At 39.2% G+C, this 72,089-nt stretch overlaps 1 long non-coding RNA gene and 1 pseudogene across 2 annotated transcripts; one reads left to right on the top strand and one right to left on the bottom strand.

Moving 5' to 3' along the window:
* Positions 1–2,289: 2,289 nt before the first annotated feature.
* LOC117088743 lies at positions 2,290–3,308 on the bottom strand (annotated as a pseudogene).
* Positions 3,309–24,410: 21,102 nt separating this feature from the next.
* On the top strand, positions 24,411–65,716 carry LOC117087731. 2 transcript variants are annotated; one of them, XR_004438894.1, is made up of 5 exons: positions 24,411–24,743; positions 46,630–48,409; positions 57,784–57,952; positions 58,529–58,639; positions 65,378–65,716. It is a non-coding gene; the product is annotated as an uncharacterized LOC117087731 (long non-coding RNA). The 2 variants fall into 2 exon arrangements; XR_004438895.1 differs by lacking the exon at positions 65,378–65,716 and adding an exon at positions 61,378–61,422.
* The last annotated feature ends 6,373 nt before the right edge of the window (positions 65,717–72,089 follow it).

Below are 72,089 nucleotides of genomic sequence, written 5' to 3'. Positions count from 1 at the left end.
AGGAACATGAGCAACTGGTGGCAATCAGCCCAAATGGGGTTATGGGTCTGGAAAACAGTTTGGAGCAAATCAATTAGAGTTTGTGGCTTTTCAGTATAGGATGAGGTATTGATTTTCCAGTTGAGAAGGTCGGCAGAGGTGAAGGGCTGGTACACAAAAACACGCCTCTCCACCATGTGACTATCCTCATCTATTCCAATATACCGCTGCTCTCTTGGACATTTGTATCCCAGTTTTGGGTCGTAAATGAGCTACCAAGGGAGAGGTTTCTCCCCAGGCTTCACCTCCTCTCTTGTCTACTCTGGGTGACCTAGGGATATGTTTGTCTTGCAAAGGTACAAGCACTGTGGGCTCAAGAGTGGGGAGCCTCTCTCTATAGTAAGGGGAGGGCACCACTGGGATCACTGGTGCCATCTCCTGTAATGGATCTTCTGATGTTGGGTCAAACAGAACTGCAGGAGTTGATTTCCCTCAGTGGGTGGAGTAGGATCCTTCCTTGGCTATCTGTCCCTTTGCTACTGGCAGTTCTGCTGCCTGCCCTCTTAGCCACTGTGGGGGGTCTAACACCAGCTGTAACCAAGTGTCTATGTATGGGAACTGGTCTGAGTGTCCTGACTTACCAGTTACCTTGTGTCATACTTTAGAAACAAGGGACTTATCCAGGCTTCCTTCTGATGGCCAATCCACTTCTAATGTTGGTCAATCTATTTCACACAAAGTTCTAAGTTTTCCTGGCATCATAGTAACCCCGTAGTCTCCATTAAATCCCTTCCTAAAATTTTTCAACATAGTTCCTAACGGAGTGGGCTTACTTTGTGTTTGACCCATGTTTCCTTGAGAAAAAACACTACACTCACACGGGGCGCACACCACAGAGCAAAGAATGGGTGAAAAAGGCACACACACACTATTTCAGTTTATACCAAACCAGAATCAAAACCAAAATCAGAATATCTGGAAATCCAAGCCAGGTCAAAACCAAAACCAAAGTATCAAGCAATTTAAGCGAAGTCAAAAACAGAAACCAAAGTGCCAGTACAGGCACACCGTGGGTGATCAGGCCACGCTTCCACTCAAATGGAGTGGGCAAGTTCCAAAGACCAGTCTTACCAAGTTTCAGATGTCCAGACTTAAAATGCCAGTTCCTTCCTGGCGTTCAGCCACTGTGTTGATCCTCCACTGGGGCCTGCTGTGCACTGCCTTGAAGAGGTGTTCCACCGGGGCAATTGCCTACACAGGAGCGCTCTCACAGTCTGTGTTGCTCAAGCTGGCTGGAGTCCCCTGCAGGGATGCTCCACAGGACAGGCCTAAGCCACCTAAGGGGCTGCCTCGACTGTCCGTTAATCATCTTGCTTCCCAGTCAGGGAACCAAGAAATGTAGCAGGATGAGCTGCAGACAAAACTCCTCAGACACCAGATTAAAGAAGGAAGAGGTTTTTATTTGGCGGGGAGCATCGGCAGACTTACATCTTAAGAGCGAAGCTCCCCGAAAAAGAAATTCCTAGCCCTTTTAAGGGCTTACAGTTCGAAGGGGTCCATGTGAAAAGGTCATGATAGATCAAGTAAGTGTGAGGAATGTGACTGGGGGCTACATACATCAGCTAACAGAACAAAAAGTTTTACAGTGCTTTCTCATACATTGGAATTTACAGATAACACCAGTAGTTTTGGTTAGGGATTAATATTTATTCTTCTTCTTCTTCTTATTATTATTCTTATTATTATTGTTATTTTACCACCAGGGCTAGGTGGTGGTGCCAAGGTCATCTAGCTATTTATCTTACTTCTGTTTCTTTCCAACTTTTTGCTTTCTCCCTTTTCTCCTGTTTTATAAACTAGGGAAAAGGGGAGGTGGGGGAGAGGCTGGGAAGGACAACAGGAGAAGTGTTGGTCATTCTGATCTCGAACTCCTGACTTCAAGTTATCTGCCTGCCTTGGCCTTTCAAAGTGCTGGGATTACAGGCTTGAGCCACTGCCTGGCCAATATATTCTAACCAACCACAGGAAACAGTCTGGTATCAGGAAAGCAACAAGGATTACACATATTATTTTATAAGCCAGCAAACAAAGGTTTAAAACCATTCTGAAAATGAAGTTAGCTGTCTTGAGTCAAAGGAATAAAAAAAAAAAAAGAGTCAGTTTCGACCATTTATAATCTCTGATCTTTGTGGAGCTGGTAAGAATCTGTGTTGTAGTGCAGCTGCATACAGTACAGTCAGGCAATTTTGTTTTTTTCACTTGGGTTCACATTGCAAATTGATTGCTGTGAGAAAAGGATGGAGGCAAATTTTAGCAGCAACCTCCATCTGACTGCTTGACAGGAGTGATCTGAATTTTAACATTGGACTTCTCAGCACCACCAGTTATTGCTCCAGGACCCATTCACTTTTTTTATTTTTTTGAGATGGAGTCTCATTCTGTTGCCCCGGCTGGAGTGCAGTGGCTTGATCTCAGCTCACTGCAACCTCTGCCTCCCAGGTTCCTGCGATTCTCTGGCCTCAGCCTTCCAAGTAGCTGGGACTAGAGGTGTGTGGCACCATGCCCAGCTAGTTTTTATATTTTTTAGTAGAGATGGAGTTTTGCCATATTGGCCAGGCTGATCTCAAACTTTTAATGTTGTGATTCACCCACCTTGGCCTCCCAAAGTGCTTGGATTACTGGCATGAGCCACCATGCCTGGCTGACCCAATCGCTTTTTAATCTCAGCTGCCATCATCATGAAAGACTGTTCTACATTTGTTGCATTCTTAGCACTGTTTTCCAAAAATGGAATTCCAAAGGAATCAGCAAATTCCTTTGCTGTTGTCTAGTCTACTACTTTCTTTGTGGGCAGATCACCTTTGTTCCCTACCAACAATTTGTTGACATTTTCACTAGCATAACAATCTATTTCCTGCAGCCAGTGTTTAACACTATTGAAGGACTCTTGGTCTTTCACATCATACACAACTCTGATGCCATGGACTCTTCTGTAATAACTGGAGGTGATTGTTCAAAATCTTTCCTGGACTGCTGTGTCCCATATTTGAAGCATGATTGTTTTCCTGTCCAGCTCTATAGTTCTTATTTTGAAAATTACACCAATTGTGCTGATGTAGCTTTCTGTATACATATCATCTGCAAACCTAAGGAGGCAAGACTTTCCAATCCCAGAGTCACCAATCAGAAGGAACTTGAATAAATAGTTGTATTCAGGATTCATGCTAGACATGTCACTGCTGCTGCTGCCATCACTACTGCCACCCTTGCTGCTGCAGCCACTGCCTTGACTCTCCGTGCCACAGGTAATTGAAGGAAAGGAATGAGATAGGCTATTCCCGGATAGCAAACGTCCTCCCCCACTCCATATCCTAGAACATCCCCTAGAACTGCTCCTTTAGATTAGTAAAATCCATGAGCTTATAGACATACACATGTATTTTGTTGGAGAGCTGGTTGTTAAACATTTACTACCACACTACTGCTCAGAGTCTCTCATTCTATCTCCATAATGGATCACCTGCTATGCTTTAAAGACCTGTTTGCTTGCCTGTATCCCACTCAGGGTTGTTGCTGTCTGTGGGGAGGGTCATCTGCAGCTCATCTTGTTCACCTATGGAACCCCAATCACTAGCACAGGGACCAGTGCTCAGGAATTATTCAGTGAATCCCCATTTAATGGATATGCTAATGCAAAAATCTTCCAGGTCCAATGGGAAGGCCCGAGTTCCTGCCCTCTGTCAGTCCGTGAAGCAGAGGTGGCCACTGAACCACGGGGTCCCTTGTGACTTCTCCTAGGGTGGGCAGACAGTACAGTCTTTTTCTTATCCGTGTTCCTCTCTTCAGATCCAGGGAATGCCTCAGTGCTGAATGGGGCCCCCTGGCTGTGCTGTCTCACCTGCAACCTGAGGGTTGTGAGCCACCAGGAGTGTGAGAATTTAGTATGCTGAGTACACACAGGGAGTAAAGGTAGACAGGTGGGGATGGGATACAGCCAGGCACAAGGTCAGGCTGCAAGCCTCTTGAGGGCAGGGAGCAGATCTCATTACTATCCTTTCCCCAGCACCCACCTTGACCATGGCCAACACAGCCCTGCAAGACCAGACCCCCATCCTGATCTACTCACCTCTTGTGACTTCAACTCCTCCCCTTCCCACCCCTCACTGCTCCAGACTCACTGCTGTTCCTGCAGCATCTCATGCATCCTCCCCTCAGGGTTTTTGCACCACCATTCCCTGTACCTAGGTCCCTCTTCTCCAGAAATTGACATGGCCTGCTATTGAAGTCAGGTCTGTGTCCAAATTCCACCTGCTCAGAGAGGCTGTCACTATCCAGCCTGCTCTGCCTTCCTTATCCTGCTTAACTTTTCCTCATAGCACTTTTCGCCTTCTGGGGGATCAGGCATTTGTTTATTTTCTGTCTCTTCTCATGAAATTGTAAATTCCATTAGAGCAGGATTCTTTCTGTTCTTTTCCTTGCTCTGTCTCCATGATCTGGAACAATTTTGGTGGATGTACTGTCATCACTTAATGAGTGTCTGCTGACTCACACAGCCTAAGAGTAAAAAGGATGTGTTGTCAGATAAACTCAGTACCATATACAGCTCTCTGATCTCTGAAATCTAATCTGGTCCCTGTCCGTGTTGTTCCCTGGCTGGTAATCTGAAATCGTGTATAGCTTTTCTTACTTCTCTAGAGTTAGCTCCCCAGCCCATTGGAAAGTGTCACCCCTTCTCCAGGGGAGCCTGAAACTCCATAACCATGGCCAGACAGCACACCTGAGTGACACCACCAGGCAAGCCAGCAATCCAGGGTAGCCCCTGAGGCTAGGGATAGACATTGGATGACCACACTCAGCCGGGAGAGGTGTTCTATCTGACCTGCAGATGTCTTTATTAGGTTGGTGCAAAAGGAATTGCTGTTTTTGCTATTACAAGTAATTGGCAACCAGGATTGATGGCTCACGCCCTTAATCCCAGCATTTTGGGAGGCGGAGGTGTGTGGATCACCTGAGGTCGCGAGTTCCAGACCAACCTGGGCAACATGGTAAAACGCCGTCTCTACTAAAACTACAAAACTTAGCTGCACATGGTGGCACAGGTCTGTAATCGCAGCTACGCGGGAGGCTGAGGCAGGAGAACTGCTTGAACCTGGTAGGTGGAGGTTGCAGTGAGCCGAGATCACTCCACTGAACTCCAGCCTGGGTGACAGAGCGAGACTCCATCTCAAACAAAACAAAACAAAAAAAGTAATTGCCAAAAGACGCAATTACTTTTGTACCAACCTAATATTTTAAAAAGTAAGCCAACATTCAGAAATCAAGACACTTTACAGAAAAATCCAGAAGATCTGGCAACCATGGGCCTGCATCCTAGCGTGGTACAATCCCTGAGCTGAGAACTGGCCCTGTTGTACCTGGGGCTCTCTAACTTGCTGTGGTCCTCACAGTCTTGAAATATTTGCTTTGGTCGTGCTGGAAATAAAGCACACACGGCTCTTCATTCTACCTGTGGGGCTTGAGCAAGGTTCTGAATTTCTCTGTAACATTTCCTGTATACAATGGAGTCACCAATGTCCCAAATATGACACATAGTACACAAGTATGCACAATTATTATTTATCAACTAAAAAAGAAAGTACAATGGAAAAACTGCTGGAAGTGGGTCCCAACTAATAAAAAAAATGATAATTTCCCAAGTCTTGTCCTGGTGATCTAGGGAAAGACTTTGAAAGTAATTTTAATTTTACTTTGAGAGAGAATAAGAATTTATAGGAAACAGGAATACACCCTGGAAGATTATTTCTTTCAGTCAAGTGTATCTCATCTGTTGGGGAATGTTGAGGGGGTGATTAGATGTCAATGGTGGTGTGTGGAAAAGAAGATTTGAGGGAAGAAACAGCATCCCAGGATCTGATTGAAGAAGAGCCTGCCAGGTCTTCATCCATCTTCAGAAATGAGTTTAGTAAGAGCCCTAGTGTGGCCCTACAGACTTTTCTCTGCTGCTGAACTGCACATTTTTTTTTTGCACATAGGAGAATCATGTGTTGTAAACTTGTGTAACACTATTCTGCCTAGACCATTTGCATCTCTGTGCCCTAGAATCCAGATGAAGCCTCACCTGTTAAACTCTTGCTTTTTTATGTTTCAGAGTGTAATATTTCAAACAAATTAGGTAAGAACGCTAACATTTTCTTAATTTTACAAGGGGGGCAGAGCTGTCCTCAGATCAGTATATTCCTGGCAGACCACATCAAGCAGCTCTGGAACCTGACTGCCATTTTGGGGGCCACTGCAGGACGGCTGTGTGCTCAGGGCCAATGGCCATTCTGAGTTCCCAGAAACTGACATGAGAAACTGTATCAGGTTGGATGTACCACTTGGTGGACAGGGCTGCAAAAGAAACCAGCTGGTGAGTCACTCATACCACTTAGCATCCTGAGGGCTCCTTTCAGTCAGGGCTTTGGGAGTCTCATATTGTGAGTTCAGGAAAACCCAAAGTTGTTTGTTTACTATAAGCTTTTTCTCAGGAAACCATTTATGGACTCTTTTACTGATTATTTGCAATGTATTCCTCATGTCCAGTAATGGAGATATCAGCTCTCTCCAAAATGTGTTACAAACACAGGATTCATAAGGCTCCATTGACCAAAGATGTACTTAATTATTGTAACATTGACCCTTCAGGATAAATATTAGACTTAAATTGTTTCTTATAAAGTCCTGGTGTTTGCTAAATTCTAATGTTTTGAACATAAAAGTCATGGAACTGTTTTATATAACAGTAAAAAATCATTTCTATTTTATAATGGTGTTTTCATTATTTTATTTATTTATTTTGAGACTGAATCTCACTCTTTTGCCCAGGCTGGAGTGCAGTGGCATGATCTCAGCTCACTGCAACCTCTGCCTCACCAGGTTCAAGCAATTCAAGTCAGGCTGGCCTCAAACTCTTGACCTTGTGATCTGCCTACCTTGGCCTCCCAAAGTGGTGGGATTACAGGCATGAGTCATGGCACCAAGGCTTTTCATTATTTTTTCTTTTTCTTTTTTAAAATAAGTACTAAATTTCTACAGACTAACAATATGATACATTTACCTTAAAATATTACCAGGATAATTGAAGTTGATAGTTGAAAATGAAGGATAAGAAAATAAGAATTGCAGAAGCCTTGTGATTGATATTTATCATTAATGTTATCATATAATTATCGATAACTTCATTAAAACTTTTAATTTCCATAACACATTTTAACTAAAGAATTTAATACTTTTTATGAAAAGTTTTATACACTCCAAGTTAATTATGTTTTACAATGAAAATAAGTAAAACACCTTCTCTCATGTTTTATTAATGCATTTTGGAGTACAGCATTGAATGTGGGTGTTGAAATTGGTTATAAATGAAGGTGTATCTTCACAATTGTCTGTAGGCTACTCTAAAAGTACCTGACACTATAGACAGACGTGCCATTAATATACTTTAATATTTATTCTCCTAGTCACATTTGATAAGGTTTATTTTTAAATCCATGATGAAAGTATTACAGGTTTCCAACAATCTGTGACTCAGAGAGCTTTAATAAAGTACTAATATTTACTTCATATTTCTCACCTAACAAAACTAACCAGATGCTGTTAATATCTTTTACAAACTTCAATTTTTCTTTGTATTAACTAATCACAATGAACATTACCATTTTATACCTATACCTTTGCCTCTTCCTCTTCTTTCTTTCTTTTTTTTATTGTGATGGAGTTTCTTTCTTCTTGCCCAGGCTGGAGTGCAATGGCACGATCTCAGCTCACTGCAACCTCCACCTTCCTGGTTCAAGAGTTCTCCTGCCTCAGTCTCCTGAATTGCTGGAATTGGAGTTGCCCACCTCCATGCCTGGCTAATTTTTTGCATTTTTAGTAGACACAGAGTTTCACTATGTTGGCCAGGCTGGTCTCAAACTCCCAACTTTGTGATCCACCCACCTCGGTCTCCCAAAGTGCTGGGATTACAGGCATGAGCCACTGTGCTCACCTTCTCTTCTTTTCTTTAATCTTCATTGAGGTACACTTTAAATAGGTTTGGTCTTCAGAGCCTCTGACTTGGGTTTCTTAAAGTCAATAGTACATACTACTTTTTGGCATATTTACTTTTGAAGGTCTTTATTGGGATATAATTTATAGAATATAAAAATCACAGGTTATAAATGTACAATTCCAGGTTTTTAAAGTAGACTTACAGAGTACCATAGTCACAATCTAATTTTGAAATATTTCTCACACTCTGGAAAAGAATTTCCTATCTGTATTTACACCTCTTTATTATCTTTGCCCTAGAAAATTATTAATCTGTCTTCTGCCTTCATATATGGTATTTTTATTGAAATTTGTTTTACGTGAAATTATAAATTATCTGGTTTTTGGGTCTGGTTAATTTTCTTTTTTTTTTTTTATTATTAGTTCTAGGGTACATGTGCATAACGTGCAGGTTTGTTACATATGTATACTTGTGCCATGTTGGTGTGCTGCACCCATCAACTCGTCAGCACCCATCAACTCATCTTTTACATCAGGTAAAACTCCTAATGCAATCCCACCCCCCGCCCCTCTCACCATAATAGGCCCCGGTGTGTGATGTTCCTCTTCCCGAGTCCAAGTGATCTCATTGTTCAGTTCCCACCTATGAGTGAGAACATGCGGTGTTTGGTTTTCTGTTCTTGCGACAGTTTGCTGAGAATGATGGTTTCCAGCTGCATCCATGTCCCTACAAAGGACACAAACTCATCCTTTTTTATGGCTGCATAGCATTCCATGGTGTATATGTGCCACATTTTCTTAATCCAGTCTATCACTGATGGACATTTGGGTTAATTCCAAGTCTTTGCTATTGTGAATAGTGCCGCAATAAACATACATGTGCATGTGTCTTTATAACAGCATGATTTATGATCCTTTGGGTATATAGCCAGTAATGGGATAGCTGGGTCATATGGTACATCTAGTTCTAGATCCTTGAGGAATCGCCATACTGTTTTCCATAATGGTTGAACTAGTTTACAATCCCAACAACAGTGTAAAAGTGTTCCTATTTCTCCATATCCTCTCCAGCACCTGTTGTTTCCTGACTTTTTAATGATTGCCATTCTAACTGGTGTGAGATGGTATCTCATTGTGGTTTTGATTTGCATTGCTCTGATGGCCAGTGATGATGAGCATTTTTTCATGTGTCTGTTGGCTGTATGAATGTCTTCTTTTGAGAAATGTCTGTTCATATCCTTTGCCCACTTTTTGATGGAGTTGTTTGTTTTTTTCTTGTAAATTTGTTTGAGTTCTTTGTAGATTCTGGATATTAGCCCTTTGTCAGATGAGTAGATTGCAAAAATTTTCTCCCATTCTGTAGGTTGCCTGTTCACTCTGATGGTAGTTTATTTTGCTGTGCAGAAGCTCTTTAGTTTAATTAGATCCCATTTGTCAATTTTGGCTTTTGCTGCCATTGCTTTTGGTGTTTTAGACATGAAGTCCTTGCCCATGCCCATGTCCTGAATGGTAGTACCTAGATTTTCTTCTAGGGTTTTTATGGTATTAGGTCTAACATTTAAGTCTCTAATCCATCTTGAATTAATTTTCATATAAGGAGTAAGGAAAAGATCCAGTTTCAGCTTTCTACTTCTGGCTAGCCAATTTTCCCAGCACCATTTATTAAATAGGGAATCCTTTCCCCATTTCTTGTTTCTCTCAGGTTTGTCAAAGATCAGATGGCTGTAGATGTGTGGTATTATTTCTGAGGACTCTGTTCTGTTCCGTTGGTCTATATCTCTGTTGTGGTACCAGTACCATGCTGTTTTGGTTACTGTAGCCTTGTAGTATAGTTTGAAGTCAGGTAGCATGATGCCTCCAGCTTTGTCCTTTTGACTTAGGATTGTCTTGGCAATGTGGGCTCTTTTTTGGTTCCATATGAACTTTAAAGCCGTTTTTTCCAATTCTGTGAAGAAAGTCATTGGTAGCTTGATGGGGATGGCATTGAATCTATAAATAACCTTGGGCAGTATGGCCATTTTCACGATATTGATTCTTCCTATCCATGAGCATGGTATGTTCTTCCATTTGTTTGTGTCCTCTTTGATTTCACTGAGCAGTGGTTTGTAGTTCTCCTTGAAGAGGTCCTTGACATCCCTTGTAAGTTGGATTCCTAGGTATTTTATTCTCTTTGAAGCAATTGTGAATGGAAGTTCATTCATGACGTGGCTCTCCGTTTGTCTGTTACTGGTGTATAAGAATGCTTGTGATTTTTGCACATTAATTTTGTATCCTGAGACTTTGCTGAAGTTGCTTATCAGCTTAAGGAGATTCTGGGCTGAGACAATGGGGTTTTCTAAATATACAATCATGTCATCTGCAAACAGGGACAATTTGACTTCTTCTTTTCCTAACTGAATACCCTTGATTTCTTTCTCTTGCCTGATTGCCCTAGCCAGAATTCCAACACTATGTTGAATAGGAGTGGTGAGAGAGGGCATCCCTGTCTTGTGCCAGATTTCAAAGGGAATTTTTCCAGTTTTTGCCCATTCAGTATGATATTGGCTGTGGGTTTGTCATAAATAGCTCTTATTATTTTGAGGTACGTTCCATCAATACCGAATTGATTGAGCATTTTTAGCATGAAGGGCTGTTGAATTTTGTCAAAGGCCTTTTCTGCATCTATTGAGATAATCATGTGGTTCTTGTCTTTGGTTCTGTTTATATGCTGGATTACGTTTATTGATTTGCGAATGTTGAACCAGCCTTGCATCCCAGGGATGAAGCCCACGTGATCATGGTGGATAAGCTTTTTGATGTGCTGCTGAATCCGGTTTGCCAGTATTTTATTGAGGATTTTTGCATCGATGTTCATCAGGGATATTGGTCTAAAATTCTCTTTTTTGTTGTGTCTCTGCCAGGCTTTGGTATCAGGATGATGTTGGCCTCATAAAATGAGTTAGGGAGGATTCCCTCTTTTTCTATTGATTGGAATAGTTTCAGAAGGAATGGTACCAGCTCCTCCTTGTACCTCTGGTAGAATTCAGCTGTGATTCCATCTGGTCCTGGACTTTTTTGGTTGGTAGGCTATTAATTATTGCCTCAATTTCAGAGCCTGCTATTGGTCTATTCAGGGATTCAACTTCTTCCTGGTTTAGTCTTGGAGAGTGTAAGTGTCCAGGAAATTATCCATTTCTTCTAGTTTTCTAGTTTATTTGTGTAGAGGTGTTTATAGTATTCTTTGATGGTAGTTTGTATTTCTGTGGGGTGGTGGTGATATCCCCTTGATCATTTTTTATTGCGTCTATTTGATTCTTCTCTCTTTTCTTCTTTATTAGTCTAGCTAGCAGTCTATCAATTTTGTTGGTCTTTTCAAAAAACTAACTCTGGATTCATTGATTTTTTGGAGGGTTTTTTTGTGTCTCTATCTCCTTCAGTTCTGCTCTGATCTTAGTGATTTCTTGCCTTCTGCTAGCTTTTGAATGTGTTTGCTCTTGCTTCTCTAGTTCTTTTAATTGTGATGTTAGAGTGTCAATTTTAGATCTTTCCAGCTTTCTCTTGTGGGCATGTAGTGCTATAAATTTCCTTCTACACACTGCTTTAAATGTGTCCCAGAGATTCTGGTATGTTGTATCTTTGTTCTCATTGGTTTCAAAGAACATCTTTATTTCTGCCTTCATTTCGTTATGTACCCAGTAGTCATTCGGGAGCAGGTTGTTCAGTTCCATGTAGTTGAGCGGTTTTGATTGAGTTTCTTAGTCCTGAGTTCTAGTTTGATTGCACTGTGGTCTGAGAGACAGTTTGTTATAATTTCTGTTCTTGTACATTTGCTGAGGAGTGCTTTACTTCCAATTCTGTGGTCAATTTTGGAATAAGTGCGATGTGGTGCTGAGAAGAATGTATATTCTGTTGATTTGGGGTGGAGAGTTCTATAGATGTCTATTAGGTCTGCTTGCTGCAGAGATGAGTTCAATTCCTGGATATCCTTGTTAACTTTCTGTCTCATTGATCTGTCTAATGTTGACGGTGGGGTGTTGAAGTCTCCCATTATTATTGTATGGGAGTCTAAGTCTCTTTGTAGGTCTCTAAGGACTTGCTTTATGAATCTGGGTGCTCCTGTATTGGGTGCATATATATTTAGGATGGTTAGCTCTTCCTGTTGAATTGATCCCTTTACCATTATGTAATGGCCTTCTTTGTCTCTTTTGATCTTTGATGGTTTAAAGTCTGTTTTATCAGAGACTAGGATTGCAACCCCTGCTTTTTTTTGTTCTCCATTTGCTTGGTAGATCTTTCTCCATCCCTTTATTTTGAGCCTATGTATGTCTGCATGTGAGATGGGTCTCCTGAATACAGCAACTGATGGGTCTTGACTCTTTATCCAGTTTGCCAGTCTGTGTCTTTTAATTGGAGCATTTAGTCCATTAACATTTAAGGTTATATTGTTATGTGTGAACTTGATCCTGCCATTATGATATTAACTGGTTATTTTGCTTGTTAGTTGATGCAGTTTCTTCCTAGCCTCGATGGTCTTTACATTTTGGCATGTTTTTGCAATGGCTGGTACCGGTCGTTCCTTTCCATGTTTAGTGCTTCCTTCAGGGTCTCTTGTAAGGCAGGCCTGGTGGTGACAAAATCTCTAAGCATTTGCTTATCTGTAAAGGATTTTATTTCTCCTTCACTTATGAAACTTAGTTTGGCTGGATATGAAATTCTGGGTTGAAAATTCTTTTCTTTAAGAATGTTGAATATTGTCCCCCACTCTCTTCTGGCTTGTAGAGTTTCTGCCGAGAGATCTGCTGTTAGTGATGGGCTTCCCTTTGTGGGTAACCCAACCTTTCTCTCTGGCTGCCCTTAAGATTTTTTCCTTCATTTCAACTTTGGTGAATCTGGCAATTATGTGTCTTGGAGTTGCTCTTCTGGAGGAGTATCTTTGTGGCGTTCTCTGTATTTCCGGAATTTGAATGTTGGCCTGCCCTACTAGGTTGGGGAAGTTCTCCTGGATGATATCCTGAAGAGTGTTTTCCAACTTGGTTCCATTTTCCCCCTCATTTTCAGGCACCCCAATCAGACGTAGATTTGGTCTTTTTACATAATCCCATACTCCTTGCAGGCTTTGTTCATTTCTTTTTCTCCTTTTTTCTTTTGGTTTCTCTTCTCGCTTCATTCCATTCATTTGATCCTCAATCGCTGATACTCTTTCTTCCAGTTGATCGAGTCGGTTACTGAAGCTTGTGCATTTGTCACGTATTTCTTGTGTCATGGTTTTCATCTCTGTGATTTCGTTTATGACCTTCTCTGCATTAATCATTCTAGCTATGAATTCTTCCACTCTTTTTTCAAGATTTTTAGTTTCTTTGTGCTGGGTACGTAATTCCTCCTTTAGCTCTGAGAAGTTTGATGGACTGAAGCCTTTTTCTCTCATCTCGTCAAAGTCATTCTCCATCCAGCTTTGATCCGTTGTTGGCGATGAGCTGCTCTCCTTTGCAGGGGGAGATGCTCTCTTATTTTTTGAATTTCCAGCTTTTCTGCCCTGCTTTTTCCCCATCTTTGTGGTTTTATCTGCCTCTGGTCTTTGATGATGGTGATGTACTGATGGGGTTTTGGTGTAGGTGTCCTTCCTGTTTGATAGTTTTCCTTCTAACAGTCAGGACCCTCAGCTGTAGGTCTGTTGGATATTGCTTGAGGTCCACTCCAGACCCTGTTTGCCTGGGTGTCAGCAGCAGAGGCTGCAGAAGATAGAATATTGCTGAACAGCGAGTGTACCTGTCTGATTCTTACTTTGAAAGCTTCCTCTCAGGGGTGTACTCCACCATGTGAGGTGTGGGGTGTCAGTCTGCCCCTAGTGGGGGATGTCTCCCAGTTAGGCTACTCAGGGGTCAGGGACCCACTTGAGCAGGAAGTCTGTCCCTTCTCAGATCTCAACCTCCGTGTTGAGAGATCCACTGCTCTCTTCAAAGCTGTCAGACAGAGTCGTTTGCGTCTGCAAAGGTTTCTGCTGCTTTTGTTGTTGTTGTTGCTGTTTTGCTGTGCCCTGTCCTCAGAGGTGGAGTCTACAGAGACAGGCAGGCTTCCTTGAGCTGCTGTGAGCTCCACCCAGTTCGAGCTTCCCAGCGGCTTTGTTTACCTATTTAAGCCTCAGCACTGGCGGGCGCCCCTCCCCCATCCTCGCTGCTGTCTTGCGGTTAGATCGCAGACTGCTGTGCTAGCAATGAGGGAGGCTCCATGGGCGTGGGACCCTCCCAGCCAGGTGTGGGATATAAGCTCTTGGTGTGCCTGTTTGCTTAAAGCGCAGTATTGGTGTGGGAGTTACCCGATTTTCCAGGTGTTGTGTGTCTCAGTTCCCCTGGCTAGGAAAAGGGATTCCCTTCCCCCTTGTGCTTCCCAGGTGAGGCGATGCCTCGCCCTGCTTCAGTTCTGGCTGGTCGGGCTGCAGTGGCTGACCAGCACCAATTGTCTGGCACTCCCTAGTGAGATGAACCCAGTACCTCAGTCGAAAATGCAGAAATCACCGGTCTTCTGTGTCGCTCGCACTGGGAGTTGGAGACTGGAGCTGTTCCTATTTGGTCATCTTGCTCTACCCTCCTTGGGTCTAGTTTCTTTCACTTACATCGACGATTTTGAGGCTGTATCCTATTTCAGCAGGTATCATTACTTCATTTCCTTTGGTTGACGAATGGGATTCTATTGCATGGACATACCACCTATTACTTTTTATTATATTGTTTGATGACTATTTGGGTTGTACTGTCTTTAGGCTATTAGAAATACTGCTGATATGATCATTTGTGTATGATTTTTTGTGTAGCAATAGGTTTTTATTTTTATTTTTTTTGAGTACTTATCAGTGAGTGGAATTTCTGGGTCATACGATGATTCTATTTATGATATTTTGAAAATTTGTCAAATTGTTTTTAAAAGTGGCTGGTTTTTACACTCTCACATACAATTTATGAGTTTTCCATATTCTTTATGTCTTAGACAATCCTTGTTATTGTCTTTTTGTCATAGCTATTCTAATAAGTGTTAATTATCTCATTGAGGTTTTGATTTGCATTTTCCTAATGATTAAAAATATTTTCACATATTTTTATGTTGATTGACAATTTGTATATATTCTTTGTAGAAATTTTTTGTTCAAGTTCTTTGCATAATTTTCAAATATATCAATTGTCCCATTTATTATTGACTTGGTAAGATGTCTCTACATATTCAGGGTAGTAGTCTAAATCAGATATATAATTTCAAATACTTTCTCTCAGTGACTTTTCTCTTTATTTTTTATGGTGTTGTCTGAGGAATGAAAGCTTTTAAGTTTGAGAAAATACAGTTCATCGTTTTTCCTTTTCTTGATTGTGCTTTTGGTACAAAATATAAAAATCATTATGTAATCTGGAATTTACTCCAGTCTTTTTCTGAGAATTATATAGTTTTGGCTTATACATTTAGGTATATGATCAATTTTAGGTATGTTTTTGTGATTTTAGGGATCCAAGTTTCTTTTTTTTGCCTGTGAATACCTAATTTTCCCAACAATATTTGTTGAAAAAACTGTTCTGTCCTCATGGAAATTTCTAGATATCTTTATCAAAATCTATTTACCATAAATATAAGATCATATTTCCACATTTTAAAATCAAGTTCATTGAATTACATGAATATATCTTTATGCTACTAGCAAATTTTCTTGAATACTGTAACTTTGTAGTGAGAATTGTTATTGAAAAGTGTGAAACAGGCTGGGTGCAGTGGCTCACACCTGTAATCTCAGCAATTTGGGAGGATGAGGTGGGCAGATCACCTGAAGTGAGGAGTTCGAGACCAGCCTGACCAACATGGAGAAACCTCATCTCTACTAAAAATACAAAATTAGCTAGGCGTGGTGGCATATGCCTGCAATCCCATCTGCTCAGGAAGCTGAGGCAGGAGAACTGCTTGAATCTAGGAGGCAGAGGTTGCAGTGAGCCAGGTTCACGCCACTGCACTCCAACCTGGGTGACAACCGCAAAACTCCGTCTCAAGAAAAACTAAACTAAAATGAAAAAAACAACAACAACCAAAAAGAAAAGTGTGAGCCAAAATTTTAGGTTTTTTCAATATTGTTCTGGTATTCAGTTTCCTTTGCATTTTCATATAACGTTTAAGGTGAGATGGTCGATTTTTATAAAACTACAGTTCAGAATTTCAAAGAATTGCATAAAATTCTAGGTCAATTTGAGAAGTAATGTGAAATTACTAATATTATATATTTGAACATTGGATGTTGTTTTACTTTCAGTTTTTTTGGCTTGTTTTATTACTTTAATTTTTTTATGACTTTTTTTTCCAGCATAAAAGATTTGCACTTTTTTGTTAAGTTTATTCCTGTTATTTATCTTCTGATGACATAATGAGTGGAATTTTTAATTTTTTAGATTACGTATAACTGGTATGTAAGAGTGTGATTTAATTTTGTATCTTAATCTTGTATCTTTTGATCTCACTGAACTCGTTCTACTGGATTTTAGTTAAGTGTGATTTAATTTTGTATCTTAATCTTGTATCTTTTGATTTCACTGAACTTGTTCTACTGGATTTTAGTTAATTTCTTACAGCTTTTTATATAGAAGCTTATGAAACTTGCAATAAAAAGAAGTTCGGGGTAATACTATCAGCTTGAGTTGAATAAAGTGGTCAAAGTGGACATTCTTGTCTCATTTGCAGTTATAGATAAACATCCAGTCTTTCCACATATATATATATGTGTGTGTGTGTATATATATATATATATACAATTTTGAGATGAAGTTTCACTCTTGTCACCCAGGATGGAGTGCAATGGCGCGATCTTGGCTCACTGCAACCACCGCCTGCTGGATTTAAGCAATTCTCCTGCCTCAGCCTCCTAAGTACGGGGATTACAGGCGTGCACCACAATGCCTGGCTAATTTTTGTACTACTAGTAGAGAAAGGGTTTCATCATGTTGGCCAGACTGGTCTCGAAGTCCTGACCTCATGTGATCCACCCACCTTGGCCTCCCAAAGTGCTGGGATTACAGGCCTGAGCCATCACGAAGGCCAGTCTTTCAATATTAAGTAAAACATTAGCTGGAGATTTCTCTATTAGTGCTCCTTAGCAGTTCTGGATAGTTTCTCAGTTGTTAAGGGTTTTATAATGAATGAGTGTTGTATTCATTACAGGCTTTCCCATGTCTATTGAAAGACTGTTTTGTTTTCTTTATTCTATTAATATTGTGTATTGTATTGATTTATTTTTGAATGTTAAGTAAACATGGCATTTGTGAAATAGTTTCTTTGGTTGTAGTATATATAATTATTGTTTATATTGCTGGATTCAATTTGCTAGTACTTTTTGAGTATTCATCAGGGATAATTATCCAGATAATTCTTTACATATGATGCCTTATTCTGATTTTGGTATAATAATACTGGCCCAGCTGGGTGCAGTGCCTCATGCCTGTAATCCCAGCACTTTAGGAGGTTGAGGCAGGCGGATTGCCTGAGGTTGGGAGTTTGAGATCAGCCTGAGTAACATGGAGAAACCCTGTCTCTACTAAAAATACAAAATTAGCTGGGCACGGTGGCACATTCCTGTAATCCCAGCTACTCTGGAGGCTGAGGCAGGAGAATTGCTCAGGCAGGAGACTTGGGAGGCAGAGGTTGCAGTGAGCTGAGATTGTGCCATTGCACTCCAGCCTGGGCAACAAGAGCGAAACTTTGTCTCAAATACAACAACAACAATAATAATAATACTTGCCTTAATCAAGTTATTAGAAAATTGCCCTTTTTCTCTACTTTTTTTTTAAAAAATTGTTTTTTGTGGATTTTTTTTTTTTTGAGACATAATCTTGCTCTGTCACCTAGGCTATAATGCACTGGTGTGATCTCGGCTTACTGCAACCTCCAACCCCCCGGTTCAAGCAATTCTCTCTTCTCAGCCTCTTGAGTACCTGGAATTAAAGGCATGCCTTACCATGTCCAGCTAATTTTTGTATTTTTAGTAGAGATGGGATTCCACCATGTTGGCCAGGTTGGTCTTGAACCCCTGCCCTCAAGTGATCTGCCCATTTCAACCTACCAAATTGCTGAGATTACAGGCATGGGTCACTGCCTGGCATTATTTACTTCTTTTCTATGTTTGAGGAGGGCTTGTGAAAAATTGGTATTAATTTTCCATTAAGTGTTTGGTAGAATTTACCATTAACCATTTTGACTATCAGTGTTTGCTTCTTCTTTCGTAGAAAGATCTTTAAAGTTAATGTCGTGGGCTGGGTGCAGTGGTTCACACATGTAATCCTAGCACTTTGCAAGGCTGAGGTGGGTGGATTACCTAAGTTTGGGAGTTCAAGACTAGCCTGACCAACATGGAGAAATCCCATCTCTACTAAAAATACAAAATTAGCCGGATGTGGTGGTGCATGCCTGTAATCCCAGCTACATGGGAGGCTGAGGCCGGAGAATCACTTGAACCCGCAAGGCAGAGGTTGCAGTGAGATGAGATCACACCTTTATGCTCCAGCGACAACAAGAGTGAAACTCCCTCTCAAAATAATAATAATAATAATATCGTGTTATAGTTCTACTCATATATTCTATTTTTCTTGAGTTTCCTTTGTTAATTTGAGCCTATCAAGGTATTTATTTTTAATTTGTAATAGTCTATGTTTCTAAATTTTCTAGGCAGTTGGCATGAAAGATTCAGAAAGATGAATGCAGGAAAATAAGGCTTTGGGAAAATCAATAAATTATCCAAAGCTTCCCAAGTTGTAGAATTGAGAAAATGACTAAAACTGCTGGACTTATCACTTGCATTTATTGCCTGAATCAGAAAAGCTACTTATCTAAAAGAAAACAGTGAAGCACGCCACTTGAGATTAAATTTTATTAAGATGGCATATTAGCCTGTTTCATCTTTTTCATAAATGTTTAGATATGATGGATAATAAATTTGAATAAGAACAAATACAAAATAATTTACTAAATGAAAAATGATATGAACAAGTAGAAATTTAATGAATCAGAAATGTTAGTACTTAGTAGCCTCTACAGAGTAGTAGGGATTATTCTAAGTCATTTACACACAAAAACAATACATAAGGATTTAATATGTATAAAACAAATACATAAAAAAGATAGACACATTTATAATATTAGGTGACATTAAAACCATAATTCAAATGTTTTGGTATACAGTAACTAAATGAACATACAAATGTTAGATAACATTATGAGATACTTTGACTAATTAGGCATGGATAAAAATGGTGAGAATTCTTTATCAGTAAACAGAAGATACACATATTCCAGTATCAGAGGAGAAATAATAAATGCTGAGATTTTAGTCCTAACAATGTCATAGACTTTATGAGTAGAAATTTAACAGGTTATATTTTGTAGGCAACTGAAATGACACTAGAAATTATGAATTGTGTCCGGGTGTGGTGGCTCACATCTGTAATCCCAGCACTTTGGGAGGCCGAGGCAGGTGGATCACGAGGTCAGGTATTTGAGACTAGCCTGACAAACATAGTGAAACCCTGTCTCTACTAAAAGCACAAAAAATTAGCCAGGTGTGGTGGTGTGTGCCTGTAATCCCAGCTACTTGGAAGGCTGAGGCAGGAGAATCACTTGAACCCAGGAAGCGGAGGTTGCAGTGAGCAGAGATGGTGTCATTGCACTTCAGCCTGGGCAACAGAACAAGACTCTGTTTCAAGAAAATAAATAAATAAATTTTGAATTGTAAGCAATGAGTCATATTTAGCCACATACAAATTCTATTTGTCTCTTTTAATTAATTTATAAAATAAATAGAAATTGCAAGCAAATTATTTTTATAAAGCCAGGCTCTGAAGTCAACATGGCAAATAAAAAAAAGTCAAGAATATGCTACAAGGGCATCATGGTTACTGAAGTGAAAAGAGCTGAATTCATGTGAATAATTCTATCATGTTCACTTAATGTTATTAAAAAACAGTAAATTTTGGTTGTATCCAGTTTAATTTAGTTCACAGCAGTGAGCTATGTTTTCAGAAATGTGTGTAAAACATAAGATAAATTTTTAAGTATCAAATAAATTACCCTTTACAAATTACTATTACCATATGTTGTATTTGAAAGAGATGCATATTCTGAGTGAAGAAGCTTGAGATATCTCATAAGGTTCTGTTATATGCTATAATGTTTTTGTAAAATATTTTACTCGTATGTACACTGTGGATATTTGTAACTTTAGAAAAAAATGCTATCTATTCTTAAATCTTTTAATGTAGACAATTAAAAATTCTCAAGAAATTACAACAGTTAAAGTGCAAGACAGAGTTAAAGGAAAATATAAAAAATTTCACAGGAATAGAAGTCAGTCAAGAGAACAACCTAGTAGAGTAGTAGACTTAAGAAGCATGTGCTTAATTCAGGTAGTGATTGATCACAAGGATGTCAAATCTACGTGGTTGTCCATCTTGCTCCCAGGGAAAATGGAATAAACACAAAAATAACAAGACACAAAAATCCAAAATGTGGTATTTTCCAAAAGTGAGAACCAAATTAAAAAGTGGTGGACACAAACAACAAGGAAGTGTGTGAAGAAAAATATACAATGGCTTTTCGTATTGAAATTATGTTTAAAATGTTTACATAAAAACAGTACAAAACAGTTTGGCTCACTGCAAGCTCTGCCTCCCAGGTTCACACCATTCTCCTGCTTCAGCCTCCCAAGTAGCTGAGACTACAGGCACCTGCCACCACGTCCGGCTTTTTTTTTGTATTTTCAGTAGAGACAGGGTTCACCATGTTAGCCAGGATGATCTCAATCGCCTGACCTCGTGATCCACCTGCTTCAGCTTCCCAAAGTGCTGTGATTACAGGCATGAGTCCCTGTACTCGGCCACTTGATATCATTTTTGTGAAAAGAAGAAGCTGTACAATTTAAGGCCAAGTATGGTGGCTCACACCTGTAATTCCAGCACTTTGGAAGGCTGAGGAAAGTGAATCGCTTGAGCTCAGGAGTATGAGAACGGCCTGGGCTACACTGAGAACCCCATCTCAACAAATAATGCAAAAATTAGCCAGGCATGGTGGTATGCACCTGTAGTTCAAGCAACTAGGGAGGGTGAGGTGGAAGGATCCCTTGAGCCTTGGAGGTGGAGGTTATAGTGAGCCAGTATCACGCCACTGCACTCCAGCCTGGGTAACAGAGTGAGACTGTCTCAAAAAAAAAAAAAAAAAAGTTAAAAGCATATTTGAACAACACTCAAAATGTGTATCAAGTTAATCCATAGTGTGTGAGTTTACCACTAAATTAAACTGAAATAAGAAAACTAATGAGGCCGGGCGCGGTGGCTCAAGCCTGGAATTCCAGCACTTTGGGAGGCCGAGACGGGCGGATCACGAGGTCAGGAGTTCGAGACTATCCTGGCTAACATGGTGAAACCCCGTCTCTACTAAAACATACAAAAAAAGCTAGCCGGGCGAGGTGGCTGGCGCCTGTAGTCCCAGCTACTCGGGAGGCTGGGGCAGGAGAATGGCATAAACCCGGGAGGTGGAACTTGCAGTGAGCTGAGATCCGGCCACTGCACTCCAGCCAGGGCCACAGAGCAAGACTCCGTCTCAAAAAAAAAAAAAAAAAAGAAAACTAATGAACTGGAGTATTGAGCACAATGAACACAGCCAACTACTGTAAAAGGAGACAAGATTTTATGAAATATAAACATAGTTTTAACTAGATGAAAACTATAAGGAGTAAATTGTGCCTATTTTTTAACCACAATAAAATGAATAAAAGAAAGTAACAATATAAATGGCAATTCACAAATTTCTATGTTAAAACCAGACATAAACCCTCGAATTCATAAGTGCAGTATTTCAAAAAGAGATAAAAAACACTTAATAGAAATAATGTTCAAACTTCCTAAGGGCAAGAGAAAGAAAAAATCTGAAAGTGAGAGAGATATAACCTACCAAAGTGAAATCAAAATACCCACAACCTATAGAGTCAGGAAGCAGCAAAATAAACATGAAAAGTGCTGAGAGAATTTGCTACTGTGAATAGCAATTGCAATAAACATGTCAGTGAATTTTTTTTGGTAGAATAATTTATTTTTCTTTGAATATATACCCAGTAATGAGACAGCTGGGTCAAATAGTAGTTCTGTTTTAAGTTCTTTGGGACATCTTCAAACTGCTTTCAATAGTGGCTGAATTAATTTACAGTCTCATCCATAGTATGAAATAGAAATTTCATTTCTCCACAACCTCACCAGCATCTGTTATTTTTGGCATTTTAATAATAGACCTTCTGACTGTGCTAGAATAGTATCTCATTGTTTCTACTGTCTTTAATTGTAGTTCTTTATGCTATCTCTAACCTACTCCGATCTATCACCAGCCATCATTATTACTATGGCCTTGTTGTTTAATCCAGTCAGTATTCGTAGGTCTTGATTTGTTTGTCCTCTTGGAAACTTTCCACTCCTTTATAACATCCTTGTGCAATGTACAAACAATAAAACTGTCCACCGAGAATCTTGTGCCCAAAAAATTATCTTTTAGAAATAAAGGTGAAATAAAGACATTTCAGATAAATAAAAACTGATGCAATTTTTTTGCTAGCAGAAAGACAGTATATCGAAAACACTAAAAGCAGTTCTTAAACCGGGTGTGATGGTTCACGCCTGTCATCTTCATGCTTAGAGACCCAGGGTACTGCCCTAAAGTCTCCACCCTGAATTCCCACAACACACCCCCTGCAATACCCCGCGATTAACTTCCATACCCTCGGCATAGTTCTCCACTCCCAGATCCGCGTCGGCTTGACCAGAGCCCTTGAGACCCCTTCCCCCAACGTCCCAAGACCCCATGGAGGAGGTGAGGCATCCCGATTTAAGAGGAAGGAGGAAGCTGCCCAGGGGGCGGGCATAAGTGCCTCCTGGGGAGGGATTTGGAGGTGGAAATGGAGCACAGTTGGAGAGCCCAGAAGGCGCTGGGATGACCGCATCGCCACCCTTAGTCGTTTGAGAGTTTGGGCAGGACTGGCTGCACCCCTAGCCAGGGCTGTTCACTCCACAAAGGGCCTGTGGAGGCCCCAAAGAAGGCTAGGCGCTCTCTGGCTGGAAAGGAGGAAATTCGAGAAGACTTCCTGAAAGAGGCTGCAATCCCAGGGAGACTGGAGCTGCAGAGAAGTGGTTGAAAAGTGCCCCACGCAGGGGTCACGTCTTGGACAAAGGTGTGACTGAGAGAATGTCCTGGGCGAAAGAAAAGGTGCCCCAGAGCTCCTCTCCTGTTCCCTCTGTATGTGGTGCCTTCTGGCTGCCCATGGGAGCCTTCCAAGGTGGCGCAGTGCTTCCCACTGAAGACAGGGCACCCGGGGCCCCAAGTGGGGAACCATAGTCTCAGTCACACAGTAGAGCTGGAAGGCTCCAGGCTCCCTCCTGATAGGCTGGGCAGGAGCAGCAACGTCCTAGGTCAGTGTCAGGGGCTGGGGCTGGGGCTCCAGCAGGAGTGTCCCAGGAAGTGTGAATCAGCCAGTCAGGCCAGTGTTCCACCGTCCACCTGGGAGTCCAGACCCTGGAGCGGCATCTAGGCTCCCGGGAGGCGGAAGTGCCTTCCCAAAGTGGCCCCTACCCCCGCCTATTCCTTCAGCCGGTACCCGGGTCCCCTCGGTCATGGCTCTGCCTCTTCCAACCCAGACTACCTAGGGTCGCTGACGAGCAGCAGCACCGGCGGTCCTACAGGCGCAGGCGCACCGTGGGGTGGTCGTTCAGCCGCCGGGTGGTAGTAGAAGGGGCGCTCCCGGGAGCTCCCGCCCTGGCCACCAGCTGGGTGCGCAGGTGGCTGAGTGTGTCCGGCAGCAGTACAGAGGCAGTTGCGCCTCATCTGCCAGGTTCTCCTTGATGTGGGAGCGCTTCCAGCGCGCCAGCCCCCTCTGCAGCATCCCTGATGGCGCCCACAGGGCTCTGGCTCTGGTCCCGGCCCTTCGAACCCTCCCAACCAGTCCGGCCTCCCGCCTCCGCCTCCCATTGCCACCTGTTTTAAAGTTCAGGCTTCCTGTTAAGAAGACTGGAGGCCAGGAAGGTTATGAAATCTGAAACTTTCAAATAATTGTAATTATATTCTTTTAATTTGTGAGTAGCATACGTGTACTGTGTCTAAGTGTATACATATATACACACACAAATACAATTCAGAAAGTGATATAATCATATATGTAAGGTTAAATGCAAATGTCCCTCAGGGAGGGCCAGGTCCCAGCACACGGAGGAATCTCTGCCTGAAAACGCTGCAGCCAGAAACCTGCCACACTCCAGGAGAACTGCTTGAACCTGGGAGGCGGAGGTTGCAGTGAACCGAGAACGCATCCCTGCATTCCAGCCTGGCTACAGAGCCAGACTGTCTCAAAACAAAACTGAAACAAAAACAAAAAACCCTGCCACTCTCACCTCATTCAGCCAATGGTCTGGTTACGTCTCCTGTCACTCAGGGCCTGAAGGGGTGTGGCCTGGAGCCCCAGCCAATCCGTGGTGCCAGCGTGAAAACTGTCCAATCAGATTCGCAGCCAGAGAGGAAGAGGCGGCTTCCGCAAGCTGGAAGGGGTCTTTGTCTACTTGCGACGGGGCTCTGAGTCCAGTTCATGTCTAAATTGTTCCGTCTTCTACGCTCTAGGATCTCTTAGGTGACTCTACCACAACTCCTGTTATCCTGTGACCTGCAGGTACTGGGAGATCCCTAGGGAGGACGTTGGAACACCTGGAGGCTGGAAAATGGTGAGTGCGCGGGTTGGACGTCCCGAGAAGGGGGAAGAGGCAGTTTGAATCTGGCGGGAACTGACTGCGGTGGGATCTGGGTCTGGCGGTCAGCTCTGGAGTCTGCAGACCCGAGTTCCCGGTGGCACAGCTCGGCCCTCCGTTCCCTCCGTGGCACTTTAGGGGTTGACCCAGCAGTCAAAACCCTGAGCCTCTTGCCCCGTCCGTAAGCATCAATTACTCCTCTGCCTGGAACCCTTTCTGGGCAGTTCTGTCCGCAACTCCGAGTCTCCTTCAGATTATGAGGGGCGATTGGAGGGAATAAGGGGAGGGAATCCCCACTTGGGGTCCGGAGTTTTTCCGTAGAAGTAATGGTCCGTGGGGCCCCCAGTCCTTCCTTTCTCCTCTTAAAAATTGAAGATTTTTAAACATAATGAGGGCTTACTGCAGCCTCCACCTCCCGGGCCCAGGTGATCCTTCCACCTCAGGCCCCAAGTAGCTGGGACTCCAGGCGTGCGCCACCACGCCCGGCTAAGTTTTGTATTTTTTGTAGAGACGGAGTTTTGCTGTGTCGCCTAGGCTGGTCTGGAACTCCTGAGCTCAAGTGATCCTCCCGCCTCCGGCCTCCTAAAGTGCTGGGATTACAGGCCTGAGTCTCTGCCCCGACTACATCTTTAGAATGTTAAGTAGTGATATAATTTGGATGTGTTTCACAGCCACAATCTCAAATTGAAATGCAATCCTCAATGTTGGAGGTTGGAGCTGGTGGGAGGTGATTGGATTATGGGGGCGGGTTTATCATAAATAGTTCATCACCTCCCTTTTGATATTGTCTCTTCAATAGTAAGTTTCCTGGAGATCTTGTCATTTAAAGGTGTATACCACCCCTCCTCCCCTTTACCCCCTTTGCAAGCTCCTGCTTTGCCTTCCACCATGATTTTAAGCTTCCTGTGGCCTCCCTGGAAGCAGATGCTGGTGTTTGCTTTCTGTACAGCCTGTGGAACCATGACTCAATTAAAGCTCTTTCCTATACATTATCCAGTCTGAGGTATTTTTTATAGCAATGCAGGAACGAATTAATACAAACCGTTTATTTGCCCAAACAGTAATTTATGAATGAGAGAGCACCCAGCTATGGTTTGTGGTTTGTGGGCTCAAAGGTGGGACTTGAAGAAAAGGCTTTTTTAAGAAGCGTGAGGAAGCAAACCAAATTAAATATTTGATTGGGTACAGTTGTATATCGCATTTGCACGCGTCAGGTAGAAAGTTCCTGGTTATGTAGTCAGAGCTTTATTGGCAGTTTGTGATTGGTTAAGCCTACGTTTTGTTTTTCTCTAAGTTAGTCATTCACAAGAAATTCCTTTGACATAGTTAGGTTTCCTCAGGTAGAATCCCAGGGCACTGTGGCCATTTCAGTTGACTTGCCAGCTCGTTAATGCTCCACAGAGGGGCCGGTTTTCCTTGCATTTTTCAAATGTATGGCAAGCAGGGTCTCCAGATCCGTGACTGTTTTCCTAACCTAACTGTTGTAGGGCCTGTAGAAAATTCTAAATTTACATTTTCTTTCCCACTTTCCCAAGTGCCAGCTATCCCTCTCCACATCCACAAGATTATCATCTATTCTTCATTTAATTTTAAAGCAGACACAGTATTTTAATTGTTCATTTTCATTTCACAGAGCAGTGGTTGGCTCTTGTTTTTCTGTTTATGAACATTTCACATGACAGAAAAGCAAAGAATAATCACCTGACACTCTACTGTAGCAAATCTTTGCACATCTCCCCTTACCTTGCGTAGACACACACACCTTAACAGAATGTCTTTGGGTTGAGGTTGCGTTTTGGAATCTGCAGGGTAACATGTCCTCAGCCACTCTATTTTGGCTCACCACAACCTCTGCCTCCCAGGTTCATGCGATTCTCCTGCCTCAGCCTCCCGAGTAGCTGGGATTACAGGTATGAGCCACAGTGCCCGGCTAATTTTGTGTTTTTAGTAGAGACAGGGTTTCTCTATGTTGGTGAGACTGGTCTCGAACTCCTGACCTCAGGTGATCAGCCTTCCAAAGTGCTGGGATTACAGGTGTGAGCCACTGCTGCTTTATAATTTTGTATCCTACAGAGGTTTCAAATGTGATTTTAAAGAAATTTATATTCAGTAATTTTATCAAACACTAAGTATCTCCCTAAATATAAGAAAGTCTGAAATTATGTTACTTGAAAGTGTTATACTTTTTATATAAACTAATACTTGTCAATTAAACTCTGTATGCCCAAAAATGCCTCAACTGTCATATAGTTCAGTGTATCTACTTCATACATTTGTCAAACACACTATGTCATTGAGGAGCTTAAAAACATTGCTGAGCATATATTAAACTCTCAATTTTAACTATTTTTAAATGACTGTCATTTTACAGTTTTATTTAGTATGAGGCTTACTGGGACTGTGTCATTCATGTATATACGTGTGTGTGTATATATATATATGTATATTTTGGATACAACAGCAAAAGTACAACAAGAAAAGCAAATATAAACAAGTTAGACTGCATCAAACTAAAAAGCTTCTGCACAACAAAGAGAACAATAAAATAAGAAAACCATACCTGATAATATCTTAAATATTTCAATACAAAGATTTTTCACCTTGTTTAACTATATTGCTAAGAAATTTATTATTTTGATGCTATTTCAATGAGATTATTGTTTTCCACAAATGATTTGTATGTTACTTTTCCTTAATTTACTGAGTGTGTTTATTAGCTGAAACGGTCTTTTGGTGTACTGTTCACGATTTACTATATATAAGATAATGCCACCTATAAACAGTGACATATTTACAGCCTTCTTTTTAGATTGGATGCCTTCTTTTTCTTTTTTCCTTTTAGACAGGGTTTCATTCTGTCACTCAGGCTAGAGTGCAACCTTAACCCTTGGGCTCAAGCAATTCTCCCACCTCAGCCTCCCAAGTATCTGACACTACAGGTGTGCATTTTCCACACCTGGCTAATATTTTAAAGTTTTGTAGAGATGGGATATCACTAAATTGCCCAGGCAAGTCTCAAATTACTAAGCTTAATCCTCTTGCCTCAGTCTCCCAAACTGCTGGGATTACAAAGACATGAGCCACTGCACCTGATTGGATGTCTTTTCCAAACTTTTCTTGCCTAATTGTTATGCCTAGGACTACCAGTACTATGTTAAAACAGAAGCATTTAAAATGTCAGTAAAAATGACACAATGTACCCTTGTATTGGAAACTCCATCTCTTCTAAATACAAAAATTTGCCAGGCGTGGTGGTGTGTGCCTGTAATTCCACCTACTCGGGAGGCTGAGGCAGGAGAATCACTTGAACCTGGGAGGTGGAGGTTGCAGTGAGCCGACATGCCAGTCCAGCCTGGGTGACAGAGTGAGACTCCTTCTCAAAAAAAAAAAAAAGAAAAAGAAAATGAGACTAATAACTTTCATCAGAGCACAAAGCATCTGATTGATTGCAAGAAAATCTAAACATCTATTTCACTTTAAAAGTATTTTTGTCTTAGTAGGAACTAAGCTTAGAAATTTAAATCCTATATGACAAATAACTATATAGTTGAATAGTTGATTTTATTTACTCATCTCATAGATTTCTTAAAAACACTAATACTATAGGTTACTTAGAACACTGCCCAGCACATAGTAAACTCCCAATTATTACCTATTTGTTAATAACTATTATTCCGTAATTTTATCTTCTTTACAATGAAGATTACTAGGACTGTGTCTTATATTTCTTCTTTTTACTTTCTGATTTGCTGTATGCTAACTTTGTAATTTCACAAGTTCTGAGGTAATGTGCTTGAATGTATATGTTATATAAGAAGTGAATTAAATAATAGGCACCCCACATTCATTAAAATCTTTTATATGTTTAAATTTACTGAATATAAACACTTTTCTCAAACTATACAATCTAATGATATACATTTGTTTCTAATCGTTCATTTTGTATATTAGTGTTTCATGCCATATTGTACATTATTTATGTTGTTCATACTTTTTTGTTTGTTTGTTTTGAGACGGAGTCTTGTTCTGTTGCCCAGGCTGGAGTGCAGTGGCGCAATCTCGGCTCACTACAAGCTCCGCCTCCCGAGTTCACGCCATGCTCCTGCCTCAGCCTCCCAAGTAGCTGGGACTACAGGCGCCCGCCATCACGCCCGGCTAATTTTTTGTATTTTTAGTAGAGACGGGGTTTCACTGTGTTAGACAGGATGGTCTCGATCTCCTGACCTCATGATCCTTTAGAAATGTAATAGTTTGCTTTGCTTCCAAGGTTGTATTATAACCTTTACATTTTGTGTAAAAATGTCATGAAAATAATAACGACATAATAAAGAGGATTCTTCAGTACTATGTAAGTTCTTCAAATTTTCCCATCAAAGTATTTATGAATTACAATAATGCATATTCTATGAAATGTTATTGCTTTTATTGTACACTGATGATTCACGCTTCATGGCCTCCAATACCAAAGACATGGAATCAATTAAGGTGCCCATTAGTGGGGGATTGCAAAAAGAAAATGTGGTACCTGTACATCATGAAATACTACATAGCCATAATAACAGGACAACATTATGTTCTTTGTAGCAAAGTTGATGCAGCTGGAGGCCATTATCTTAAGTGAATTAATGCAGAAACAGAAAACCAAATAAGCATGCAAGTGAGCATGTTGTTACTTAGAAGTGAGAACTAAATGCTGGGTATACATAAATATAAAGATGAAAACAATAGACACTGGGGACCACTGGAGGAGGAAGGGAGAGAAGGAGACAAGGGCTAAAAAGCTACGTGTGGGGTACTGTGCTCATTACCTGAGTAGTAGTAGTATCTAAAGGCTTAGCAGTACATAATATACCCATGTAACAAACCTACACATAAAGTAAAAGTTGAAATTAAAAAAAAAAAAAAAAATGTGCTCTTTATGAATGTGCAGTCATAGTTGAAAATAATAGCCAGCTACAATTATTTTTAGTGGTACATTATGTTTATTCAATTTTTTGGTTAATTTTGTTTTGTTAAATTTTGTTCTGGGAGGAGCGTGGTGGCTCACGCCTGTAATCCCAGCACTTTGGGAGGCCAAGGCGGGTAGTTCACCTGCGGTCAGGAGTTCAAGACCAGCCTGGCCAACATGGTGAAACCATTTCTCTACTAAAAAGACAAAAATTAGCCAGGCGTGGTGGCGCGCACTTGTAATCCCAGCTACTCAGGGTGCTGAGGCAGGAGAATCGCTTGAACCCAGGAGGTGGAGGTTGTAGTGAGCTGAGATTGCGCAACTGTACTCCAGCCTGGGTGGCAGAGACTGCATCTGAAAAAAAAAACTTCTGCCATTTTACATTCCTGTGTTTCATATTTTAGAGCAGGCTGTGTCACATTAATTGTGTTTTTGTTTTAATTTATTTATAAATAATTGTTTTAAATACAATTTTATATGCCAACATTCAACTTTGTACATGTTAAAACAATGTTTGGACAGAAGTCAGATATGAATCAGCCATATATCTATTGCCAATATAATTATTTTTGTGTTTATTTACCTGTATAAATATTGCCCCTATTTTATGACTTGCATATTTGCTTTTTTTGGTTGGTGGTCAATGGTTGTTTTATTTTTTAATTGTAAAGAATACATACTAAAATTTATAATCTTTAATATTTTCAATTATATAGCTTAGTTGTGTTAAATATATTGTTAGCAACATCTCTAGAACATCTGTATTTTTGCAAAAAAATATGCAATACACATGCATCCACTGCTTAGTTTCCCTGTTGACTGGCCATTTAAAAAAAACATCATTCTGTTTTCTCTTTTTAAGGGTGTAAGTACTTTAGATATTCCAAGTAAGTTTGTTCATACAGTAATTTTGTGTGTGTGGCTGGCTGACTAAATTTACCATAATGTCTTCAAAATTTGTCTTTATGGTAAATATTAGAAAATACACTGCTTTTTAAATAAATACTGAGTAATATTTCATTTTCTTTGTATTTTAAATTATATTTATCCATTTATTTGGTACAAGAAGTTCAAATTGCTTTCACATACTGGCTCTTGTGGATAGTACTTCTATAAACTGTGTGCGAATAACTCACTTGACGATGCATGAAGAGGTTATATCTGTGCTGCATTCTGTTTCATTGCTTTGGTGTTATGCCTTTACACAAGTACTAACGTGCCTTGTTTATTATAGCTTTATTTTGTGTTTGCAAATTATTAAGTGTAATGCCTCCAATATTTTTCTTCTTTTTTAAGATTATCAGGCTTTTTCATGGTCCCTTAAAATTTCATATCATTTTGTGGGGTATTTTTCCTATTTTCAGAAAAGTAAAATTGGGAATTAAGGGTTGTGTCGAATGTGTGGGTCACTTTGGGCAGTATGGACATCTTCACAATATTATGTCTTCCAACCCTTGAATAAGGGCATGCTCAAGCATATGATTTTTAATTTTCATAGTTTGTAAATGTTTCAGTTTTCCTTCTGTTACTGATTTCTAGTTTCATTCCATCTGGGCTGTAAATAATAGTCTGAAACTTTAATTTTAAAACATTTGTTAAGACTTGTGGTGTCACAAGTGGTCTCTCTAGAAAAATGTTTCATGAGCTATTATAAAGAATGTGTATTCTGCTCTCTGTCTACATTTGCTGGGTGTAATTGTTTTAGAGTGCATTGAAGTTTCTTTTTCTCTTATTAATATTTTGTCTTGCTTTATTATTCATTACTTAAAGTGAGATACTGAAGTATCCTACCATTATTACATTGCTTTCTGTTTTTGCTCCAATTCTGTCAATGTTTGCTTTATGTGTTTGGGAAAACTAATGTCAGATTCATTTATATATTTATATGTTCTCAGTTATTGAACCCTCCTATAATTTAATGTCCTACTTAGTCTACTATGAATTTTGACTTATAGTAAATTATATGAAATATGACAGTTTTGACTTAATATAATTGTTGCCCCTCCTCTCATTTGGTTAACACTTGTATGAAATGTTTTTTTTCTATCCTGCCATTTTCAGTCTATTTTTAAAATTGGACCTGAAGTGAGTTTATTGGAGACATGACATAGTTAGATCTTGTTTTTTTAAAAAAAATTTTAAATCCTGTATTCACTGTATGTATTTCAATTAGGAAGTTTAGTACATTAATATTTAAATAATTTTCTGAAAAAAAGAACTTACTATTACTGTTCCATTGTATTATTTGGCTGTTTTAGCTATTTTGTCTCTATCTTTCTTTGTGTACTATCTAGTTGATATTTTAGTGACATGCTTTTACTCCAACTTAACATTTTGTTTGTCTTTTTTTTTTTTTTTTTTTGAGACGGAGTCTCGCTCTGTCGCCCAGGCTGGAGTGCAATGGCCGGATCTCAGCTCACTGCAAGCTCCGCCCCCTGGGTTTACACCATTCTCCTGCCTCAGCCTCCCAAGCAGCTGGGACTACAGGCGCCCGCCACCTCGCCTGGTTAGTTTTTTTGTATTTTTTAGTAGAGACGGGGTTTCACCGTATTAGCCAGGATGGTCTCGATCTCCTGACCTCGCGATCCACCCGTCTCGGCCTCCCAAAGTGCTGGGATTACAGGCTTGAGCCACCGCGCCCGGCCCATTTTGTTTGTCTTTATAGTTATTTTCTATGTGGTTAGCATGAGGTTTACAGAAAATCTCTTAAAGTTATTACATCTGCTCTCATCTTTGTTACCAATGTCACTAATACTGTATTGCATACACATTAACAGATTTTTAAAATTATTTTATGGTTTTATCTTTCTAATTTCATTTCTTTTTTTCTCTTTGTTTCACAAATCAAGGAGTAGCTGAAACATACCTTTAAATTTTAGAGCATAATTCAAAGTGTTTTTGAATCATGATAATAATAATACACATTTTTATAGTTGTATATGTGCATATCTTTTCCAGAGAGTTATGCATTTTTACATAAGTTGGTCTTCGGTCTTTTTTTTAAAGTATACTTTATTTTCAATGGCAGGGACTTCCTTATGCATGTCCTGTAGAAAAGTTCTACTGTTGACACACGTTCCTACATTTTGGTTATCTTGGCAAGTCTACTTTTTTCTTCATTTTAAAGAATACTTTTGCTGGATATAGTGTTCATGCTTAGACATTTTTGTTTGGTTTTGTTTTGTTTTTAGTGTTTTGACTGCATCATCCAACTTTGCTCTTGCTTGAAAGATTTCTGTTTATAAATCTGCTGGTAGTCTTGCAGGAGCATGCATATTAATTACACCTTTTTTTTTTCCTCTTCCTGCATTCCAGATTCTCTTCTTGTCTGTGACTTTCAAAACTTTGTCATATTGTGTCTTTATTTATTTATTTATTTATTTTTATTATACTTTAAGTTCTAGGGTACATGTGCATAATGTGCAGGTTTGTTACATATGTATACTTATGCCATGTTGGTGTGCTGCACCCATCAACTCGTCAGCACCCATCAATTCATCATTTATATCATGTATAACTCCTCAATGCAATCCCTGCCCCCTCCCCCCTCCCCCCTCCCCATGATAGGCCCCAGTGTGTGATGTTCCCCTTCCCGAGTCCAAGTGATCTCATTGTTCAGTTCCCACCTATGAGTGAGAACATGTGGTGTTTGGTTTTCTCTTCTTGTGATAGTTTGCTAAGAATGATGGTTTCCAGCTGCATCCATGTCCCTACAAAGGACGCAAACTCATCGTTTTTTATGGCTGCATAGTATTCCATGGTGTATATGTGCCACATTTTCTTAATCCAGTCTGTCACAGATGGACATTTGGGTTGATTCCAAGTCTTTGCTATTGTGAATAGGGCTGCAATAAACATACGTGTGCATGTGTCTTTGTAGTAGAATAATTTATAATCCTTTGGGTCTATACCCAGTAGTGGGATGGCTGGGTCATATGGTACATCTAGTTCTAGATCCTTGAGGAATTGCCATACTGTTTTCCATAATGGTTGAACTAGTTTACAATCCCACCAACAGTGTAAAAGTGTTCCTATTTCTCCACATCCTCTCCAACACCTGTTGTTTCCTGATTTTTTAATGATTGCCATTCTAACTGGTGTGAGATGGTATCTCATTGTGGTTTTGATTTGCATTTCTCTGATGGCCAGTGATGATGAGCATTTTTTCATGTGTCTGTTGGCTGTATGAATGTCTTCTTTTGAGAAATGTCTGTTCATATCCTTTGCCCACTTTTTGATGGAGTTGTTTGTTTTTTTCTTGTAAATTTGTTTGAGTTCTTTGTAGATTCTGGATATTAGCCCTTTGTCAGATGAGTAGGTTGCAAAAATTTTCTCCCATTCTGTAGGTTGCCTGTTCACTCTGATGGTAGTTTATTTTGCTGTGCAGAAGCTCTTTAGTTTAATTAGATCCCATGTGTCAATTTTTGCTTTTGCTGCCATTGCTTTTGGTGTTTTAGACATGAAGTCCTTGCCCATGCCTATGTCCTGAATGGTACTACCTAGATTTTCTTCTAGGGTTTTTATGGTATTAGGTCTAACATTTAAGTCTCTAATCCACCTTGAATTAATCTTCGTATAAGGAGTAAGGAAAGGATCCAGTTTCAGCTTTCTACTTATGGCTAGCCAATTTTCCCAGCACCATTTATTAAATAGGGAATCCTTTGCCCATTTCTTGTTTTTGTCAGGTTTGTCAAAGATCAGATGGCTGTAGATGTGTAGTATTATTTCTGAGGGCTCTGTTCTGTTCCATTGGTCTATATCTCTGTTGTGGTACCAGTACCATGCTGTTTTGGTTACTGTAGCCTTGTAGTATAGTTTGAAGTCAGGTAGCGTGATGCCTCCAGCTTTGTTCTTTTGAGTTAGGATTGTCTTGGCAATGTGGGCTCTTTTTTGGTTCCATATGAACTTTAAAGCAGTTTTTTCCAATTCTGTGAAGAAACTCATTGGTAGCTTGATGGAAATGGCATTGAATCTATAAATAACCTTGGGCAGTATGGCCATTTTCACGATATTGATTCTTCCTATCCATGAGCATGGTATGTTCTTCCATTTGTTTGTGTCCTCTTTGATTTCACTGAGCAGTGGTTTGTAGTTCTCCTTGAAGAGGTCCTTTAATCCTTTGTAAGTTGGATTCCTAGGTATTTTATTCTCTTTGAAGCAATTGTGAATGGAAGTTCATTCCTGATTTTGCTCTCTGCTTGTCTGTTACTGGTGTATAAGAATGCTTGTGATTTTTGCACATTAATTTTGTATCCTGAGACTTTGCTGAAGTTGCTTATCAGCTTAAGGAGATTCTGGGCTGAGACAATGGGGTTTTCTAAATCTACAATCATGTCATCTGCAAACAGGGACAATTTGACTTCTTCTTTTCCTAACTGGATACCCTTGATTTCTTTCTCTTGCCTGATTGCCCTAGCCAGAACTTCCAACACTATATTGAATAGGAGTGGTGAGAGAGGGCATCCCTGTCTTGTGCCAGTTTTGAAAGGGAATTTTTCCAGTTTTTGCCCATTCAGTATGATATTGGCTGTGGGTTTGTCATAAATAGCTCTTATTATTTTGAGGTACGTTCCCTCAATACTGAATTGATTGAGCATTTTTAGCATGAAGGGCTGTTGAATTTTGTCAAAAGCCTTTTCTGCATCTGTTGAGATAATCATGTGGTTCTTGTCTTTGGTTCTGTTTATATGCTGGATTACGTTTATTGATTTGCGAATGTTGAACCAGCCTTGCATCCCAGGGATGAAGCCCACTTGATCATGGTGGATAAGCTTTTTGATGTGCTGCTGAATCCGGTTTGCCAGTATTTTATTGAGGATTTTTGCATCGATGTTCATCAGGGATATTGGTCTAAAATTCTCTTTTTTTGTTGTGTCTCTGCCAGGCTTTGGTATCAGGATGATGTTGGCCTCATAAAATGAGTTAGGGAGGATTCCCTCTTTTTCTATTGATTGGAATAGTTTCAGAAGGAATGGTACCAGCTCCTCCTTGTACCTCTGGTAGAATTCAGCTGTGAATCCATCTGGTCCTGGACTTTTTTGGTGGGTAGGCTATTGATTGTTGCCTCAATTTCAGAGCCTGCTATTGGTCTATTCAGGGATTCAACTTCTTCCTGGTTTAGTCTTGGGAGAGTGTAAGTGTCCAGGAAATTATCCATTTCTTCTAGATTTTCTAGTTGATTTGCGTAGAGGCATTTATAGTATTCTCTGATGGTTGTTTGTATTTCTGTGGGGTCGGTGGTGATATCCCCTTTATCATTTTTTATTGCGTCTATTTGATTCCTCTCTCTTTTCTTCTTTATTAGTCTTGCTAGCGGTCTGTCAATTTTGTTGATCTTTTCAAAAAACCAACTCCTAGATTCATTGATTTTTTGGAGTGTGTTTTGTGTCTCTATCTCCTTCAGTTCTGCTCTGATCTTAGTCATTTCTTGCTTTCTGCTAGCTTTTGAATATGTTTGCTCTTGCCTCTCTAATTCTTTTAATTGTGATGTTAGAGTGTCAATTTTAGATTTTTCCTGCTTTCTCTTGTGGGTATTTAGTGCTATAAATTTCCCTCTACACACTGCTTTAAATGTGTCCCAGAGATTCTGGTATGTTGTATCTTTGTTCTCATTGGTTTCAAAGAACATCTTTATTTCTGCTTTCATTTTGTTATGTACCCAGTAGTCATTCAGGAGCAGGTTGTTCAGTTTCCATGTAGTTGAGCGGTTTTGATTGAGTTTCTTAGTCCTGAGTTCTAGTTTGATTGCACTGTGGTCTGAGAGACAGTTTGTTATAATTTCTGTTCTTGTACATTTGCTGAGGAGTGCTTTACTTCCAATTATGTGGTCAATTTTGGAATAAGTACGATGTGGTGCTGAGAAGAATGTATATTCTGTTGATTTGGGGTGGAGAGTTCTATAGATGTCTATTAGGTCTGCTTGCTGCAGAGATGAGTTCAATTCCTGGATATCCTTGTTAACTTTCTGTCTCATTGATCTGTCTAATGTTGACAGTGGAGTGTTGAAGTCTCCCATTATTATTGTATAGGAGTCTAAGTCTCTTTGTAAGTCTCTAAGGACTTGCTTTATGAATCTGGGTGCTCCTGTATTGGATGCATATATATTTAGGATAGTTAGCCCTTCCTGTTGAATTGATCCCTTTACCATTATGTAATGTCCTTCTTTGTCTCTTTTGATCTTTGATGGTTTAAAGTCTGTTTTATCAGAGACTAGGATTGCAACCCCTGCTTTTTTTTGTTCTCCATTTGCTTGGTAGATCTTCCTCCATCCCTTTATTTTGAGCCTATGTATGTCTCTGCATGTGAGATGGGTCTCCTGAATACAGCAGACTGATGGGTCTTGACTCTTTATCCAGTTTGCCAGTCTGTGTCTTTTAATTGGAGCATTTAGTCCATTAACATTTAAGGTTAATATTGTTATGTGTGAATTTGACCTGCCATTATGATATTAACTGGTTATTTTGCTTGTTAGTTGACGCAGTTTCTTCCTAGCCTCGATGGTCTTTACATTTTGGTATGTTTTTGCAATGGCTGGTACCGGTCGTTCCTTTCCATGTTTAGTGCTTCCTTCAGGGTCTCTTGTAAGGCAGGCCTGGTGGTGACAAAATCTCTAAGCATTTGCTTATCTGTAAAGGATTTTATTTCTCCTTCACTTATGAAACTTAGTTTGGCTGGATATGAAATTCTGGGTTGAAAATTCTTTTCTTTAAGAATGTTGAATATTGGCCCCCACTTTCTTCTGGCTTGTAGAGTTTCTGCCGAGAGATCTGCTGTTAGTCTGATGGGCTTCCCTTTGTGGGTAACCCGACCTTTCTCTCTGGCTGCCCTTAAGATTTTTTCCTTCATTTCAACTTTGGTGAATCTGGCAATTATGTGTCTTGGAGTTGCTCTTCTGGAGGAGTATCTTTGTGGCGTTCTCTGTATTTCCTGAATTTGAATGTTGGCCTGCCCTACTAGGTTGGGGAAGTTCTCCTGGATGATATCCTGAAGTGCTTTCCAACTTGGTTCCATTTTCCCCCTCACTTTCAGGCACCCCAATCAGACGTAGATTTGGTCTTTTTACATAATCCCATACTTCTTGTAGGCTTTGTTCATTTCTTTTCTTCTTTTTTCTTTTGGTTTTCTCTTCTCGCTTCATTTCATTCATTTGATCCTCAATCGCTGATACTCTTTCTTCCAGTTGATCGAGTCGGTTACTGAAGCTTGTGCATTTGTCACGTATTTCTCGTGTCATGGTTTTCATCTCTGTCATTTCGTTTATGACCTTCTCTGCATTAATTAGTCTAGCTGTCAATTCTTCCACTCTTTTTGCAAGATTTTTAGTTTCTTTGCGCTGGGTACGTAATTTCTCCTTTAGCTCTGAGGAGTTTGATGCCCTCTTCTCTCATCTCGTCAAAGTCATTCTCTGACCAGCTTTGATCCGTATCTGGCGATGGGCTGCGCTCCTTTGCAGGGGGAGATGCGCTCTTATTTTTTGAATTTCCAGCTTTTCTGCCCTGCTTGTTCCCCATCTTTGTGGTTTTATCTGTCTCTAGTCTTTCATGATGGTGACGTACTGATGGGGTTTTGGTATAGGTGTCCTTCCTGTTTGATAGTTTTCCTTCTGACAGTGAGGACCCTCAGCTATAGGTCTGTTGGAGATTGCTTGAGGTCCACTCCAGACCCTGTTTGCCTGGGTATCAGCAGCAGAGGTTGCAGAAGATAGAATATTGCTGAACAGCGAGTGTACCTGTCTGATTCTTCCTTTGGAAGCTTCCTCTCAGGGGTGTACTCCACCATGTGAGGTGTGGGGTGTCAGACTGACCCTAGTGGGGGATGTCCCCCAGTCAGGCTACTCAGGCGTCAGGGACCCACTTGAGCAGGAAGTCTGTCCCTTCTCAGATCTCAACCTCCGTGTTGGGAGATCCACTGCTCTCTTCAAAGCTGTCAGACAGAGTCGTTCGCATCTGCACAGGCCTCTGCTGCTTCCTCTGTTGTTTTTTAGCTGTGCCCTGTCCCCAGAGGTGGAGTCTACAGAGACAGGTAGGTTTCCTTGAGCTGCTGTGAGCTCCACTCAGTTCGAGCTTCCCAGCTGCTTCGTTTACCTACTTAAGCCTCAGCAATGGCGGGCACCCCTCCCCCAGCCTCGCTGCTGCCTTGCGGTTAGATCGCAGACTGCTGTGCTAGCAGTGAGGTAGGCCCCGTGGGCGTGGGACCCTCCCGGCCAGGTGTGGGATATAAGCTCTTGGTGTGCCTGTTTGCTTAAAGCGCAGTATTGGGGTGGGAGTTACCCGATTTTCCAGGTGTTGTGTGTCTCAGTTCCCCTGGCTAGGAAAAGGGATTCCCTTCCCCCTTGTGCTTCCCAGGTGAGGCGATGCCTCGCCCTGCTTCAGCTCTCGCTGGTCAGGCTGCAGCAGCTGACCAGCACCAATTGTCCAGCACTTCCTAGTGAGATGACCCCAGTACCTCAGTTGAAAATGCAGAAATCACCGGTCTTCTGTGTCGCTCGCGCTGGGAGTTGGAGACTGGAGCTGTTTCTATTCGGCCATCTTGCTCCGCCCCCCATATTGTGTCTTTTTAGGGATCAGTTGTGTTAATCTTAGTTGAAATTTGTGTAGCTTCTTGATTTTGTTATATATATATTTTAAAATGTTGAAGTATCAGCTGGGTATCAGTCTTATTTTATTCTTCTGTTCCATAATTTTTATTTCTTTTTGTGCTTTTTATATTGTTCGTTTCATCTTTGTTATTTCATATTGTTTTCTATGTTCTCATTTCAGTCAATGAGCATGATTGAGATGATAGTTTAAATTCTTTAAGGTGATTAATTTTTTTCTTCCAGAAAATCGAGGTGAATTCACATTGTTTCAGGTAATTTTAACATCTCCATTTTTCTGTGATTGATTTCTGAATATTCCTTTTTTTCTTTGATTCTGCCATCTCGTCCTGATGTTTTGTATATGTTTTAATGTTTGGTTGTCATTTGTCAAAAAAAAGCCACATGTGAAAATATTTATGAAGTGGCTTTGACCTGGGGTAATATGGCACCAGGTTTTTAGGCTAGAAATTCTTGGAGTCTCTCAAACCTGTTTTAAGGATGAGTCTTCTCTGTGCTTGTGTGTTTTTCAGTTAAAGAAGATTCCCATGTTTCTTACTGAGATCCTATAATCAGTTTCTATTCCAATTGTCTGTCTATGGTACTGAAGTCTTTCTTCTCTTGTAACAGTCATTTACCTCAGCTGACCCAACCTGTCATTCAAAGTATACCACCATTTCTTTTAGCTCTGTCATGGAACATAGAAATTAGTCTTTGGCAAGGCCTCAAAAAGCCAGAAGCATGGACACATGTGGCACTATTTTATTTATTTTTGGAAGGAGAAGCCAGGAGTTGGGACTTTATATTTAAAGGCACTGTGTTGTATTGGGGACAAAGAATGGTTGTGGTGGGTAAATATACTTTTCTTCCACTTCTTTGTAGTTCATGGCATTTTGGTGACTTGTGGTGCTGCAAATGCTTTACTGCTTTTTATATTTCTCAAAAAAGCATTTTGTTTGGTACATTTCTGTTGTTTATATGTCTATAAAGAAATCAGAGCCTGTGGTATTATATTGTGTCACTATTTATATATATATATATATATATACACACACACACTTTAGGTCCTAGGGTACATGTGCACAATGTGCAAGTTTGTTACATCCATCCTCTTTGTTCCCCATGTGCCATGTTGGTTTGCTGTACCCATCAACTTGTCATTTGCAATAGGTATATCTCCTAATGCTATCCCTTGCCCTGCCCCCCACCCACCAACAGGCCCCAGTGTATGATGTTCCCCGCCCTGTGTCCATGTGTACTTGTTTTTCTGCTCCGTCTATGAGTGAGAATATGTGGTGTTAGGTTTTCTGTCCCTGTGATAGTTTGCTTAGAATGATGGTTTCCAGCTTCATTCATGTCCCTGCAAAGGACATGAACTCATCCTTTTTTATGGCTGCATAGTATTCCATGGTGTATATGTGCCACATTTTCTTAATCCATTCTATGATTGATGGACATTTGTGTTGGTTCCAAGTCTTTGCTATTGTGAATAGTACCACAATAAACATACATGTGCATGTGTCTTTATAGTAGCATGGTTTATAATCCTTTGGGTATATACCCAGTAATGGAATTGCTGGATCAAACCATATTTCTAGTTCTAGATCCTTGAGGAATCCCCACAGTGTCTTCCACAGTGGTTGAACTAATTTACACTCCCACCAACAGTATAAAAGTATTCCTATTTCTCCACATCCTCTCCAGCATCTGTTGTTTCCTGACTTTTTAATGATCCCCACATTCTAAGTGGCACGAGATGGTATCTCATTGTAGATTTGATTTGCATTTCTTTTCTCTGATGACCAGTGGTGATGAGCGTGTTTTCATATGTCTGTTGGCTGCATAAATATCTTCTTTTGAGAAGTGTCTGTTCATATCCTTTGCCCACTTTTTGATGGGGGTTTTTTTTTTTTTTTGTAAATTTGTTTAAGTTCTTTGTAGATTCTGGATATTAGCTCTTTGTCAGATGGGTAGATTGCAAAGATTTTCTCCCATTCTGTAGGTTGCTTGTTCATGGTGATGATAGTTTCTTTTGCCAGGCAGAAGTTCTTTACTTTAATTAGATCCCATTTATCTATTTTGGCTTTTGTTGCCATTGCTTTTGGCATTTTAGTCATGAAGTCTTTGACCATGCCTGTGTCCTGAATGGTATTGCCTAGGTTTTCTTCTAGCGTTTGTATGGTGGTCTTACATTTAAGTCTTTAATCCATCTTCAGTTAATTTTTGTATATTGTGTAAGGAAGGGATTCAGTTTCAGCTTTCTACATATGACTAGCCTGTTTTCCCAGCACCATTTGTTAAATAGGGAATCCTTTCCGCATTTCTTGTTTTTGTCAGGTTTGTCAAAGATCAGATGGTTGTCGATGTGTGGTGTTTTTTCTGAGGCCTCTGTTCTGTTTCATTGGTCCATATATAAGTGTTTTGGTACCAGGACCATGCTCTTTTGGTTACTGTGTACCCTTTTAGTATAATTTGAAGTCAGGTAGTTGTGATGCCTCCAGTTTTGTTCTTTTTGCTTAGGATAGTCTTGGCTATGTGGGCTCTTTTTTGGTTCCATATGAACTTTAAAGTAGTTTTTTCCAATTCTGTGAAGAAAGCCAATGGTAGTTTGATAGGGATAGCATTGAATCCATAAATTACCTTGGGCAGTATGACCATTTTCACGATATTGATTCTTCTTATCCATGAGCGTGGAATGTTCTTCCATTTATTTGTGTCCTCTTTTATTTCATTGAGCAGTGGTTTGTAGTTCTGCTTGAAGAGGTCCTTCACATCCTTTGCAAGTTGGGTTCTTAGGTATTTCATTCTCCTTGTAGTAATTGTGAATGGGAGTTCACTCATGATTTGGCTCTCTGTTTGTCTATTATTTGTGTATAAGAATGCTTGTGATTTTTGCACATTGATTTTGTCTACTGAGACTTTGCTGAAGTTGCTTATCAACTTAAGGAGATTTTTAGCAGAGACAATGGTGTTGTCTAAATATACACTCATGTCATCTGCAAACAGAGATAACTTGACTTCCTCTTTTCCTAATTGAATATCCTTATTTCTTTCTCTTGCTTGATTGCCCTAGCCAGAAATTCCAACACTATGTTGAATAGGACTGGTGAGAGAAGGCATCCTTCCCTTGTGCCAGTTTTGAAAGGGAATGCTTTCAGTTTTTACCCATTCAGTATGATATTGGCTGTGGGTTTGTCATAAATAGCTCTTATTATTTTGAGATACGTTTCATCAATACCTAGTTTATTGAGAGTTTTTAGCATGAAGGGCTGTTGACTGTTGTTGAAGGCCTTTTCTGCATCTATTGAGATAATCATGTGGTTTTTATCATTGGTTCTATTAATGTGATGGATTACGTTTATTGATTTGCATATGTTGAACCAGCCTTGCATTACAGGGATGAAGCCAACTTGATCGTGGTGGATAAGCTTTTTGATGTGCTGCTGAATTTGGTTTGCCAGTATTTTACTGAGGATTTTCGCATGGATGTTCATCAGGGATATTGGCATAAAATTCTGTTTTTTTGTTGTGTCTCTACCAGGGTTTGGTATCACAATGATGCTAGCCTCATAAAATGAGATAGGGAGGATTCCCCCTTTTTCTGTTGATTGAAATAGTTTCAGAAGGAATGGTACCAACTCCTCTTTGTACCTCTGGTAGGATATGGCTGTGAATCCATCTGATCCTGGACTTTTTTGGGTTGGTAGGCTGTTAATTATTGCCTCAATTTCAGAATCTGTTGTTGAATCTCTATTCAGAGATTCAACTTCTTCCTAGTTTAGTCTTGGCACAGTGTATGTGTCCAGAAATTTATCAATTTCTTCTAGATTTTTAAATTTATTTGCATAGAGGTTTTTATAGTATTTTCTGATGGTAGTTTGTATTTCTATGGGATCAGTGGTGATATCCCCTTTATCACTTTTATTGTGTCTATTTGATTCGTCTCTACTTTCTTTGTTAGTCTTGCTAGTGGTGTATCTATTCTGTTGATCTTTTTAAAAAACCAGCTTCTGGATTCATTGATTTTTTTGAAGGGTTTTTTGTGTCTCTGTCTCCTTCAGTTCTGCTCTGATCTTAGTTATTTCTTGCCTTCTGCTAGCTTTTGAATTTTTTGCTCTTGCTTCTCTAGTTCTTTTAAATGTGATGTTAGGGTGTAGATTTTAGATCTTTCCTGCTTTCACTTGTGGGCATTTAGTGCTATAAATTTCTGTCTACACACTGCTTAAATGTGTCCCTGAGATTCTGGTACGTTGTGTCTTTGTTCTCATTGGTTTGAAAGAACATCTTTATCTCTACCTTTATTTCGTTATTTACCCAATAGTCATTCAGGAGCAGGTTGTTCAGTTTCCATGTAGTTGTGCAGTTTTGAGTGAGTTTTTTAATGCTTGGTTCTAGTTTGATTGCACTGTGGTCTGAGGGACAGTTTGTTGTGATTTCTTTTCTTTTATGTGTGCTGAGGAGTGTTTTAATACCAATTATGTAGTCAGTTTTAGAATAAGTGCGATGTGGTGATGAGAAGAATGTATATTCTGTTGATTTGGGGTGTACAGTTCTGTAAATGTCTGTTATTTCTGCTTGGTCGAAAGCTGAGTTCAAGTCCTGGATATCCTTGTTAACCTTCTGCCTTGTTGATCTGCCTTATGTCAACAGTGGGGCGTTAAAATCTCCCTTTATTATTGTGTGGGAGTCTCAGTCTCTTTGTAGGTCTCTAAGGGCTTGCTTTATGAAGGAATACAGGGTGCTGCTGTATTGGGTGCATATATATTTAGGATAGTTAGCTCTTCTTGTTGAATTGATCCCTTTATTATTATGTAGTGGCCTTCTTTGTGTCTTTTGATCTTTATTGGTTTAAAAGTCTGTTTTATCAGAGCCTAGGATTGCAACCCCTGCTTTTTTTTGCTTTCCATTTGCTTGGTAGATCTTCCTCCATCCCTTTATTTTGAGCCTTTGTGCATCTTTGCATGTGAGATGGGTCTCCTGAATACAGCACAACGATGGGTCCTTAGTCTTTTTCCAATTTGCTAGTCTGTGTCTTTTAATTGGGGCACTTAGCCCAATTACATTTAAAGTTAATATTGTTATGTTTGAATTTGATCCTGTAATTATGATGTTAGCTGGTTGTTTTGCCCGTTAGTTGATGCAGTTTCTTCATAGTGTTGATGGTCTTTACCATTTGGTATGTTTTTCAGTGGTTAGTACTGATTGTTCCTTTCCATGCTTAGTGCGTCCTTCAGGAGCTCTTGTAACAAGGCAGGCTTTGTGGTGACAAAATCTCTCAGCATTTGCTTGTCTGTGAAGAATTTTATTTCTCCTTCACTTATGAAGCTTAGTTTTGCTGGATATGAGATTCTGGTTTGAAAATGCTTTTCTTTACGAATGCTGAATATTGGCCCCCACTCTTTTCTGGCTTGTAGGGTTTTTGCTGTGAGATCTGCTGTTACTCTGATGGGGTTCCCTTTGTGGGTTACCCGACCTTTCTATCTGGCTGCCTGTAACATTTTTTTCTTCGTTTCAACCTTGGTGAATCTGACAATTGTGTGTCTTGAGGTTGCTCTTCTTGAGATGTATCTTTGTGGTGTTCTCTGTATTTACTGAATTTGAATGTTGGCCTGCCTTGCTACGTTGGGGAAGTTCTCCTGGATAATATCCTGAAGAATGTTTTCTAACTTGGTTCCATTCTCCCTGTCACTTTCCAGTACCCCAATGAAACATAGATTTTGACTTTTCACATAGTCCCATATTTCTTGGAGACTTTGTTTCTTTTCACTCTTTTTTCCCTAATCTTATCTTTTCACTTTATTTCATTAATTTGATCTTCTGTCACTGATATACTTTCTTTCACTTGATTGAATCAGCTATTGAAAGTTTGTGCATGTGTCACAAAATTCTCATTCCGTGGCTTTCAGCTCCATCAGGTTATTTAAGGTCTTCTCTACACTGTATATTCTAGTTAGCCACTAGTCTAACCTTTTTTCAAGGTTTTTAGCTTCCTTGTGGTGGGTTAGAACATGATCCTTTAGCTTGGAGAAGTTTGTTATTGCCAACCTTCTGAAGCCTACTTCTGTCAACTTGTCAAACTCATTCTCTGTCCATTTTTCTTCCCTTGCTGTCAAGGAGCTGCGATTTTTTGGGGAAGAAGAGGCATTCTGTTTTTTGGAATTTTCAGTTTTTCTGCTCTGGTTTCTTCCCATGTTTGTGGTTTTATCTATGGTCTTTGATGTTGGTTACCTACAGATGGGGTTTTGATGTGGATGTCCTTTTTGTTGCTGTTGATGCTATTGCTTTGTGTTTGTTAATTTTCCTTCTAACAGTCAGACCCGTCAGCAGCAGGTGTGTTGGAGTTTGCTGGAGGTCCACTCCAGACTGTGTTTGACTGGGTATCACCAGTGGAGGCTGCAGAACAGCAAATATTGCTGCCTGATTCTTTCTCTGGAAGCTTCATTCCAGAGGGGCGTCCACCTGCTTGAGGTGTCTGTCAGCCCCTACTGGGAGGTGTTTCCCAGTCAGACTACATGGGGTCAGGGACCCACTTGAGAAGGCAGTCTGTCCATTGTTGGAGTTCGAATGCCATGCTGAGAGAACCACTGCTGTCTTCAGAACTGTCAGACAGCGGCATATAAGTCTACAGAAGCTGTCTGCTGCCTTTGTTCTACTATGCCCTGCCTCCAGAGGTGAAATCTAGAGAGGCAGTAGACCTTGCTGCGTGGTGATGTCCTCTGCCCAGTTCGTGCTTTCTGCCCTCTTTGTTTACACTGTGAGTTATTCAAGCCTCAGCAACAGCAGACACCCCTGCCCCAATCAACCTGCAGCGTCGCCGCTGGTCAATCTCATATTTCTGCACTAACAGTGAGCAAGGCTCCATGGATGTGGGATCTGCTGAGCCAGGCCCTTGGGTTATCTCCTGGTCTGCTGGTTACTAAGACTGTGGCAAAAGTGTAGTATTTGGTCAGCAGTTTACCATTTCTCCATGTACAGTCTGTCATGGCTTTCCTTGACTAGGAAAGTGAAATCCCCTGACCCCTTGTGCTTCCTGGGTGAGACGAGGCCACGCCCTGCTTCAGCTCACCCTCTGTGGGCTGCACCCACTGTCCAACCAATCCTAATGAGATGAAGCAGGTACCTCAGTTGGAAATGCAGAAATCACCCATCTTCTGCATCAGTCTCACTGGAACCTGCATACTGGGGTTGTTCCTATTTGGCCATCTTGGAAGTGACCCTGTGTCTCCGTTTTAATGTGTTTTGTATAATTTAATATTTGTAAAGTATATTCACCTTAGTCTAATGAGTGAGATGATTTGTTACATTTTTTTCAGCTGGTTCTTTTTTTTTTTTCAATGCAGAGATATTGCCAAAGCAGGACCTAGAGGATTCACATAAAAAAGTAACAGTGAGAAAACGTGAAGGCTGTGACCTTGATAATTTGTACTTAAAGAAAGACTGGCAAGGTGTGATTAATTGCAAAGGGCAGAAGAGTAGTTATAATTGCCTTCATCAATGTTTACCAACAACCCATAGCAAAACATGTCAATGCAATAAATGTGACAAAGCTTTTGAGTGGTGCTCAATTCTCAATGAAGAAAATTAATAGCAAAAAGAAACCCTATAAATGGAAAAAATGTGGCAAGGTCTGTAGGTGGTTCTCAGGCCTCATTTTAAATAAGAGAACTCATACTAGAGGGATCCCCTACAAATGTGAAAAATATTGCAGACCCTTTAAATCCTTCTCAGACCTTACTAAACAGGAGAGAATTCATACTGGACAAAATTTTTTTTAAAATGTGAAGGATGTGGCCAAGCCTGTGGTTGGTTATCAGAACTTATTAGACATAAGAGAATTCATACTGGAGAAAAACCCTACAAATGTGAAAAATGTGTCAGAGGCTTCAGAAGCTTCCCAGACCTTAGCAGACATAAGAGAATTCATACTGGAGAGAAACCCTACAAATGTGAAGAATGTGGCAGAGGCTTTAGAAGCTTCTCAGATCTTACTAGACATAAGAGAATTCATACTGGGGAGTGACCTTACAAAGGTGAAGAATGTGGCAAAGCCTTTAGTCGCTCCTCAACCCTTATTAAATACCACAAGATAATTTACAACTGGAGAGAAATGCTACAAATGTGAAGAACGTGGCAGTGCCTTTAAAAGCCTCTCAGATCTTACTCAACATAAGGGAATTCATACTAAGGAGAGACCTTACAACTGTTCAATATATGGCAAAGTCTGTAGATGCTTCTCAGAGCTTAATCAACATAAGATAATTCATTCTGGAGAGAAACCCTACAAATGTGAAGAATGTGACAGAGCCTTCATAAGCTTCTCAGGGCTTGCTAAACCTAAGAGAATTCATACTGGAGAGAGACCTTACCAATGTGAATTATGTAGCAAAGCCTTTAGCTACTCCTCAACCCTTATTCGACACAAGATAATTCATCCTGGAGTGAAACTTTACAAATGCGAAGAATGTGGCCAAGTCTGTAGGTGGTTCTCCAATCTTATTCAACATAAGATAACTTATTCTGGAGAAAAGCCCTATAAATGCAAAGAATGTGGCAGAGCCTTTAATAGCTTCTCAGACTTTACTAAACGTAAGAGAATTCGTACTTGAGGGAGACCTTACACATGTGAACAATGTGGTAAAGCCTTTATCTGCTTCTCAAACCTTGTTAAACACAGGAGAATTCACATTGCAGAGAACCCTACACATGTGAAAAGTTTGGTAGAGTCTTTAAGCTTCTCAGAACTTACTCAACATAAGAGAATTCATACTATACAGATACCTTATAAATGTGAAGAATGTTGCACAGTCTGTAGGTGTTTCTCAGGCCTTACTCTACATGAGAGAATTCATACTGGAGAGAGACCTTATAAATGTGAAGAATGTGGTATAGACTATAGGTGGTCCTCAGACCTTAGAAAACATAAGAGAAATCATACTGGAGAGAAACATTACAAATGTGAAGATTGTGGCAAAGCCTATGTGTACTCAGAACTTACTAATCACAGGAGCACTCATACTGGAAATAAGCCCTATGCATGTGAAAAATGTGGCACAGCCTTTTCCCACCCCTCAACCCTTTTTAACCACAGGAGAATTCATACTGGAGGGAGGCCTTACAAATGTGAGGGATGTTTTATACTTTAACGGTATAAAAACATCAGAAATAAGAGAGATGGAACACTTTCACTTACATTACAGATCTTATTGTACACAGAAAAATTTAAGAGGGAAAAGTTCCAGGAGTTTCACAAACTTTACTAATTTTTTAAAAGAATAACAGCTCCTGGATTTATTGATTTTTTTTAAAATATTTTTTTGTGTCTCAGTCTCTTTCAATTCAGCTGTAAATTTTGTTGTTAATATTGTCAACTGTTGTATTTGAGATTTCTTTGCTCTTCTCTACTTCTTTTACTTTTAATGTTAGTCTGTTTATGTGATCTTCCCAACTTTTTTGTTGTGAGCATTTAGCACTGTAAATTATTATCTTAACACTGCCTTGACTGTGTCCTATATATTTTTGTTTTTTGTATTATCTTTGTTATTAATTTCAGAAAACTCCTTTATTTCTGACTTAGCAATGTTATTCAATTTCCATGTAATTATATGGTTTTTAGTGAATTTCTTAGTCTTGGTTTCTAAATTGATTGTGCTGTGGTGCAAGAGATTGCTATATCAGTTATTTTCATTTGCTGAGTAGTACTTTATATCCAATTATGTGATGGATCTTACAGTGTGTATCACGTGGTGATAAAAACAGTATAGTTGTTATTGCTTTTGGTTAGAGAGTTCTGTATGTACCTGTCGGGTTCATTTAACACAGTGCTAATTTCAGGTTTTGAATATCTTTGTTAATTTTCTGTTGCAATGATCTGTCTAATATTGTTAGTGAAGTTTTAAAGTTCCCCACTACCATTGTGTAAGAGTGTGTGTCTCTTTTTTCTTTTTTTTTTTCTTTTTTTGAGGTGAAATCTTGGTCTGTCATCCTGGCTCAAGTACAATGGCACAATCTCAGCTCACTGTAACCTCTGCCCCCGGGTTTAAGTGATTCTCATGCCTCAGCCTCTCTAGTAGCTGAGACTACAGGCATTCACCACCAGGCCCAGTTAATTTTTGTATTTTTGGTAGAGATGGGGTTTCACCATTTTGGCCAGAATGGTTTTGACCTTTTGACCTCATGATCCACCTGCCTTGACTTCCCAAAGTGCTGGAATTACAGTCATGAGCCACCGTGCCCAGCTGAGTCTTTGTCTCTTGAAAGCCTCTAAGAACTTGCGTTATAAATCTGGATACTTTTGTGTTGGGTGTGTATATATGTAGCATAGTTAGCCCTTTATCATTTTGTAATGCCCTTTTTATATTTTCATAATCCTTTTTGATTTAAAGTCTGTTTTTTTCAGAAATAAAGATTGCAACCCTTACTTTTTTCTGTCTTTTTATTTGCGTGGTAGGTTTTTCTCCATTCCTTTATATTCAGCTTATGTAACATAAGTGTCTGGAAGACAATATACCAGTGGGTCTTGATCCTTTATGCAACTTGCTGTTTTGTTTTATTTGGGACAGTTAGCCCATTTATATTTAAGCTTAGTGTTGATAAGTGTGGATTTGATTGTATCATTTTGATCATCGCTGGTTATTTGGCAGACTTCATTATTGTGTAAAACTAGTGATTTTGTTTTGCAGTTGCTTTATAGTGTCAGTGGTTTGTGTATTTCAATGTGTTTTTGTAGTGGCTGGTAATGGTCTTTCTTTTTTCCTATTTAGTGCTTTCATTAGCAGTTCTCTTAAGGCCAGCCTGGTGGTAACAAATTTCCTCAGCATCTGCTTATCTTAAAAGGATCTTATCTCTTTTCTACTTTTGAAGCTTAATTTGGTCGGATATGAAATTTTGGTTAGAATTTTTTTAAAGAATGTTGAATATTGGCATCTAATCTCTTGGCAAATGGTAGGATTCCTGTTGAAAGGTTCTTTGTTAGTCTGATGAGCCTCCCATTTGAAGCTATGTGTGGGGTCCCCAGATCTGTGCTGTTTTATCCTGCTTCATTGTCAGCAAACAGGGTTGTCTGATTTTCTAAGAGGCTACTCACATCTACCGTGTACCAGAAAGCAATGGTGAATATTTGCAGATTAAAATCTCAGGGCTTGACTTTTAAAAAGTGCAGCATTGTGGTTATTGTGGATCAGCTCGGTCTGGTGTTGTCTTGCAGGGATCACAAACTCACATCTCTGCCTACAGCCCAAGAGATGATGGACACTGCATATCTCTTAGGGGAGAGGCCATTAGCTAATCACACTTCTTGATTATGAACAGAAATGAAAGTGAGACTCAGAAAGAGAAGATAAAGTGCTTCAGAACAACACCACAACTCTGATTCTCCTGGAGAGCAGCTGTCATTTTTCTGTGCACTGGAACATGAATTAAAATGAAGAAATTTATAAAACAAAAGTTAATTCAAACCACATTTTTTTTAGACTCCCTAAAGTTCAGTTTTATAAGTGATTCAACATTAACTATCTTTTTCTGTATGTTTTTCAAAGTTTTTTTGATCTTTTCAAAAATTAAAATTCCTATCTTATTTGAGAGCAATTTATTTTTGAATATTTTTATTTTATTTATTTATTTTTTGAGACAGAGTTTTGCTTTCTTGTCCAGGCTGGAGTGCAGTAGCGTGATGTTGGCTCACTGCAACCTCTGCCTTCCAGTTTCAAGTGATTCTCCTGCCTCAGTCTCCTAAGTAGTTGGGATTACAGGCACCCATGACCTCGCCTGGCTAATTTTTGTATTTTCAGTAGAGATAAAGTTTCGTGATGTTCGCCAGGCTGGTTTTGAACTGCTGACCTTGTGATCTGCCTGCCTCAGCCCCCTAAAGTGCTGGGATTACAAGCGTAAGCCACCGGGCCTGACCTATTTTTAATTCTTATTGATACATAACAATTATACATATATTCAGGGTACATGTAATATTTTGATAAGAGCATACAATGTGTGATGAAGCTTAGTAATTGGGATATTTATCAGCTCAAATATTTATTTGAAATTTTCTCTTTTAGCTATTTTGTAACATACAATGGATTATTGTTAACTATTGACTCTATTGTGTTACCAAACCCTAAATCTTATTTCTTTTAACTGTTTTTTGTTTGTTTGTTTGCTTTTGTTTTCTTTTTTTGAGACAGTTTTACTCTCTCACCCAGGCTGGAGTAGAGTAGTATGATTTTGACTCATTGCAACCTGTACCTCCTGGGTTTGAAAGATTCTCGTCTGTCAGCCTTATGAGTAGCCGGGATTACAGGCACACACTACTATGCCAGCTAATTTTTGTATTTTTAGTAAAAACAGAATTTCATGATGTTGGTGCGGCTGTTCTCAAACTCTTGGCCTCAGGTGATACACTCTTCTCGGCTTCTCAGCATCAGCCACCATGCCCAGCCAACTGTATAGTTCTTAATGCTTAATTAGTATTTTTGCTAGTAGTTGACTCAACATTTCCAGGGAATAAGAGGCAGAAATATGAAGAAACATAGATATCTTCTGTTTTTTTTTCTCCTAAATATGTTTCCCAATACATAAAGCAAAAGAAGAAGAATCTATCTCAAATACATTATAGTAAGTGAAAGAAACCAGATTGAAATATGGCAGAATGTACCTTTGCATAGAGAGAAAATGTTAATTTTACTACAAGAATGCAGTTTTTAAAAAAGAATATTCATAAAAGGCAAGTGAATAGAGACAGTAGATTCATGATGGTCTGTTGTTGAAAGTGGAAATTGTTTAAGGTTATTCTTTTATGGCTTTTATAATGATAAACATACTAGAAATATTGAGTGTGATATTATGCAAAGTTTAAAACAGTGACTTTTAAAGCTAAGCATTCCATAGGATAAGATTGCTACATTATTTTCTGAAAAACAACTTATAAAATCTGAAAACCAAATAATTTCTTTTTGAAGAAATGTAAAATAGAGTTCTTGTATTTGACTGATAGGTGTAGTTGGTATATTTAGGTCAACAAATCTGTATAACTTGCTACTTCTGTCATTAACTGTCTTTTTTTGTTTCATATGTTGGGATCTTTGTTAGGTATATATATATTTATAATTGTTATGTCTTATTCATGGGTTTACATTTCTTCAAAACATCATGTCCTCATTTGTCACTTGTAACACTTTTGTCTCAATATTTATTTTGCTGAAGTATAGTCACCCCACCTCTTTTGGTTACTATTTGTATAAAGTATCTTTAGGAATTCTTTTATTACAGCCTAAAGAGAAGGCTAATGAAAGTCTGTTGTAGATAACAAAGTTGAATTATATTTATTTTTTTAAACCATTCTGTCAATAATTGCATTGTAATTGTACAGTTTATTTCTATTTAAAGTATTTACAAAAGATGGAATTCTACCATTTTGCTACTTATTTTTCCGTCATATCTTTTTCAAATTTAGTCTATTTATTACTGACATTTTTATTCTATTGATATTTTTCAAGTCTACAGTTTTTATTCCCTTTTAAATTCCGTTTTGACTTTTTAAAGTTATTGTTTTAGTGATTAAGGATTATAATTAATCTTATGAATGTATGACCATGTATAATAAATTAATACCACTTGAAATCTGATTTCATTAAAACAGTTGGTTCCACACAGATCTATTTCTCCAACTATATGGGTTTCCAGGTTATATAATTATGCATTGCCTGAAATTAACATAGTTTTATAACTAATTCTATGCATTAGTCTACTGAATCATATATAAAAAACTTTTAAAAGATGAAATAAGTTATGAAATAAAAATATTTTCATAGTGGCATTTTTATTTTTGCATATATTTACTTTTACTGGTGTTACTTGTTCTTCTAATATGGCATTAAGTTATTTTATAGTGTGTCCTTTTATTTCAGCCAAAAAGATAGCCTTTATCATGCATTGCAGAGTGGATCTATTAGTGAGAAACTCTGTATAGATTTTTTAAAAATATAAAAATGTCTAGATATCTCATTCATCTTTGAAGGATAGTTTATGAAAAACAAAGTTCTTTGTTGGCTTTTTTTTCTTTTATCACTTTAAATATGTCATCCTGCTGTCTCATGATTTTATGGTTTCTAGCAAGAAATTAGTTCTTAATTTTACTATGAATGCTTGTATATGAAGGGTCTTTATTTTTAAGAGTCTTTTTGTCTGTAGGTTTTGAAAGTTTGTAATGTGTCTTTTGTGGAAGTCTTTGAGTGTATACAATTTTGAGCTCAGTTCTATTTTTGAATGTGTAGATTCATGAATTTTATCATGTTTAGAAATTTAACTGCCATTATTCCTTTAATTTTTTTCTTCTGATTCTTTTATGCTCTCCCTCTTCTTTTTGTATTTTCCATAATCCTTGTGATGGCAATGTAATGATTTCTCATTAGTATCTTAGAGCCTTCTAATTTTTCTTAATTCTCTTTCTCCTAGTAGGTCTAAATAGTTAAAATTGAACAGACTTAAGCTTTGCTAATCCTTTTGTTTTCCTTTGTTTTTTTAACTCATATCTGCTGTAGAGGGTTTCTGGTAAATTTTTTTCTTTCAGTGATTTTAATTTTTGACTTCAAATGTTTTTGTTTATAATTGCTATCCCTATTGATACTTCCTATTTGATGAGACATAATTTTCCCTTTTTTTTTTCTTTTTTATGGTTTACTCTATTTTTCAGCATATTTAAGTCCATTGATTTAAAGACTTTTAAATCTCTTTCAATGTCTAGGATATCTCTAGGACTGTTTCTGTTAATTTGTTATCATGTTAATGAGTGATATTTTTTTGCCTGCCTTGTGTTTTGTTGTTTTTGAAAACTGTACATTTTGATATTATAATATGGTAACTTTGAAGTCATTATTTTTAATCCTTTGGATTTTTGTTTCTCATGATTATTTATATTTGTTTAATGAGTTTTCAATGTTATCTTTGTAAATATTTTATTCTTTGTGGTGTATGGAATAAAAGTCTCTGTTTCATTATCTTATGAACTAGTAATTTGACAGAGATTTTCTCAAATGCTTCCTCACCCAAAACATCTTAATTATTGCAGCTAGCTCAGCTTACAAACCAGGAAGATTATGTTTTCGCCTTTTTTTCCCCCTGTTTGTGCAGAGTTTGTGTATTACTTTGTTCTCACACTGCTATAAAGAAATGCCTGAGACTTGGTAACTCATAAAAGAAATAGGTTTAATTGAGTCACAGTTCTGTGTGACTGGAGTGGCCTCAGGAAATTTACAATCATGGCAGAAAGTGGAGGAGAAGCAAGTACCTTCTTCACAAGGTGGCAGGAGAGAGAGTGAGAGAACAGAAAAAACTACCATTTATAAAACCAGCAGATCTCGTGAGAGTTTACTCACTGTCCTGAGAACAGCATGGGGGAACTGCACCCATAATCCAATGACTTCTTTCCCTCAACATGTGGGGATTATAGTTCAAGATGAGATTTGAGTTGGGTCACAGAGCCAAACCATATTAGGGGGTAAAGCAATCATGACTGATAACATCTTCTTAGAGCTTTTCTGAACACTGACCTTACCCGTGCCTAGTCCTGAGCAGGCATATGGGCTTCTAGATTCTCAGAAATATGTGGACAATTTTCAGAACCCTTATCCCCAGGGATTTTATTCTTCAGTCTTCCTGTTCTACATGACTCTTGTATTTTCCAACTGATATTTTTCTTCCAGGTTTGATGTGTAGTTAATTTGCCTTTGCATGTTTGTGCCAAATACTAGTTTATTGGTTATAAGTTATGGTTGTTCATTTTTAATATAGGTGTTTACTGCTATAAATTTATCTGAGCGGATTTTTGCTGTGTCTTGTATGTTTTGATATGTTACTTTATTATTTATCTGAAAATATCCAATTATTTTGACACGATGGTTATTTAGTGTGTTGTTCAATTTCCAGATATATGTAATTTTCCCAAATTTTCTGCACTGACTTCAATTTCCTTTTTTTTGAGAGAGCACCGTTTAGGCTAAGTGTGATGGCTCACACTTGTAATCCCAGCATTTTGGGAGGCCGAGGTGGGTGGATCACTTGAGTTCAGGAGTTCCAGACCAGCCTGGCTAATATAGTGAAAACCTGTTTCTACTAAAAATACAAAAAAAATTAGTTGGGCATGCTGGCGTGTACTTGTAATCCCAGCTACTCAGGAGACTGAGGCAGGAGAATCGCTTGAACCTGGGAGGTGGAGTTGTGGTGAGCCGAGATTGCACCACTGTACTCCAGCTTGGGCAATAAGAGCGAAACTCCATCTCAAAAAAATAAATAAATAAATTTTAAAAAAGAAAAAAAAGCACCCTTTGAATTATTTCAATTCTTATTTTATTACTGTTTGTTCATTGTATGGGATAGCATATGGTCTATGTGAGGATTGACCTATGTGTACTTCTAATCTTGGGTGGAACAGTATGTGTAAGACTGTCATTTCAAGTTGGTTTGCAGTGTTGTTCAAGTCTCTTTAATTGTTGATTTTCTGTCTCATTTTTCTATTATTAAAATTGGGATATTGAAGTCTCCAATCATTTTTTTCCCTCCATATACTTTTAATTTCAACAGGTTTTTGGGGAAACAGGTGTTGTTTGGTTACATGAATACGTTCCTTAGTGGTGATTTCTGAGATTTTGGTGCAGCCATCACCCAAGCAGTGTACACTGTACCCAATGTGTAGTCTTTTATCTCACCCTCCTCCCACTCTTTCCCCCAAGTCTCCAAAGTCCATTGTATTATTCTTAAGTCTTTGCATCCTCATAGCTTAGCTCCCTTTACTTCTTATTTTTGTTATCTTTATTTCTTTATTCTCTGTGTTTGCTTTTGGAAGTTTTATGTTCTTTTGCTAGGTACATAAATATGTATAGTTTTTAATGTCTTCATGTTGAATTGACACTTTTAATTATAAACTGTCTCTTTTATCTTTAGTAGTAACATTACTATTTTGTCAGATTTTGATATAGCTACTCTTACTTGCTTATAGTTCATGTTTTTATTTAATTACTTTTATTCTGTTTGTCTCTTTGATTTAAAAAGGAATGTCTTATAGACACCAGTTAGTTATATGTTGTTTTTATATCCAATCTTACAATCTCTGCCATTGGATTTGATTATTTAATTATTTCATATTTAATGAATTCTCAATAGAGTTAAATTTATAGCTCCCATTTTACTTTTTGCTTTCTGTATGTCTCATGTAGTCTTTTTAAATTTTTTTTTTTTTTTTTTTGAGGCAGAGTCTCGCTCTGTCGCCCGGACTGGAGTGCAGTGGCCAGATCTCAGCTCACTGCAAGCTCCGCCTCCCGAGTTTACGCCATTCTCCTGCCACAGCCTCCCGAGTATCTGGGACTACAGGCGCCCGCCACTTCGCCCGGCTAGTTTTTGTATTTTTAGTAGAGACGGGGTTTCACCATGTTAGCCAGGATGGTCTCGATCTCCTGACCTCGTGATCCGCCCGTCTCGGCCTCCCAAAGTGCTGGGATTACAGGCTTGAGCCACCGCGCCCGGCCTTTAAATTTTTTCTAACTTCGTTGATTTCTTTTGCATTAAGTAAATATTTTCCATGCAATATTATAATTTCTGTAATAATTTTCTATGCATTTTTTGTTTATTTTCTTATTGTTTTCTCCAAGGCTTATAATATACACCTTATCAGAATCTGACATTTTTACTCACTTAGCTTTAATGAGATACAGAAATGTAACCTTTATATGGCTCTTTTCCCCTTTATGAACTAAACTGGGTCTTCCTCAAAATTATTATGGTTAAACCTAACCACCAATATGATTGTATCTAGAGACAGGATTTTTAGGAGGGAATTAGGGTTGAATAAGTTCAAAAGGGTTGGATGGTACTAACATAGAACTGTGGTCTTTTAACAAGAGAAAGAGCATGCACTCTCTCGTTCTACCTCTCTTTTTCCTGTGAGAGAACAGTGGAAGGTGGCCATCTACAAACGTGGAAGATAGATATACTAGCACAAGTTATCTTCATTTAAAAAAAAATCTGAAATGTCATGATTACTTAAATAGCTTTGCTGTGAATAGGTCTTTGTTGATAGTTTTGTTTTTGAGCACTGGTTCAAAAAAGGAAGAAATAAAGAAACTTCAAATCAAGACGTAAAAAGGCAATCAAAATAACAAATCAAGACCTAAGAAACTACCTAAGCTGAGCAATGAGATTGTGGGGATGGCACCTGATAATAGATTAAAGTGGGTTTGACATAGTAGCAGAATTATATTTGCAGACAGTGATTGAAAGTCTAGAAGTAAAGATGTTTCTGACTGAGGCCAATTGAAAGATTTGTTTCTTTGAGGATCAGATATGACACATGAGAACACACCATGCTGAACTGTAGCCTGTTTACAGGGTAAGCTGATGCCCTTTGTCAAGATCCATTGGTTTGTGAAAAGAAAAGCAATCATTTTAGCATCAGGTTCTAAATGTTGCAGTCACAATAAGGGTTAAGTTTACAGTTAGAGTTAATTTTATTACAGGTATGGCTGATAAATGGCACAAAGCAAAAAACTTGGCAGTTGCCAAAAAGTGGATGATCTAATGCTGAGTTTGTAAAATTAAACACCCCTGTGACTGAAAACAGTAGATGATGCTGAGAGATGGGAGGACAGAACACAGAAACACAGGTGGCTGGAAATTCACATCCAAGTAAGTTATACGAAAAAGGTGCATTCCCCAAAACATCAGTGCTTCTTGCAGAGGAGGTGCTCATTTTGCCTTTGATAAATGTACCAGGCCTAATATATTGCAAGTGAAAAGAAATTTACATTTTCCTTTCCCTGCCAGATGCCTTGGCTCAGGACTCTGTTTCTTGTGGTGAAAAGCATTTCTTCTAAGTTGTCCTGAAAAGGGGGACATTTTTCTTATCCCAACAGAGTAGCTTAGAGTCTAGCTGTTACCCTGAGACCATTGAGGAATTTTGAGACCATTGAGGAACATGTATGAATACTACAGGACACTCTGGAACCAATGGGGTTACATCAAGAAACCCAATATTATATTCTGTTTCTTTTAAGTAAAAATATTGTTTGACTTCTGTTTTGTTGACAAGGACTTAGACCAGACCACCCACCTGGGCAAGGTTACCATGAAAGCGAGATCAGACGTGACAAAGTTTAAAGCCCATCTGTTCCTCACCTGCTGTTTTTCAGGAGTTAAGTTTAGTTTTCCCCTTGTTGACTTCTTTCTAATAACCATTATCCCTAGGCTATCCTGCTTCTACAGGTGACATGACAATTATTGGCCTAAAGGGAGATGAGCTCCTGGCATCATTTCCTTGTAGCATATTGTGGTCCTCAACCTACCTACAAAGATTCAACTGAAAGTCTCAGCTGGGTGAGTGTCTATTATTCATCTGCATAAACAATGAGAGCTTAAGACTCAAGTGGGTGGTGGCATGATGTAGCATTTTCTCAGTGGAATGTTAGAAGAATTGCTTCTCATAATCACAGTCTAATTATCACTGAATCACTGCTAACAGCAGAACAGTTTTCAAGATAAAATACAAATTTACTCTTATGAGTACATACATGTATAGATTTGTGGAAAGACCTTTGTATTTTCATGTTGTTGTATTTGAGTTGGGATTTAATAAATTAGCTATATGACACCTTATTTTATTCATTGATGTAAAATTTTATATTTTAAAACAAATATAAGCCAATTGAGAGATTCTTTATTTAGTTTTCTTTGTTCTTTTTAGTTTGGAGAATCATTAACATGTTTATAATATTTTAGGATTGCTTAAAATTGTGTTATCTGAATATATTAGATATTTGCTGTACTTTATAATAATTATTATTAGAAATCATACAGATCCTTTTCATTGTTTTATAAAATTTTTAATAGCTTTTTTCTGATTACCACATAACTATCTAAGAATGTCACATTTTGCTATTTATTAAATCTTTACAGAGTTAAAATCTTACCTGAATGGGGACTTGCAATATTTATCATAACTTAAAATATTGTCTTAAATTAATTAAGTTTTATTACTGTGTTTTATAAACCAACCAAACTTATAAAGTTGTTTTTATATTTCTTTAGGTGAGATTGCTTAGTGATAAGAGAGTAATAATTTACAAAAATATTAAGGATATAGTATTTCCTTTTCAAACAGGGTCTTCTCGTATTGTATCCCTATCGCGTCTAAGTTCTGATTTTAGTTTTCCCTCCCTCCCTCCCTCCCTCCCTTCCTTCCTTCCTCTCTTTCTGTCTCTCTTTCTCTCTATATAGTCATCTCACTTTGTCACCCAGGCTGGAGTGCAATGGCATGGTGCTGGCTGACTACAACCTCCACCTCCATGCCTGGCTAATTCTTTTGTATTTTTAGTAGAGACTGGGTTTCACCATGTCCACCAGGCTCCTCTGGAAATTCTCACCTCAAGTGATCTGCCTGCTTCAGCCTCCCAAAGTGCTGGGATTACAGGAGTGAGGTACCATGCCTGGCTAAGTTTATAATGTAGTTAAAACATGTATTCATAAATATAACTAGTAAATGTCAAGTCAGTTGTTGAAATTAGTAAGTTAGCTATTTCTGCAGAAATAGTGTTCTTTGTGTCTGTGTTTCTTTTCTTTTTTTTTTTTTTTTTTTCTTTTCTTTTTTTTTTTTTTTTTTTTGAGACGGAGTTGCTCTGTTGCCCAGCCTGGAGTGCAGTGGGGCAATCTCGGCTCACTACAAGCTCTGCCTCCCGGGTTCACACCATTCTCCTGCCTCAGCCTCCTGAGTTGCTGGGACTACAGGCACCTGCCACTACGCCTGGCTAATTTTTTTTTATGTTTTTAGTAGATACGGGGTTTTGCTGTGTTAGCCAAGATGATCTCCTGACCTCATGATCCACCCACCTCAGCCTCCCAAAGTGCTGGGATTACAGGCATGAGCCACCACGCCCGGCCCTGTCAGTGTTTCTTTAAAATGAAAGACAGGATGAAATTAGGGTAGAATAAATACACAAAATAATGCTGATAGAGATTGTGACCCACAAGCTCAGAAGCATCTTAAAAACATAATCAATAGTAAACCTGTATGTCCTTGAACTTCAGATTATTTTAATTTGTCTTAAAATTATTCATAACAAACTCTACATTTCATGCATTCAGAAGGGAGAAAGTCGGAAGGGAGGGACCTCTACTGATCCTGATCTGTGTACCTGAGGTACAGAGGACACAGATGTCTTTCCTCCCAAACTGAATTTTAGATACAGCCTCATCTTCACATTAGAGTGATGCCCAGAGATATAATAGACCAAAAACTCACAAGCTTTAAAAAATAAAAATGCTATATTTTTATTTTGCTCACATATACTCTTCATCCTAGAGATTAAAACACACAGACACCCCCCCCCCCCCCACACACACACACACTACTTGGCAGAATTTTAGAATTTCCCCCAATTTGTAGCCCATGGCATGGCTTGTGACCAAGCCCCTCAAGTGTTTTTTTGTCTCCTGTTTCTTCAGTGACACTTTCATAGTCTTATTTTTTTGCTCAGGGACCTGAGAAGTAAGTGTCTTGAGATCATAAAAATTTATGTTAGCAAACATCCTAGCTGCATCCAACAGTAAGTTAAATTGCCAAACAAATTGAAATGTACTTAATCTATTCAGTTATTATTTTATACCTATCATAATTGGGGTTTTCTTGGCATTTCTGCATTTCACATTTTTTCATGTAATAATCTAGGTTGAAAAGTGTTTTTTTTCTACAATGCCTAGCTCTATTTTAAGGGTTTCAACTATTGCCACTAAATCATCCACCCCCATCACTTGTCACTTGCAATTCTCATAACCACTTTGTCAGTGACCAGTCATAAGTCTTAAGTGCCACTCATAGAATATGATAAAATTGGTAATGACCATGAAGCTATCAATACAATAATAAAACAAGTGCATTATTTTATTTCATTATTTAGGCTGTATGTAACTTTAATCTAAATCAGGTACAGTGTAAAATTCTGTAGATCAATTGCTATTTTAAGTATCTCTGTCAATTAGACATTATTATAAAAATAAGGAAATAGACTTTATTTAACTTTATTTTCTCCAAGATATAATATCTTTTTTTTTTTTTTCAGAGAACAGTCTCTCACTCTGTCACCCAGGTAGCCAGGTAGGAGTGCAGAGGTATGATTATAGCTAACTACAGCCACAGTTTAATGAGCTTAAGTGATTCACCTGCTTCATTCTCTTTAGGAACTAGGACTGTAGGCTTGTGTCACCACACCCAGTTAATTTAATTTTTTTTTAAAAAGTAGAGAAAGGAAGTCACTATTTTGACTCGGCTGGACTTGAACTCCTGGTTTCAAGCTATCCTTTTATTTCAGTTTCTAGAAGTGCTAGGATTGCAGCCATAAGTCACTTCGCACAGCCAAAAATAGAATATTATTCTATGCATAATAGTACTTGGGTCCTTGTGTATGGCTAATGTCTTTTAAAACTGTCTTCTTTAGACATATGATCTAAATTTGCAAATTTTATAATCACTCTTTTATTCTTAGTCCATTTAATGGTGTTATCTTCCCCATCACTGTGTGTGTGTGTGTGTGTGTGTAAACGTGCACTGTTTAGAAGATAAATCAAGTATAATAAGAATGTACTTGACCTGTCTTGTCAGTCTTTGAGATTGCTCAGGGTCTTTATTCTCAGCCCAAGCAATATCTGGTTGCCACATCTCATAGTGAGATCTCACATGTTCATCTCAATTTATATTTTTAGTATATTATTCAGGAAGCAATTTTCTTTTACATTCTGACCAAATCATATGGCCTGTATAAATTTTTTTCTATTCTGTGTCCCTCAGCCCTGTAACATGTTATTTCAAATTTTGTGATAATTTTATGGTAGATGTGGCAGATTTACCAAATAAAAATACAGAATACACACTTAAGCTTAAAATTAGAATAAACAACAGAAAACTTTTTTATATAGCTATGCAATATTTGCATATTTTTCTGTAGTATGTGTAAGCAATTCTTTGAAGATATTTGCACAAAATCATTATCCATTATTTACCTAAAATTCAAATTGAACTAAATGTTTTATACTTAATTATTTAACCCTAGTCTGTGAAAATCACTGTTCTTTCCTCTAGACTCAGGACCAATGTCCTCAACATCCTCATTAGAGAAAAAAATTGATAATTTAACAGACAAACTCTTTTGTAGTAGGTAGTAGTTATTTAAAAATGTGCAGGATGTATTAAAATATGTGACCTGGACAAAACATTGGGCAAATAAAAAATATTAGAATTCTTATCTGTTTTTTTGTTTTTTTTTTTTCTAATTTTATTATTTGTTTCTGGGACATGACTTGCAATACACACAGTGTATTTGTAAAGTGATTGTTATATATTTACTAAATAATTATTTATATATTAGTAGTTCAAGTACAACTATTGTTTTGTTGGTACTAAACTGTTGTACTTTAAATGGAGAGATTATTGTGCCTTTAATCTGACATAATATGGGAGCTTCTCGATCTAACATGAAAGCAAAACCTAAATTTGTTGAAGGCACCAGTATATAATTGGTGGCAATTGTCTGCTGTTTGGTTCTCGACGTTGACATAAATGTTTACATGTACTAGATTATGCATTGGGAGATAAAACAACAATGATTATATCAACTACAAAATTTCTAGTTTGTAAATGCATCCACATCAGTTGATATTAGAGCAGTGTTCTAACTTAGATGTGAATTTCTCAGTATAATCTAAAAATGTTGTCAAATTATCTTCATTGTCTTACATATATTACATTTATAAGTTGGTATAATTGTAAGTGACCTTGAAATCATAACTTAACATTTTTATCTTAAAGTTTGAGTAATTTATTTGCTAATTTAATGTTTGTGTGTGTGTGTGTGTGTGTGTGTTATAAAGGTAAATTATTCTAAGCCCTGGATTAACTTAATTGGATACAATAATAGTGCCTATATCCAGGGACAGTAACAAGAGAAAGCAATTGCAAAAGTATTTCATAAATTTATAAAGTGTTCTGATACAGAGATATTCTCTTTAAGATACAGCAAATTATCTTCAGTATTAAAGACCTTAGTATTTTTCAAGGGCATGAAAGGATATCTCTGTAATAACTGAAGTCTCAACAATGATCAACAAGTTATCATTTTAATGCAATTTAATTTATGTTAAAAGGCAGAGAATGGTAGTGTAGGTCATTTTAATATTGAGAGCTGGAATTTAGCAATCTTCTTTTCTTCTTTTTTTTTTTTTTTTTTTGAGACAGGTTCTAACTCTTGTCACTCAGTCTGGAGTGCAGTGGCGTGATCTCAGCTCATTGTAACCTTTGCCTTTCAGGTTCAAATGATTCTCATGCCTCAGCCTCCCGAGTAGCTGGGATTAGAGGCACATGCCACCATTCCTGGCTGATTTTTGTGTTTTTAGTAGAGATAGGGTTTTGTCATGTTGGCCAGGCTGGTCTTGAACTCTTGACCTCAAATGATCTGCCCACCTCAGCCTTCCAGAGTGCTGAGATTACAGGCATGAACCACCGTGCTGGTTGCAATTTTCTTCCATGATATAAAAGTTTACAGGCCGGGTGCTGTAGCTCATGCCTATAATCCCAGCACTTTGGGAGGCCAAGGCAGGCGGATCACCTGAGGTCAGTAGTTTGAGAACAGCCTGACCAATATGGTGAAACCCTGTCTCTACTAAAAATACAAGGCTTAGCCTGGCATGGTGGTGGGCACCTATAATCCTAGGTACATGGGAGGCTGAGGTGCAAGAATCACGTGAACCTGGGAGGTGGAGGTTGCAGTGAGCCGGAGGTTGCAGTGAGCTGAGATTGTGTCACTGCACTCCAGCCTGGGCAGCAGAGTGAGACTCTGTCTCAAAAAAAAAAAGTTTACATAAGGGTTCTCTGGGATGGAAACACAAGGTGGACAGAGCCAGGATTATTTAAATAAAATACAGTCAATAGGAGTTGTGATAAATGAAATAATGCCCCACAAAAGTACCCATGTCTTGACGCCTGGGTTGTAGGAATATATTATGGTACATGACAAAGACGAATAGAGGCTGCAGATACAATCAAGGGTGATAATCAGTTGACTCTAAAATAAGGAGATTAATTGGAATTACGAGTTTGGTGTCTACAACCATACCAACCTGAATGCATCTGATCTTATCTGAATTGAGTGTGAGCCTAAGGTAATCACAGAAGTTCTTAAATGTGAAAGAGAGGCTGAGAAAATTTATGCCGTGATGCGAGAGTCAGTCAGATTTTTTTTCAAAAAAATTAAATAATGTATACACATAAATATTCTTGGAATATATATATATTTGTACACTATATATAGTGTATAAAATAATGCTGAGACCATTTTTGAAAATATATGTACTAGAATTAATGAATAATTTTATGAGATTAAAACATGTTAGTGATGATTTTGAACATACCATAATGACATTTGTGATGTAAAGTCTTATTTTGAGATACTCAAAATATGTTTCTCTTTCTCAGTTTAGATTATTACATTTCACTTATGTTTTCATTAAAGAATACCTCTTTTTTCCAAGCTGGCATTGGAATCTCAACCATCAGCTTCCTCATTCTTCCACGTCTTCATACTTCTTTTGTAATGCAGGCCTAAGCCCACTGACCTGACCATTTATCACTTGGCTCTCAACCACATAGTGATGCTCCTTACTATGGTGTCATTGTTTTCTCCAGGTCGGTTTGAGTCACTGTATTTTCAGAATGACTTCAAGTGTAACGTATTTTTCTACCTAAACAAGATGATGAGAAGTTTCTCCATCTGCACCACCTGCCTCCTGAGTGTTCTGCAGGCCAGTGAGTGTTCTATCAGCCCCAGCAGCTCTTGGTTGGTGAGGTTTAACCATAAATCCACCGTTTTCACTTGCCATTTCTTCTTCTTTTTATGTTTTTTCTAGTTTTTTTTTCAGTAGTAATCTCATCTTGTACACTATAGCTTCTTCCAATGTGACCCTGAGCATTCTTCTGCGTCTCAGTAAATACTATTCACTTTTCCACCATGAACTCAATCATCAGAAGACTGTTTCTTACTCTGTCATTATCCAGAAATGTTTTGTTTATAGGAATAATGCTGCTTTCAAGTGCATACCTGGTGGTTCTTTTGTCCAGGCACCAGAAGAAATTCCGGTACTTTCACAGCACCCGCCTCTCCCCAAGACCTTCCCCAGAGAAAAGTGCCACTCTGACCATCTTGCTCCTAGTGAGTTTCTTTGTGGCCATCTACTGGGTTGATTTCATCGTCTCATTTACCTCAGCCTTGCTATGGTCATATGACCCTGTTGTCCTGGGTGTCCAGAGGCTTGTGGGCAATGTATATGCCACTGTCAGTCCTTCAGTGCTACTCAGATGTGATAAAAAGATAATCAGTGTGATGGAAACTGAGACAGAAAGTTACCAAGTTATTTTTATTAAAAACAGATTATTCTGTCACCACTTAATTTAAGTAGTACAGAACTTGCCACCTAATTTAACTTAAATGTATGAACTTACAGTTTAAATGTGTCTAAATACTTTTGAAATTAATGCTGTCAATTCTCTCGTTTTTAGTTTAATATATATGATAGATAATTCCCATATGTTTACAAGTGTCTGTTTTTCATTTCTTTCTGAGGTATAATAATAAAAAATCTGGTAATAAACTTTCTTTGTCTTCATATTTTTGAAAATGTTTTCTTTTTATCCTTATCTATTAACAATATTTGACTAAATATTAAATACCTATACTCAACATTTACTTATCTTTGTTCTGGGTTCTATAAAGGCTGTATGGATGGTGCCTACAAATTTATGGCTTACCTCTGTTTTTTATCTCCTACTTTTAATATTTTTCTTTGCTTTTTAAATTTTATGTATTTATTTTTTGAGACATAGCTTTGCTTTGTCACCCAGGCTAGAGTGTAGTGGCGCGATCTCGGCTCGCTGCAACCTCCGCCTCCCAGGTTCAAGCGATTCTTCTGCTTCAGCCTCCTGAGTAGCTGGGATTACAGGTGCCCACCACCACACCCTGCTAATTTTTGTATTTTTAGTAGAGACGGGGTTTCACCATCTTGGCCATGCTGGTCTCAAACTCCTGAGTGCAGTGTGAATCACGTACCTGGCCTTAATTGGTAAAATGCATTCATTCCTCTCTATTCTGTAGATAATTGATTGTGGATTCAAATGTGCAAAATACAACTGGAAAACTTGCAGAAGTCACCAGGGGTTATTTTTTGATAAAGAATAGGCAGTTTTTGATATAAGGAAAAGAGAAAAGAAGAAACTAACAAATTCAAATATATTAAAATTAGAGAGTTAAAAGACAAAAAACTGACACAAAAATCTGCAATACATACAATATTAAAAATATTAATGTGCACAGTAAAAATAAATGAATAAGTAATTTACCATATATGAAAGAGGATTCATCTCCGTGGTAAATAGAATACTCAAAATACCATATAGATAATATTTAACATTTATTACAAAGCTAAATATTAGTCAATTAGACAATTCCAAGTGTTGATGACCACAGCTAACAATTACACATGAATAATGGTAGAGCCTGTGGATACCCTTTATTCCAATTAATGTGATTTGGAATTTACCACAATCCTCAGTCTAGTAATTTTTCTATACTGTCCAGAACGTTTATTGTGCATTTAAATTTGGAGACTGAAGAAAATGATAGGAGCAGTATTTCTTTCTGAGAGCAAAAAATTAACTTCAAAAGCTCACTGAAGTGGACAACTGAATAGTGCATAGCCTTAGACACTAATGTGTAAAACAAATTGAGGCAAGGACAACACTGATAAACATTTTCATTTTAATTCCATTGATATTCATAACATAAATAGTACATGTTTAAGGTGGTGAATATGATGGTTACCCTGATTTGATCATTATACAATGTATGCATGTATGAAAATTTTACATTGTACACCATAAATATGTAAATTACTATTTGTCAATCAAAAGTAAAATTGAAAAAAGGTACCAAACAAAAATAAAAATAATAGAATTATATACTGGGACAAAGTAAATAAATTAAACCTGATTGAATGTTGGAAGCTCCAGCTACAACCTTTTCTTCTCTCACCCCCTACATTTCACATACTTTGAAGTACACTTGCCTTTCCTTGGAATCATTAGTAAAGATTAAGGAGATGCCTGCTTGGCTGCTTAAGCATGTAACAACACCCAAAGAATAATGAAAACTGTTCACAGTTTATGGCATGAAGGAAAATAATTAGCTTGAATTATTTTAATTGACTCAGTGTTGAAGCCCTATTTTTTCTGTCTCCCGTATGTGAGGTAAAAATTTTGAGGAACGTATTAGTATTACAAGTATCATTTAAGGGGGAATAAAATAGAGAGGTCTGTGCAGTTGAATTATAACTCACATATTTCTGGCTTAGCATGTAAGGAGATGGAAGTGGAATGCCTTTGTTTTTGGCAGGAGCCTCTCAGAATAAATGCAATGGGTTAACAAGGCAAGAGAACTTCAGGAAGCTACTTTCTTCTCCCTTTCCTCAGAATGGGCTGTGACTCATCAGGGCTTCTTCTGTCACATGCCCCTTCTCTTTGCAATTGATGTCACAAAGCTCTGCTGACACTCTCTGTGACAGAGCTGTTTGGAACTCATCTTGTGTCCCCATTCTGAGCTGCTAGCTCCCATCTCCCCACCCAGGGAGCAGCTCCTATGGCCAATCCCCAAGGATGCCCTTGGCTTCTGTCCCCCCTGATAGCCCCAGACAGAGGAGACAGAAATTTGAGGTGGGACTTGAGCTTCTTCTAGAGTGAGTCTGTTCCATAAGGGCTACACCTCAGCCTGGAAGACGTGCCCAGAATGCCTGTCACCAAACGTTCAAAGACCCTGTGAGGTACATCCTGTAGACTGAGGTGAAGCCCTTTTAGCCCAGACTTTCTTCTTGAAGGTATTTACCATAGTCCATGACACATAATAGTGCTCAATTAATAGCATGTTTTCTCTTTTCCTGCCAGGGAGTCACAAAAAATCAGCTACAGGGAGAAAGTGTGAAAGAGAGAGAGGCAAAAGTGTATTACTGAAGTGAGGGTCAGGAATGTTTGTGCATGAGGCTGATTGGAGTGAAGATCTAAAAAAAGAAAGTATGAATTTTTCTGGATTAGTTCCCCCATTTCACCATGGTAGCATCTGCTATAAATGACTGCTTCCCTGAAAGCTTTTCCCCCAGAAGGCACTGGTGTGTTATTTCTTTATCAGCTTTAAAAAAAATAGGCCAGGGATGGTGGCCCACAACCTGTAATTATTTTGGGAGGCGAAGGCAGGTGAATTGCTTGAGCTCAGGAATTCAAGGCAAGCCTGGGCAAGATAGTGAGACCCTGTCACTACAAAAAACAAAAATAAAAATTAGGTGTGGTGCCATGCCTCTGTAGTCCCAGCTACTTAGGAGGCTGAGGTGGGAAGGTCACTTGGGCCAGGGAGGTTGAGGCTGCAGTGAGCTGAGATTCGACTACTGCATTCCATCCTGGGTGACAGAGTAAGACCCTGTCTCAAAAAAAATACATTTCTGGGGTTTTGTTTTGTGTCTTTTTTTTTTTTAAGCAACTGGTATTTTCAAGCTAAAAATGAAAAGTATTATGGAAAAACTAATGTATTCATAGGAAAAGTGTTGTGCGCATCATTTATTTGTTATAAGATGTAAATGTTATGTTCTAGAAACTTTTTGATTTGTAAAATTTTCCCTCTCAAGAAAGTTGTTTTCTTTTATGTCTTATAAAGATCCCCCTGAATTAACGTGTGATAATTCTGTTGTTGGAGTGAGCATAATGTTGCATATAACCTGCTTTTTGGGGCATTATCTTAGCCTACTTTGCAGAACAGAGATACCAAGGGTTGGTCTTATGAAGCTGAGGCTATTTTTGCATTGTGATTTCAAAGATGCTGAAAATACTGATTTTCTAATACCCAAAATTACACTACATATATAAGAGACTTGGGCTTTTAAGTCTTGAAAACTTTTCATCCTGAGTTTCTGTTACAATCTAAGATGAAAAGCAGATGCCTTCCAGAATCCTAACAGGGGTTGCTGCCAGCCAACTGAATGACTTGTTGGAGGAAGGACTTATACTGCTGGGACTGAGGGACAGGCTGATAGGCTGACTGGCTTCAGCGGGCACCTTCCACAGGTGACCCTGGTTCATAATCTGAGGCTTTGTCTACACGGTTTCATTAATGTGTAGCCGTGGAGTACTTAATCTTAAAAACCAAATGAAAAAAATGAATTAAGAGAGTTATCACTGTTATCACTATGTAACCATGTGTAATATTTTATAATAAGGTCCCCTAGCAAACTACTAAAACTGGTCCAAAGGGATATTTAAAAAGGGATAATGAAAGTATTTCCACTAGAGCCCTGTTCATGGCAGAAATGCAGACACTGCCCATGACCTCACCACACAAACTTCCCTCATGTGTGGAGACCAAGGGGCCCTCTGGTCCCCCTGGCTTGCGTTCATTATGCCGACTTCAGTATGGAGTCTCCCTGTAGGGGTCACTGGAGAAGCTGAGGTAGTGGTGACCCAATGGAACTGATGACTTTTGGGATGCATCTGGATCAGCCAGCCTGTGGTGAGTGGATGGAGCTGTGGAGGGCAGCAGATTGGGTGAGGCCAGAAGTAGGGACTCACCTGGGACCTCTCAGCAGAGAAGCTTTGGTCAGTCCCAAAGCTCTGGAGCACCCTCTAGAGACCCAGCTCCCTGCTGGCTTGGTCAGCACCAGCTCACAATGCCTGGGAAGGGAGGAGAGATGAGGCTCACTAGCCACAGAAAAACAAGGAGTAAGTTTTTAAAGGACTCCAGCTCTTTCTCTTTCTCAGGGGGAGTTGGGTTTTCTTACATACAACTGAGTTTCTGCTTACATACACTTGAATTTCTTTTAATTTCTTTTAATTCCTGTTCTACCTTGCCTGTTGGTCACAGAGTTGGGGGAGTACATTCTCAGCACGGACCAGGATTGGGGACCATGGGGATCCCTGGAGGGAGGGGCATCGCTGTGTGGCATCGCTTGCTACAGGCGGGAGTAGTAGTCTCTCAACCCCTTTTGGCAAGCAGCCAGACTACAATCCCAAACTGGGACTGGAAGTTGTGCTGTGAGGTAGGAGCAGCACTGTGCCCTCCTCGCCTGGTGTGCTGGGAGAAGTAGTCTCTACAATCCCAGCATGCACTGGTGTTGGCATGCACCGGGATTGGGGTGTTATTGGGGGTCGTGCGGGTAGCATCTGTCCCAGTGTGCATCTGAGTTGGTATGCACCAGGGTCGGGGGAGTCTCTGGGGGTCATGGGTCGTACGGGTGCCTTGAGGGAGGGGCAACACGTTGCTCTTCTTGCCAGGCATGCTGAGAGTAGTAATCTTTTTTTGTTTGCTTGTTTTGTTTTGAGAAAGAGTCTCACTCTGTCACCCAGGCTGGAGTGCAGTGGCACAATGCACCATCTCGGCTCTCCGCTCACTGCAACCTCTGCAAACCTCCCCCTCCCGGGTTCAAGCGATTCTCCTAACACAGCCTTCTGCACTGGGATTACAGGCATGCACCACCACGCCCAACTAATTTTTGTATTTTTACAAACGGGGTTTCACCATGTTAAGCAGGCTGGTCTCAGACTCCTGACTTCGTGACTCCTGATCTGGTGATCCGTCCGCCTCTGCCTCACAAAGTGCTGGGATTGTAGGCCTGAGCCACCGCCCGGGCCAAGAGTAGCAATCTTATAACCGCTATTGGTCGTTGGTAGCCTGCCTTCTAGACTACAATCCCAGCATGCACCGGGATTTGGGGTGGTACCCTTAACTTGTGGGAGGGGCAGCGCGGTGCCCTCCTCCCCTCTCTTTTGGCCTTTAGTCACAGGGAAGCGAGACTACAGTCGCAGCATACGCCGGGATTGGGTGTGGTGCAGATATTTTGAGGGAAGCACAGAGCTTTATCCTCCTGGCCCGGCATGCAGGAAATAGTAGTCTCTTAACCACTTTTGCCTGTTGGTCAGAGAGAAGCTGGACCACATTCCCAGCATGCCTGGACAGTGAGCATTCTCTCCACTTCCAAAGCAATGTCAGTCACCGATTCTGTGTCACCCCTGGCTAAGGGGAGTAAGTCCGGAGAGGGACTTGAGGGACAATGAACAAGATTTGATGCTACAAAGTGCACTTCACTTCTGCTCAGTCATCCTCACCTCTCCTCTGGCTGCTTAGCTCAGTTTCCTCTCACACCCGCACCCCTGGGGTCTTTCCGTGACCTGGAGCCAGACGGAGTTCAGCTGACCATGGGAACTCATGGCATGGAGGGGAGGGTGCTGGATGGCTGCGGGACCCAGTGCCCAGGGGCATCCCACCCACTGTGGATAAAGGCCCTTATATTAGGTGTCAAGGAGGCCAGTTGACAGTTACAGCCTCTCTCACCTGAGTTCCAGACCAGGATTCAAGCCCAGTCAAGCAGCCCTGGGGTGAGGGTGTGATGCAGGGAGCCCTGAGCCAGCCCAAACCCTGATTAGACATCCCAGGAACACCCTGAGGTGCTTTGTGTTTTGTTTTTTCTAAGACCACCAGATCGGGCGCAAAGGAACCAGCGACTAGGCAAGGGTAGGAGCAAAACTGCAAGTTTATTTTGGTCACCTAGCTTCAGGGGAAGAAGGTGGGTAAGGAGAGGTCTGTTGGCCTCCGGCAAATGAGGCCCACAGAGTTCTCCGTGCTGCTCTCGGACGGAGTTCCGACAGTCCCGACCGCAGTGGGGAAGCTGGGAAGTCCGTGCGTGGCACTCGTCGGGAGCG

This window comes from Trachypithecus francoisi, unplaced genomic scaffold, assembly GCF_009764315.1.
Source record: "Trachypithecus francoisi isolate TF-2019V2 unplaced genomic scaffold, Tfra_2.0 Lachesis_group10, whole genome shotgun sequence".
Lineage (NCBI taxonomy): Eukaryota > Metazoa > Chordata > Mammalia > Primates > Cercopithecidae > Trachypithecus > Trachypithecus francoisi.
Note: the sequence above shows the minus strand (reverse complement) of the source record. Positions and strands in the feature narration are given on the sequence as shown.